Source organism: Haemaphysalis longicornis, unplaced genomic scaffold, assembly GCF_048455015.1.
Source record: "Haemaphysalis longicornis isolate Haplotype H1 unplaced genomic scaffold, Haemaphysalis longicornis Haplotype H1 scaffold_7, whole genome shotgun sequence".
NCBI classification, from domain to species: domain Eukaryota; kingdom Metazoa; phylum Arthropoda; class Arachnida; order Ixodida; family Ixodidae; genus Haemaphysalis; species Haemaphysalis longicornis.
The window spans coordinates 103835016-103907104 of NW_027526422.1; the positions used below are offsets into that span (position 1 = coordinate 103835016).

The 72089-nt window shown below is 46.9% G+C and overlaps 2 protein-coding genes across 2 annotated transcripts; one reads left to right on the forward strand and one right to left on the reverse strand.

The window, feature by feature from the left end:
* Positions 1-9351: 9351 nt before the first annotated feature.
* LOC144146757 (RNA N(6)-adenosine-methyltransferase mettl16) lies at positions 9352-38868 on the reverse strand. The gene is made up of 10 exons (XM_077678680.1): positions 38359-38868; positions 36403-36543; positions 35704-35882; positions 34070-34149; positions 31925-31991; positions 28671-28760; positions 25531-25665; positions 22415-22691; positions 13712-14352; positions 9352-12089 (listed from the first exon to the last, which is right to left on the reverse strand). The coding sequence occupies exons 1-10, from the start codon at positions 38681-38683 to the stop codon at positions 11895-11897; spliced, it is 2130 nt and encodes a 709-aa protein (XP_077534806.1). The 5' UTR covers positions 38684-38868; the 3' UTR covers positions 9352-11894.
* A 192-nt stretch (positions 38869-39060) lies between these two features.
* Positions 39061-59740, forward strand: LOC144144728 (corrinoid adenosyltransferase MMAB-like). The gene is made up of 8 exons (XM_077676252.1): positions 39061-39192; positions 39294-39343; positions 40362-40507; positions 42661-42733; positions 48750-48847; positions 49752-49816; positions 50695-50754; positions 59550-59740. The coding sequence occupies exons 1-8, from the start codon at positions 39125-39127 to the stop codon at positions 59623-59625; spliced, it is 636 nt and encodes a 211-aa protein (XP_077532378.1). The 5' UTR covers positions 39061-39124; the 3' UTR covers positions 59626-59740.
* Positions 59741-72089: the final 12349 nt, after the last annotated feature.

Sequence of the window (72089 nt, forward strand, 5' to 3'; positions counted from 1 at the left end):
ACGAGCGCTGGGCATTTTTTAAATGCAGAGCATTTCTTTAACTCACGATGTCACCCGTTCTAGTTGTCCGTAGTGGTCCGCACCCCTCCCCCTACACTATATAAAAAAATAATACTTACCGGCGCCTGGTTTCGATCCCACGTCCCTGCGGGCGGAACGCAAGGTACATGGTGCTCTACCGACTGCGCCACAAAGCCGACACAGAATGGAGGGGTACGAACGCGCCTTATATCCTTGACTCATTCAAACTACGTCAAGAACCTGCTGATACAACGCATTCACTACCTGTGGGCGGAACGCGAGGTACATGGTGCTCTTCCCACTGCGCCACAATAATCATACCCACCTGCTAATAAATGATGTCGCGTGACCACGTAATTACGTCTCCTCATTTAATTAAAATACAACAACCAACAGCAACAAGTGCAACAACATTAACGTAACGCAAACTACTTAACGTCGTGCGCCCCCGGAAATGCTCTGCATTTGATCGTGCCCCTCGCGAGGGGGATGTTTAGTTTCCTGCTGCAGCAAGAACCAGGCGGCCTCCTGCGCAGACATCTTTTGGTTTTTTTAAATGCGGACAGCACACACCACGATTTGTTCGTCTCCCGAAGTGGGTATTCTTAGCTTGACGAACGTGCTCTCAAGGCACGCAAGCACGAGCGCTCGGCGGACGCCCTTTCTTAGACATTAGAACCGTGGAGCAGTGGGAGACTGCGCTGCTCAGCTCCGATCCTGAAGTGCAAGTCGAACTCATCTGTATGGCAGAAGACGCCACCAGGGGTCCAAGGACTCCTGGCTGCCGCTTAAAAGAGGGAAGAGGACCGAGGAGGATCTCCAACCTCTTCCTTTTCAAACGGGCACAAAATAAAGTTGTTCTCTCTCCCACTTAACTGCGGACACCATACACAAACGATTTTCTCAACAGCCTCCAAATGCATGAATGTGCTTACCTTGACGAACGTGCGCTCAAGGCACGCATGCACGAGCGCTCGACATTTTCGTGTTATTTTTAACTGCGGCCACCATACACAAATGATTTGCTCAACAGCCTCCCAATGCATGGGTATGCTTAGCTTGAACCTGCGCTCGAGGCATGCGTGAACGAGCACTCGGCATTTTATTCGTATTTTAAACTGCGGACAGCACACACCACGATTTGTTCGTCGCCCTAAGTGGGTATTCTTAGCTTGACGAACGTGCTCTCAAGGCACGCGTGCACAAGCGCTCGGCATTTTTTTGGTATTTTTAACTGCGGACACCATACACACACAAAGAATTTTCTCAACAGCCTCCAAATGCACGAGTGTGCTTAGCTTGACAAACGCGCGCTCAAAGCACGCATGCACGAGCGCTCGGCATTTTCTTGGTATTTTTAACTGCGGACACCATACACAAACGATTTTCTCAACAGCCTCCAAATGCATGAGTGTGCTTACCTTGACCAACGTGCGCTCAAGGCACGCATGCACGAGCGCTCGACATTTTCGTGTTATTTTTAACTGCGGCCACCATACACAAATGATTTGCTCAACAGCCTCCCAATGCATGGGTATGCTTAGCTTGAACGTGCGCTCGAGGCATGCGTGAATGAGCGCTCGGCATTTTTTGGTATTTTTAACTGCGGCCAGCACACACCACGATTTGTTCGTCGCCCTAAGTGGGTATTCTTAGCTTGACGAACGTGCTCTGAAGGCACGCGTGCACGAGCGCTCGGCATTTTCTTGGTATTTTTAACTGCGGACACCATACACAAGCGATTTGCTCAACAGCCTCAAAATGCATGGGTATGCTTAACTTGGCGAACGTGCTCTCAAGGCACGCGTGCACGTGCGCTTGGCATTTTTAACTGCGGACAGCATACACCACGATTTGTTCGTCTCCCTATGTGGGTATGCTTAGCTTGACGAACGTGCGCTCGAAGCACCCGTGCACGAGCGCTCGGCACTTTTTTGTTACCTTTAACTGCGGAGACCATACACAAGCGATTTGCTCAACAGCCTCAAAATGCATGGGCATGCTTAACTTGACGAACGTGCGCTCAAGGCACGCGTGCACGAAAGCTCGACATTTTCTTATCTTTAACTGCGGAGACCATACACAAGCGATTTGCTCAACAGCCTCAAAATGCATGCGTATACTTAAGTTGCGAACGTGCGCTCAAGGCGCGCGTGCACGAGCACTCGACATTTTCTTGTTATTTTGAACTGCGACCACCATACACAAATGATTTGCTCAACAGCCTCCCAATGCATGGGTATGCTTATCTTGAACGTGCGCTCGAGGCACGCATGCACGAGCGCTCGGCATTTTCTTGGTATTTTTAACTGCGGACACCATACACAAACAATTTTCTCAACAGCCTCCAAATGCACGAGTGTGCTTAGCTTGACGAACGTGCGCTCAAGGCACGCATGCACGAGTGCTCGGCATTTTCTTGGTATTTTTAACTGCGGACACCATACACAAACTATTTTCTCAACAGCCTCTGAATGCATGAATGTGCTGAGCTTGACGAACGTGCGCTCAACGCACGCGTGCACGAGCTCTCGGCATTTTTAACTGCGGACACCATACACAAACGATTTTCTCAACAGCCTCCAAATGCATGAGTGTGCTTACCTTGACGAACGTGCGCTCAAGGCACTCATGCATGAGCGCTCGACATTTTCGTGTTATTTTTAACTGCGGCCACCATACACAAATGATTTGCTCAACAGCCTCCCAATGCATGGGTATGCTTAGCTTGAACGTGCGCTCGAGGCATGCGTGAACGAGCACTCGGCATTTTTTGGTATTTTTAACTGCGGCCAGCACACACCACGCTTTGTTCGTCGCCCTAAGTGGGTATTCTTAGCTTGACGAACGTGCTCTCATGGCACGCGTGCACGAGCGCTCGGCATTTTCTTGGTATTTTTAACTGCGGACACCATACACAAGCGATTTGCTCAACAGCCTTAAAATGCATGGGTATGCTTAACTTGACGAACGTGCGCTCAAGGCACGCGTGCACGTGCGCTTGGCATTTTTAACTGCGGACAACATACACCACAATTTGTTCGTCTCCATATGTGCGTATGCTTTGCTTGACGAACGTGCGTTCGAGGCACGCGTGCACGAGCGCTCGGCACTTTTTTGTTACCTTTAACTGCGGAGACCATACACAAGCGATTTGCTCAACAGCCCCAAAATGCATGGGCATGCTTAACTTGACGAACGTGCGCTCAAGGCATGCGTGCACGAGAGCTCGACATTTTCTTACCTTTAACTGCAGAAACCATACACAAGCGATTTGCTCAACAGCCTCAAAATGCATGCGTATACTTAAGTTGCGAACGTGCACTCAAGGCACGCGTGCGCGAGTGGTCGGCATTTTCTTGGCATTTTTAACTACGGACAGCATACACCACGATTTCTTCGTCTCCCTAAGTGGGTACGCTTAGCTTGACGAACGTGCGCTCGAGCTCTCGGCATTTTTAACTGCGGAGACCATACAAGCGATTTGCTCAACAGCTTCAAAATGATGGGTATGCTTGAGTTGACAAACGGTCGCTCAAGGCGCGCGTGCACGAGCACTTGACATTTTCTTGTTATTTTGAACTGCGACCACCATACACAAATTATTTGCTCAACAGCCTCCCAATGCATGGGTATGCTTAGCTTGAACGTGCGCTCGAGGCATGCGTGAACGAGCGCTCGGCATTTTCTTGGTATTTTTAACTGCGGACAGCACACACCACGATTTGTTCGTCGCCCTAAGTGGGTATTCTTAGCTTGACGAACGTGCTCTAAAGGCACGCGTGCACGAGCGCTCGGCATTTTTTTGGTATTTTTAACGGCGGACACCATACACAAACAATTTTCTCAACAGCCTCCAAATGCACGACTGTGATTAGCTTGACGAACGTGCGCTCAAGGCACGCATGCACGAGCACTCGGCATTTTCTTGGTATTTTTAACTGCGGACACCATACACAAACTATTTTCTCAACAGCCTCCAAATGCATAATGTGCTTAGCTTGACGAACGTGCGCTCAAGGTACGCATGCACGAGTGCTCGGCATTTTCTTGGTATTTTTAACTGCGGACACCATACACAAACTATTTTCGCAACAGCCTCCAAATGCATGAATGTGCTGAGCTTGACGAACGTGCGCTCAAGGTACGCGTGCACGAGCTCTCGGCATTTTTAACTTCGGACACCATACTCAAACGATTTTCTCAACAGCCTCCAAATGAATGAGTGTGCTTACCTTGACGAACGTGCGCTCAAGGCACGCATGCACGAGCGCTCGACATTTTCGTGTTATTTTTAACTGCGGCCACCATACACAAATGATTTGCTTAACAGCCTCCCAATGCATGGGTATGCTTAGCTTGAACGTGCGCTCGAGGCATGCGTGAACGAGCGCTCGGCATTTTTTGGTATTTTTAACTGCGGCCAGCCCACACTACGATTTGTTCGTTGCCCTAAGTGGGTATTCTTAGCTTGACGAACGTGCTCTCATGGCACGCGTGCACGAGCGCTCGGCGTTTTCTTGGTATTTTTAACTGCGGACACCATACACAAGCGATTTGCTCAAAAGCCTCAAAATGCATGGGTATGCTTAACTTGACGAACGTGCGCTCAAGGCACGCGTGCACGTGCGCTTGGCATTTTTAACTGCGGACAGCATACACCACGATTTGTTCGTCTCCCTATGTGGGTATGCTTAGCTTGACGAACGTGCGTTCGAGGCACGCGTGCACGAGCGCTCGGCACTTTTTGTTACCTTTAAGTGCGGAGACCATACACAAGCGATTTGCTTAACAGCCTCAAAATGCATGGGCATGCTTAACTTGACGAACGTGCGCTCAAGGCATGCGTGCACGAGAGCTCGACATTTTCTTATCTTTGACTGCGGAGACCATACACAAGCGATTTGCTCAACAGCCTCAAAATGCATGCGTATACTTAAGTTGCGAACGTGCACTCAAGGCACGCGTGCGCGAGCGGTCGGCATTTTTAACTACGGACAGCATACACCACGATTTGTTCGTCTCCCTAAGTGGGTACGCTTATCTTGACGAACGTGCGCTCGAGCTCTCGGCATTTTTATCTGCGGAGACCATACAAGCGATTTGCTCAACAGCTTCAAAATGATGGGTACGCTTAGCTTGACGAACGTGCGCTCAAGGCGCGTGTGCACGAGCACTTGACATTTTCTTGTTATTTTGAACTGCGAACACCATACACAAATTATTTGCTCAACAGCCTCCCAATGCATGGGTATGCTTAGCTTGTGGGGATCGCGACTTTCACGCGAACCCCTTTTCTGGCTAGCTTCCCCTCGCGGCCGGTGTTGCACAGTTGCGCGCCTCGCTTACGCGACGGGAACCATACGGGAGGGCGCCAGCGACCGGATGGTTTTGCTGTTGCCCTGGTGGAAGCGTTGACCCTTTTCCCCTCTGCCTTACCCGAGAACCAGTTCTTCCTCGATACTAGCGCATCCGGTAGCGCGCGGACGTTTCGGCGCGCTTGTCCTGACCTGGGGAACGCGCCACAATGGGACGCGTCCGGACGAGCTGGGAGAGTGCAACCGCGCTCGCACTCCGCAGCGCTCCGCTGCTCCGGTATGCCATCGGTGAGTCGAAACATCTCGATCTCTAGCGTTGTTTAATGCCTCGCTCCCAATGTTACCGTTATGGCCTACGATTAGTCTGTATTCCGTGTATTTGATTTGCACTTTGCAATAAATGCTGCCATTGATGTTTTGCCCTCGCCGCCTCCTGCCTTTGTCTGTCTCCGCAAACAACGGACCCGTCCGCAGCCGGCGCTCGCAAGGCATGTTTGCTGAGCGCGGATGGCTGCGGGGTGGGAAATCACTAGTGTGTGAAAAGTAGAATCCCACAAGCTTGAACGTGCGCTCGAGGCATGCGTGAACGAGCGCTCGGCATTTTCTTGGTATTTTTAACTGCGGACAGCACACACCACGATTTGTTCATCGCCCTAAGTGGGTATTCTTAGCTTGACGAACGTGCTCTGAAGGCACGCGTGCACGAGCGCTCGGCATTTTCTTGGTATTTTTAACTGCGGACACCATACACAAACAATTTTCTCAACAGCCTCCAAATGCACGAGTGTGCTTAGCTTGACGAACGTGCGCTCAAGGCACGCATGCACGAGTGCTCGGCATTTTCTTGGTATTTTTAACTGCGGACACCATACACAAACTATTTTTTCAACAGCCTCCAAATGCATGAATGTGCTGAGCTTGACGAACGTGCGCTCAAAGCACGCATGCACGAGCGCTCGACATTTTCGTGTTATTTTTAACTGCGGCCACCATACACAATTGATTTGCTCAACAGCCTCCCAATGCATGGGTATGCTTAGCTTGAACGTGCGCTCGAGGCATGCGTGAACGAGCGCTCGGCATTTTTTTGTATTTTTAACTGCGGCCAGCATACACAACGATTTGTTCGTCTCCCTATGTGGGTATGCTTAGCTTGCCGAACGTGCGCTCGAGGCACGCGTGCACGATCGCTCGGCACTTTTTAAATGCAGAGCATTTTAGTAACTCACGATGTCACCCGCGTTGGCGTCCGTAGTCCGCATCACTACGTAGTCCGCACCCTACACTATATGAAGAAATAATACCTTCCGGCGCCAGGTTTCGATCCCACGACTCTGCGGGCGGAACGCAAGGTACACGGCACTTTACCGACTGCTCCACGGAGCCGACACAGAATGGAAGGTTACGCACGCGCCTTATATCCTTGACTCATTCAACCGTCGGCCACAGGTGCGCCCTCTCCCCCGCGTCCTCCCCGCCTTCTCTCCGCTCGCAACACCCTCTCTCGCCGCTTTCGGTTCGCGTTCATGTGGTGGCGCGATTTCGGCGCTATAACACTCCCTCGCGAAGGGCATTGGATTGGATTCGATTGGATTTGGATTAGGTTGGATTAAAGTGGATTGTGTTGCGTCATAGCCGCGCCACGTTGCGTCGTAGCCTTTCCACGTTGCGTAATAGCCGCGGCAGGGGGTTCACGGCACGTTTCACGTTTCACCATCGACTTCACCGACAATGTCTATGCTGGAAGACAACAATTACAACAACAACAACCAATACGTAATCCATAAGACTTGCAGGCACGCCCCCCGCGGAAATGCTCTGCATTTGATCGTGCCCCTCGCGAGGGGGATGTTTTGATTTTTGTTACCTTTAACTGCGGAGACCATACACAAGCGATTTGCTCAACAGCCTCAAAATGCATGGGCATGCTTAACTTGACGAACGTGCGCTAAAGGCACGCGTGCACGAGAGCTCGACATTTTCTTATCTTTAGCTGCGGAGACCATACACAAGCGATTTGCTCAACAGCCTCAAAATGCATGCGTATACTTAAGTTGCGAACGTGCACTCAAGGCACGCGTGCGCGAGCGGTCGGCATTTTCTTGGCATTTTTAACTGCGGACAGCATACATCACAATTTGTTCGTCTCCCTAAGTGGGTACGCTTAGCTTGACGAACGTGCGCTCGAGCTCTCGGCATTTTTAACTGCGGAGACCATACAAGCGATTTGCTCAACAGCTTCAAAATGCATGGGTATGCTTGACTTGACGAACGTGCGCTCAAGGCGCGCGTGCACGAGCACTCGACATTTTCTTGCTCTTTTGAACTGCGACCACCATACACAAATGATTTGCTCAACAGCCTCCCAATGCATGGGTATGCTTAGCTTGAACGTGCGCTCGAGGCATGCGTGAACGAGCGCTCGGCATTTTCTTGGTATTTTGAACTGCGGCCACCATACACAAACGATTTTCTCAACAGCCTCCCAATGCATGAGTATGCTTAGCTTGACGAACACGCGCTCAAGGCACGCGTGCACGAACGCTCGGCATTTTTACTGCGGACACCATACAAAAACGAATTGCTAAACAGCCTACCAATGCATGAGAGTATGCTTAGCATGACGAACGTGCGCTCAAGGCGCACGTGCACGAGCGCTCGGCATTTTCTTGGAATATTTAACTGGGGACACCACACACAAATGATTTGCTCAACAGTCTCCAAATGCATGGGTATGCTTAGCTGGACGAACGTGCGCTCGAGGCACGCGTGCGCGAGCACTCGGAGAGAGTAAATGTTTATTGATAGGAGAGTAGGTCGGACTGAGGAAGTGATCTTGGGCCTGCTACTTCCCCCTCGGGGTGGGTACTGGGGAAAAAAGGGAAGGAATGAATATGGAAGGTATGGGAAATGACAATGAAAACGACAAATGAACTATGTAGAAGTAATAAAACCAATAAACGTCTCACATACGATGGGGCGCTGAATCAGATGATTACCGTCCACTTTTCAGCGCATGATTATTGACAAAAAAAAAACATTGAGACAAATTAACCGTCGCATTTGCATGGTTTCATCTCAGCTTTAAAGCGCTGGACTTATTCCCATCTGGTAGACTAGTGTAAATTCTCTCCTTCACAAAGAAATGAAGCCCTATTGCAACACAAAACTTCATTGTCCTTCGAAAGGGCTTCCATATGAGCTTGGACACTGACCTCCATGGACAGCCTACAGCCCTGTCAATGTCCAGTATATCAGTGACACTCTCGGAATGGAATCTGTTCTGGCTAAATCATTGAGTGAAGATATCTTTTAGCACTAAAAGACGGAGCTGTGCAGAAAAATTAGTGAACCTACTAAACTGCTATCTGGGGCTTGCATATTGAGAGTGGCCACACAGCTCTCTGCTATGCTGTCAAGACGCAATTTTCTGCCATGTAGCCTGCAATATTGAAGATCAATCAAGTCACTCATGGCTGACTGTGGTGTAATCACACTGTGCTGATCGTCTGTCACTTGTGCTGCCACCTGTGCTGTTATATGCGACTTGAATCTGCTGTCTCAGGAGTCAGCACAGCCAGGGAAATGGATTTGACAAGAACAGTTCACTGTAACTAGGATAGTAGATGAGTGTTGGGTGCTGCATGATAAAACCAAAGAAAGTATCTAGTGTGTCAAAACTTAATTTTGACGCCATAAAGAACTTGAATTGCAGCTTTCCCCTGTGAGGTGTGTTGACGGTTCAAGTGCGCTTGAAGTCGTCACAACTAGGCCAGTTCCACTTGAGTTGGTCACCCCCTTCGCCATTGGCAAGTTGTTTCCACTTATCAATGAACGTGAGCAATGCTTTAAAAGTTCAGCCTCGGGGTAAGCTGCAAGGTGTAACTTGAACGTAACATGAGTGAAGTGAAGAGTAATTCAAACACAGGGCAACTATCGTCGGACGGTTTATGTTCACATTGTGGGTTCCTCCCCACCAATCTTTTCACCACTCCGAAATGGGCTATTTTTGAGTCATACTTTCTGTGAACATTGCACGTCACACGGCACGGCGCATAGCGGTATGTGGTTCTACCAACTACCCGGTATGTTTGTTTCCATCATAAAACAGACTCACAGGACAAGAATACACGCCGCAGGCTACATTTCCAACTTTGTGGTTCGGAAAAAATAAGTAGGCACGCACAAGCGATAACTTCACCAGAGCTGGACACAAGCCATGGGACACAAGGTCAGAGGGCATGAAGACCCACTAGCTGCGTTTCAGACGGTAGCAACACTTAACGAAGCTACCGTAAACTACCAATAGCCGACACCTCCGGCTTCACTGCGCCCATTGGGGAGCTGCACAGTTTGGATTGCACTGGATTCTGTTGGCTGGCGCCAGAAGAACGACTACAGTGATCTAACATATTGTGTAGTAGGCAGTGCCGAAACTTCTCACTTGGAAAATTCGTCGCAGTGCAGTTATAGCACAATTTCACTCATAAAAAGCCTTGTGAAGCAAATTGGCACACTGAATTCCAGGGAAGCAAAGATTGGCACAAACGATGCAACAGAGCCACCACCGCGTCTGGAAAAAGCTACACAGTGAATGCACTAAAAGCGTTGGCACTTCTTGAGTTTTCTTCAACCACAGCACAACCAGATTAAGAAGCAACAAGATTGTCACTCTGTGCACACCATTTATTCCATACTCTTTCGTTGTCACCCCGTGCAAAGTGAGAGAAAAGAGAAACAACACTTCATGACACGCAACCTTAACAACAATGCCCGGGCAACCAGCCATCATATAGATAAACAGGGATACTTTAGAGAACGAGTATGAGATAGCAATTTCTGTTGCCACTGTCGGTGGTGTCAACAGCTAATCAGCCCACGTTACACATGTGAGGAAACTGAGAGAGGGGGAAGCTGCTTCACAGAAAAATGCCAGCATTTTCGTTGCGACTTATACCCTGTCAAACGGCAAATCCAATGATATTTAGAGCAAATGTCATTTGCTCTGTCATTATATCGGTCCTACACGAGAATATACTGAATGACATTTGAGGCGAATGGCATTTACCGGCTAACTGAGGTTCGGGAGCTCATTCAGTGGCCAAATGAGTAGCCTCGACCGCAGTGGTGCATCACTAGACAAGAAAGTTCAGTTATAAACCAAGGAATGCTGTTTCTAAAAATTGCCAGTAAACTTTTATTTGCCCCTTCATATTATTTTTCAAATAAAGAAAGACAAACAAGTACTTACAAAGGAAAAATTTCGTCCCAAATGTGCGCAATACCCCGATACAGATTACTTGCGGACTTGTCTCGGCTTGTCATGCCTACTTATCTCAGCTAAAACAGTGATTTTCTTCATTTTAATAAAGAAAAAGGATTATCTGTTTTGTTTTAAAAAACCATCATGTATAAAAGCATTCGAGATGCACTTGAAGCATAATTTAGCGAGCTTGCTAATCGCCACCGCTATCACTATTGAATGACATTTGTTTTGCCGTGTGGACCCGCATGACCAAACCGAATGCCACTAACAGCTAATGTCATTCACTTCGAGCAACAGATTTGCCATGCGACATAGGTATTATTTGTGAAACCTCTCCCTGAAGTAAAATGGCTACCTGTATGACAGATGTGTTATGTACCTGCGCTTGCGCTTACCACTTCTTCATAAGTTAGTGTCTTCAGAAGTGTGTGCCCACCAAAGGTCAGTGTCTCTTAACTTAAAATGAAGATTTTAGCCGGCACTCATTCCCTGTATGGTGCTCCTGGCGCGCTCTTCCATCTAAAATACTTAATTTTTACGGAGCCGCAATAGTATGCTGCAGTTGTTTTACTCAATGTTTTCTCAAACACTTGCGCCCAAACTGTATTATCGACCAGTAGTCAATATGAAGGCATTCTCTTGTAGAGAGAACATTGGGAAGAGGCTGAAAGTCAGTCTGAAAAATGTAGCCCAGTAAATGTATTGAGAACCACCCCTTCTTCCCATCTGATAGGAGCTGTAATACACATAGTTCAGGAATCCACTCCTCCGTGGACATCTTCTTTTTTCCCTCTCACGACTTCAAAACCACTTTCATTGCATAGGCCCATAACCAAAATACCGACTCTTTTGCATTTTAACCACTCATCCATTATTGGTGAAAAAGAAAGAAAGAAAAGCAGGCATCAAGGCCCCATATAATTCACAATCAAAGAACCAGCTGCTTCAGCTAATCCGCACATATCCCAACACAAAAACAGAGCAGCCACCCAGTGCAAGACATTACATCAAATGAGCCACATAACCACACACTCCCTCGTATCTTTTCTCAAGTAAAACAACTACCACACAAAAGAAAACGGAAAACACTGTTAAACAGCACAAAAAGAGCCTCATCGTCCGATGAAAATGCATTGACCATGCTTGGCCAGCACTCGTCACACGTAAAAGAACATGTAGGAAAACAACAAGCGAACTAACGTGCGCGAGAAACCCTTTGCTCACTTCTTTGGGCAAATTCGACCAGAAACGATGGGAAGGTAATGCCACGCAAGAAAACGGTCAATAAGCTATATGTCCCAGAGGGCATTCTTCAGGAACTGCAACAGTTGGTGTGCCTGGTCCGTCGGACCATTGCGGATGGTCAGGTGGATGACCACATCGCTGTGCATGCGTCGGACTCGAACGTCGGCACTCAGGAGCAAGGGTGAGGTTTCTGGCTCCGGATCCAAGTCCGCGAAGCCTTCGTCAGCTGCCATGTCATTCTGTGACAAGGGTCGAGCAAGGCGGTGGACTGGGATTACCCTAGCAGTTTCTTTTTTTTCGCAAATTATAACACGTACATATCGTCAAGCAAGGTTTAGGCTGTACATTCGCCCTGACGTGAAGAGTGCGCATATCAAAGTCCAGACAGCAAATGGAGTGCAAATAGCAAAACTGACTGCGAATCAAATCGAATATATTCAAATACAAATAACTTTGCTTTAAGTGCGTCTAAAACACACATGCAAAACACACGCAAAAAAAAAAAATGACGAAGAAAGATGCACTGTGGTATCAGGACTTGACATATCTGAGTGTTCATGTACCAGTGCTCGATAAGAAAGCGGACTACAAAAGATTTTACAATAACAGATTGAAACACGACGGCAAAGTAGTGGAATGCAAACTTGGCCTACATTACCATCAAGAAATGTGTGTTCCTCAACATGCTCTGAATACTGAACATTTCAGCGAGCCACTGAATACTGAACCACTCACTGGCCTTTGCCAGGAGTTCTAATGGCTGGTACAACCAGTAGCTCACTGCAAGCATTGTCGCAAAGTAATAAATGTTGATTCCTCCCTCACGCCGCTATACTGAGCGAAGTGACTTTTCTTGCACAAGTCGCGTTCCATTGATGCGGGGCTTACACGTGTTGGCTTTTTTGCACCACTTTGGCATCTTGCAAAAAAGCCAACACCTTTAAAAAAGGCGCACTATGCGGTGAAGCTTGAATTTTTGCACATGGTGAGGCACGGCCAACTTTTACTGGTCCGGTATTTGAAAATTTCGAAAACTTCAAATACTCTGATTGCTCAAACTGTGCTGATAATGAAATCAAATAGCTAATGCCATAAAAACTCTTGGTGGGCAAGTTTTTTTGGGACAAAAACTGAATGTTTAGCGCAGCGAAGACTCGGACGGTGATGAGATGGGATGGGCGAGACGGGACTATTCGCGAGTTATTCGACATCTCAAATATCTGCACACCTCCAGTCCCAACCCACCGTCAGCACTAGTCAGCAACACAACGGTACCGCCCCACATGAAAGACCATTTCACAAACGAGAACTATTCATCAAATACTTTAGTAATGTTTCTGGCCTCAACACTACAACATCACACCCCCTCCTTGCAAAGAGGGATTATGCATTGTCTCGAACATGAGGAGTGGAGTTAAAGAAAAGTATATATTTAGTTAACACTGATTTTTTCCTGTGCCTTTGCTTTAATTAGTACAATAAATAAAAATAATAATAGGAAGTCCGCATGTGCTAGTCTGAGTTCCCACAAACGGCAAATGCAGTCAACAATGAAGGATAAACAGGAAAGAAACTGGAGGTGCAAGTGCACTTGCTTTCTAATGTTTGTTTGCTTCGGCTACGGTAGAGTGGACAAGTGTCACGCTATGTGCTAGACTGGAGGGTGGGTGACAAAAACCAAGAAAGCCCCAAAACAACAGCTTTCTCCAAAGAGACTGAAATAAAAATGCTTCAACAACACTTCGACAAAAATGGTTCAAGACTAAACGTATAACTGCGAAAAGAAGAACGGCATCCCATCTGTGGAAAAAAGTAACAGCATAGAAGGGGAGGAACGGAGAGAAAATAGAAGGCTGCTTACATAATTTTCGCCTCGGCAGTTTTCCGATCCGTCTTCTCCTTTGACGTCACCTTCCCCGCGAAGCGCTTTGCACGGTGGTTCGTCCTCGGATTCGTCTCCTTCGTGTGCTCTCTTGCTGCCAGCTGCTTGGCCCTCTTCATCGCCCTCCTTACTTTCGGCCACAGCTTCGCCGGCTGTGTCTTCCTCTTTGCGAAGCACTTTCGTTGGCGGTTCAACCGCGCTACCTTCTTCTTCCTGCTTCCTCTTGCAGCCCGCTGATTGGACGCCTTTTTCAACTGCCTTGTCTTCGTCCGCAACACCAGGCTCTTGTAATACCACATCAGCCGATTGCTGGTCAGATGACAGAGACGACGGAACTGCACAGTCCGACTGCGCTACATCACTGTTCAGTGAACCGGAGGCCTTCGAGCTGCCCTCATCCTGCTCAGGGGTGAGCTGCGAAACCTCCTCTTTTATGCTCGGCTGAGCTGAAGATATTGCAGAAACTCGTGTCGACTCCGCCAGCTCCTCTCCAGCAGCCTCAGTCGTTTCTGCAGGCACTAAACCGTCTGTCTCTGACGTCTCTTTGGATGAAATTCCGCCAGTTTCACCCTCTGATGGAGTCTTATTGGAGTCGGCAGCCTCCAGCTGTGCTGTTGCATCTGTTAGGTGGAGAGGTAGAGAGGAGTTATCTGCAGGAAAGCACATAGGCGTGCACAGAGTTCTCGATTAAGGGGGGCAAAGTCTTACGCTGCCCCCCCCCCCCCCGCCTTCCAGCAACTCGCGACCTCTTCCCACTGAAGGCCTAGCGGTCCGAACGCAGTGCAAAGAGGGATGGTTATAAAATTTTTATTTCAATGAGATGGAATTTCAACACATACAAAATATTTCTGAGCGGAAATTTTTACTTTAATGTGTTACATTGGCAAAATATGGGCCAATTTGGCACCCCCCTTCAGATGATTAGGGAGGGGCGGCCACCCCCCCCTGCCCCCCCGGTGCGCACGCCTATGGGAAAGCACAATGGATACACAGTCTACAAAAGCAGCGCACTCCCGCATGGAGCAACCACTGGCTGTTTAATCCTGTGTGGAAGTGCTAAATACAAAATGGATAAAAAGCAATGCGTACCCAAAGCCAGTGTCAGCTTGTTCTAACTAGTGTAGCAGTGCCTAACGCACCGTACAAATAATGAACCCGGTGCACAATGCATCATATTTTGTGATCTACAAATCGTGCTGGCATATGGGTCGCATATGTTTATGAACTGCTATATATAGCCAAAAAATTGTGCATATAAGTAGCACCTTTATATGTATACACTGGATACAGTCAAACTCTGCTGCACCAAAATTTCTGCTACAACGAACGATTTCCGATTCACCATCAGTTGACCATAAGAGGTGATGCATAAAAATTCCTTCTTCAATGAACGGCCTTCTCTTGGCCATTTCACTTCAACGAAATTTTGCAAAGAAAAAATTACAATTTTTTATACATTTATAAAAAACACTCAAAGTAGTACATTCGCAACATTATCATAGCTTTTTTTCTGCCAAACAGTTCCCAATGCCATAGCACCACTTCACTACAGATGCAGCCACTGCTATGAAGGGTGCCACTGTTTGGTGGCAATGACAATGCAGCCAAGGTCAACTTGTAAAAGGGTTCACTTCAACACAGTCAAGCCAAGTTGAAACGGAACTGATGAAGCCAGTAGGCAATCGATAACTTAGGCTCAATCATTTACTGGTGTTGCTCAACTGCCCGAAGAGTATCAGTTGCCCTTTCAATGGCATCTCTCTCTCTCTCTCTCTCTCTCTCTCTCTCTCTCTCTCTCTCTCTCTCTCTCTCTCTCTCTCTCTCTCTCTCTCTCTCTCTCTCTCTCTCTCTAAAAAAAAATTAACAGTCTGTGCAAAATGACTACCGTAGGTTCTTGTTCTGGTATGCGCCTATCAAACTTTCAACATCAAACATTCCCTGGTCCATGGCAAAGCCAAGACCACAACAAAAAGAAAGCGCTGTGGAGGTTCCTCGATTTTGCACAGATTGATGACTCCCAGAGCATGTTATCCTACATCAACAGTGGGGGAAAAAAATGTGCGGGGGAGGCAATCATCTCTGAATGGTCACGGCCGTATTATCCGCAATACACAAAAGGTCGCACGCAGTCTGAATGGGGATTAGGGCACTAAAAGTGCTTTTGGTTCGGTGCCTAACAAAAAAAGAAAGAAAAAAGCTCTGAATATAGTAAGTGCATCAGTAGTGCCTAAGCCTTCATTTAGTGACACTACTCTGCCCCACAACGATAGGATTTTCAAACATCTGTGCACATTTTCTTTCAGCTACCTTCAGTTGTGAGTGCAGCTCCTGTATACATTCCCCCCACTTTCCATGTCTTCTTCAAAACAAAATCATGCAACCATTTTTTTCTGCGTGGCCCGCGAATTTTATTATATCGGAGTTTGACTGTATTTTGTGCAACGGGCCCAGTAAAATCCAACCATTGTGCAAGCACATCGTTCATTTAAAAGCACGCTTGCTTGAATAACACTGACCAACAGCCCCCGAACCCACATGAGCTTGCCACGTGAGTGTGCTCACTTCATTGTGAGTCTGCTAAAGTCAAACCCGACTATAATGAACCCGGATAGAGCGAATTGTGCTATACAGTAAAAGCTCATTAACTCGAAGTCCTAAAACCTGGTATTGGTTTCAAAATGGGCAGAGTTTCTAGTTAAAGGAGTGGGGGGGAATACAAGGTGCCCATGCGAGGCACGGAAAAAAAAAACGTTTCGACTTATCTGATATTCCAAGATATCAGAGTTCAAGTTAACGAGGGATTACTGTATATCGAACAAAAGCAAATCTCTTACGAAAATGCATGCAGAGCATATTCGTTATAGCGAAGTTCACATCAGATATATCGAACTCGGTGCACCTACAATTGCAACCGAAATGCATGGTCTCGGAGAGGCAATTGAGACCTTGATTGGCCACGATTGAGATGTTGAGCCTCGCATAGAGCGACGTGACACCCGACACCTGCTGTAACTGTTTCCAACGCACAGGATTCACGACAGAACCTGCCCAGTCAGTGAGTCTGGACCAAGCAGGCAGCATTGGCGAACTGCGCAAAGAGCTCGCCAACGTTCCAGATGCTGTGCCGAAAGGATTGTCCTTCGAGATTTTCCTGAGTGTCAACGACGACTTTGCCGTCCCTGCGAGCCCCTCAGCCGCTGACGTCACGGCAGCTGGTGCTGCTGAAAGCACCGAAGAGACTGAGGATGTCACAAGGGAAAGCTGTCTGACGCTTAATGAAGTGCTTTCGCCAGTAGATGTGCTTCACCAATATTGCTTTGATATTAAAGGACACGGACTTGAACTGGTGCAAACGATGTCACGTATAGAGAATGCGGTGCTAGTTGGCACGGCCAAAACGAAAGTGAAAACAAAAATCACCCCTTTTTTGCGAAGTAGGCATTAAGGCAGAAAGTAGCTTTATTGCCTGCAATAAATCGATTGTTTTGTGTAATGTAATGAAATGGCATACTGTATGTGTGTGTTTCTTGATGTGGGAATGGCAGGGGGGAGGGGGGCGCGTATTGCGAACTCGTAACAAAAAAATTTGTCATAGACGAGTTCGGCTATCGAAGTGGCGCATATTACAGTTCGCTGTAACCAGGTTTGACTGTACACAGTGTCCTCGCTTGGTGCTGTGCCCATATGCCAGAGCTTGTCACGGTTCTCCAATATTCTGCACTGGTCAAAATATTCTTGAAAAAATTTTAAATGGAACAATGCAGCCCAGTACAACCACCTCAAAAACAGTTACCAACAGGATACTCCAACGAACTTTCGCAGAGTACACTGGTCCACACGGCAGTAAGCACAATGGGCCATTCACACATGGTAGCAAAACAAGAACACCGTGTGTCTTTAGAAATGTTGAAAGAGGTCACTAAGGGCGGCCCCTTGGCCATTCCAGACTTAACCCTTTCGCTACCACTGACGTACCAGTATGTTTTCGCATTTCTCCTTGAGCACGGGCGAGAACCGCAACGAGGAGGCAAACCGGGCGGCGCGCGCGCTCACCAGCCGTGGCGCGAGCGCGAGCCCCCAACTTGCGGCGGAGGAAGACGACGAGGTGGTACCACTCACCACCTACAAGGACACCCTGGAGTGGTACCGGACTAACCGCCGGACGCTACCCCCACCCCACCCTAAGCTGACGCGACGCGAAGCAGTGGTGTTTAGGCAGCTGCAAACACGTGCGCTGATGACGCCAGTAATAGCTAAACACATATGCCCGGAGGTATACCCCAGTGATGTGTGTGTGATGTGCAAGAAGGACAGGGCCACGGCGGCCCACATCCTGTGGGACTGCAGAAGACACCCGAGCGAGGCCAGTGCAGCAGAGACGTTCCCGCCGTACCTTGTCAGTGCGGCGGCGTGCAAAGACTACGTCATACAACACATGGCCATCCAGCAAGTGTCGGACACCCTCGAGCTTCAACGCCCGAAAGTGTCACCCCCCACCCCGGGGGTAAGGCATGAGTAGGTGACGGAAGCCGAGTGGCCGGCTGACACGACGTGAGGCCGCGTCGCGTTTGCAGGACAAATAAAGATGTTTCCCCCCCCCCCCCCTTTCTTCTGCAGTGTCACTGACGTACTGGCACGTTCTCCATTCTGCGTTCAAAAATTCACGCTATTGCGAAAACCTGGCGCACCTGGACTGTTCGCGCCATCTGTCGAATCTGTACAGTAGCTCGTATTTTCACTTGCTAGCTCTTGACACCAGTGTATTGAAGAGTACGGAGTGACTGCACCCACCCTTCATTGCTAAGGGAGCACGGTCGCTCTGCGCACTGTACTCTGTCGGGATGAGTGACCATGAGGCACATGTGCGATTATGGGGGCAAAGGTTGTGCCATCCGCAACAGGTTTCTAGACATTTTTTTTTTTATCTGTTCCCACACCTGCTATGGCGTGCTAGGTTAGCCCAGCACGCCGTTGCCTCTCCAATAGACTGAAACATGGCTCAATCGTGGCTTTCGCTCGCTCATTTCTGTGCGTTGTGTAAGCTGCTGAAAGTACAGTGTAGACCATTTATAACGTAACCGCTTATAGTGCGGGACCGGATATAACGCGGGTTTTCGTGACCACCGGTTTGCCTCCAATAGAACTCAATGCATAAGCATACCGCTTAAGATGCGGTTGGCCGAAGCACAATACCGTTTATAGTGCGGTTTTTCGGCGCGTCTGCTCATCGACCGGCGCAGCTGGGGCATCGTTTTAGGGTAGCAAAAGAAAAAAAGAAATGATGAAATCGCCCATCTGACGCAGCGCGCACCCCTTGCTCTCCTCTAACTTCGACACAGAAGCAAAAAATAGGCACCCTTTAGTTCGTGCGTACGTGATAACCACAGCTGTCCTTGCTTGATGCACCTCGGAAGATAGCGACCGGCTCCCCGTCCGCGCGTGGCAAGTTGTTTCTATTAATCGTGAACCGCATGGCCCGTTTTCGCACACGAATTGTGCACATCGGCGTTGCGCGTGCGTTTTTTTCATGCTCGCGTCTACGATTCCGCGCTCGCGGTGGCTTCTTCGCGTGGCAGTGGGAGGAGCCTGACGACTTGCACCAATGGAAAGACGCGCACCTAATGGCGGGAGATTCGAAGCGCTCCGAGCCGGCTAGCCGCGCCAGAGGTGTTTAGGCTAAAGTCCCTCGATCAGATGAAGGGACTTTAGTTTAGGCTTACTGCCGCAGTATTTTTTGATGGGCGCTTTCAAAAGCAGCGTGGATGGCAGTTTATATTCCACTTTGCGGTCACATTATCAGCTCTTTTCTTGCCTGAGCATCTTCGCTTGCGCCTCGTGCGGCATTTCAGCGAGCGGCTAGAAGTGGTTGCTGGAGCTGCCTGCACCGCTTCACGGCCAGTGCCGACGCTATGTTGCCGCCTCTTACCGCGCCGCACACATTACGTCAGTTGTATTGGTTGTATCCGCGCCGGCGTCGCCGCGCCTGCGGCGGGCGCTGCACGTTTTCACGAGAAATCGCTCGGTTCACGCTTTAGAATGTTGTGCAGATAAGCCACCGTTCTTCCCGAACAAGCGAGCCGCGCGAAGATTTCCACCACCAGTACGTTGCGCTGATAAGCAGCCGCCTTCGGCATCGTGAACGCAAGGTGGGGTAAAAAAAAAATCCCGCTGGCCTTTCTTATCATGTCCTGCGGCATCTTCATAGACGCAAAAAACGCAGCCATGGTCTTGCAAAACACAAACACAACGGAAGTTAAAGCCGCACTCGCCGTTTGTAAGACCGCGCTTTTGCAATGTGTGAGACCCGGCAGCAGCGGCTGATGTTAAAAATAATACAAAATAAAGAACCTTCCTTCGTTTTTAGGCGCTGTGCGTTTGGGTGATAAAAAAATTCGGAATACTTGAGAGGTAGGTGGCGATTTGGTTGAATTCGCGCACGTTTTGGTTATAGTGCGGTACCGCCTATAGTGCGGATTTTTGCGGCTCCCGCGACATACGTTATAAGCGGTCTACACGGTACTCCCTCCATGCGCGCGGTTACTTTCGGATGGCTGACCGCGTGGGGTCTTCGACTCCAGGCAGGAGCAGTGGTTCTTCGATTCCGATCCGAATATAAGCCAAGCTTGGATTCGCATTCTGAGAGTTTCTCATCTGAGGAAGAGATGCGAGTTCCACAGCGTCAGATTCTGATGTTGAAATGGTGGGGTCGTCGCCCCGGAAGCATGCACGGCAAACTGAAAGTATCCGGAAGAAAGGCGATTTTTCACCCACGCTCTTTCCTTTCAACGCATTACGTTCCAGACGCTATCATAGTCAAATAATACAATGCTCCTTCCCTCATATTTAGGAAACCAAGCCGACACTGGGAGTGTGCACGGCCAGAAACACCCGTTAGTGAAAGGGTTAAATTGCTGCACTTGTGTATGACATTCTCTACTAGAGGACACCGCATGCCCAAAATCGTCTCCTGCATAACATTCCCCACATCTTGCTCTACCAGAGGTACGTCAGGTCAGGCAGCAACGACCTTTGTGGGGTGCAGTTGTGTAAAGCAAAATGTCACCACACTTTTTGTCATAAATCAAGTCATCTGAGGTGATACGAAAAATTATGTGTATCAGTTCCACTTTAGTATAAGCCGCATCACCAGTAACTCAGAGGAGGGAGGGGGGGGGGGGGGGGGGGGGACTGCACACAAAAAACTATTGTAGCAGTTTTAAATGAACTGAAATGGTGCACAGGCAAGTAAGGTGCACCACATACCAAACATAAGCTATACATGACGTTTGCGTTGACCATTCGTGGCACGAAAAGTCGAGCATGTTACAACACCACAGAAGAAGGTGTGACTTAAACTACGAGATGTAGACCAGAAGTGACAAAGTGATTGATATCTGCATCCACTAAACATTTTGAATTACTGTATTTGCTCGCATAATGCTTGCATCCCCCCACTGGCATTTAAAGTTATCGTGTTTTTTCATGGATAATAATCGCACCCCCGAAATTACTGCCACAAGAGCCACCCAATTGTGCAGCCAATGATAATGTTAACAGCCAAGCATCATCCTTTAAATGCTCCACAAACTATTTGTGCTCGCCAGTGCTGGAAATGTAGAAGTGGTGGGAGGTACTTGTAGGGGAGATGCATTGCGCCTATTGTGTGGTGCTGCCATTTTCCAAAGTCATCGTTTGCATTATTTTTTGTTTCTTTCTTTCTTTTTTTTGCTCATTGGTAACTTCAATGCTGGCTGCATCCCACTGCTTCACCATGGGCTGAAGCACATGCTTTTATTACAGAGGTCAGTCCTGTTTGAAACAAAAGTTTCGATTTTTTACAGTACCTCGCATAAATGTTCAGGTTGCAAGCTTTTCAATTTAGAGCACATGAAACGTTTGGTCAAAAATTTTTCACACATAATTACTGCATTCTCTACGCTGGCATAGATTTTTCGTGAAAAAAAAAAAAAAATAGCGAGCATTATGCGAGTGAATACAGTAACTAAAGCTTTTCTGAAAAATAAAAGGGCATTCCTTTGGTGTCATGAGAAATCGAAGAAGACTTAGAGCCACTCCATTGGAAAATGTTAAGCCAAAGTTTCTTGTACGCAAGGTTCTCTCAAGCAAAACACATATGCATTCGGTGCAATGCTGTGTCACTGGCCAATTTTGGAGCAGTTGGAGCTGATAAATGCGCCTAGCTTTAGCCATGTGGCAAAATCCCTTACGAAGTAAGGCGTGTACTACATTGTCATGAAGCCAAGGATGATGCAGGCTTCTTGTAGAAAACAAGGGTTATCGGAGCAAACTTGTGCTTTGAACAAACAAGAAGCAAACGTTGGCATCAAAGAAGTGGTCAACAAAGCGAAACACAGAGTTGAGCGTCGGCGAATAGAATTACACGGCATTTGCCCTGCGTAATTCTTTACAGAACGACCAAATGAAATTGAGAACACTGGCAATCAAAGATGAACATCCTAGTCTAGTGATGACAAGGTGAAACGCTGTCCCCGCCAGATAAGCTAGCCTGCGTGGCATACAAAAGAAAAGGAAACGCGGGCCTCGCCGTGAAAATAGATTAGACAGCCCAGTGCGAGGCAAGACGTTGCCAACAAAATACATAAGCAAACAAAACAGAAGGAGGCACGGTTCGCAGCAATATAGCCCAAGCACTGCACCAACCCTGGTCTGTGTCGGCCGTCGGCTGTGGGGAAGAGTCTGCCGAGGGTTCGGTCGATGCCGGCTCGTCCCCTCCTCCCTCGGTGGCCACCTGCTTGCCCTCCTCCAGCCTGCGCCTCTCCTCCATCTCCTGCTGGACCCTCTTGGCGTACTCCTCCTCGAGGCGCCGCTTGCGCTCCATGGCCCTCCGCCTGCGCCGCAGGTGGGTCCACGTGTTCTTCTCGGCCTTCACCCACAGGTGGCACATGTTGGTCCCCTCGTTGACGATCTCAAAGGGGACCTGCAACAGGGATGGCGCACCACCCTCGCTTCCACCACCACTCCGAGTGCCTCGCTTGCGCTGCTGAACGCGTACCCCGACCAACAATACATAAGGGAGGCGAAATGGCCAATTGAGGAAAGTGAGGGCAAGCAACCAGACGATGTCACAATAAAAATCCCGGGCCACCTTCACTGACGTGAAACCTGGTGAGGGGCGAAGCATGCAGTGCACAAGTGTATTCTTGGCACCTTGGCGTTTTTGCTGAGGGAGATAAAACCGTTGGGGAGGTATAGGTTTACAGCTTTGCTGTGAAAGTCTCTCGCCTTTGAAGCACGAAGCTCTCTAGCGCGAGGCATAAAAGAGTGTCCCTGTACTGTGTCTACATCAGACGACGATTACGAAGACGGCAGGAGACGCCAACAGCCCCAGCCCCTAAGGGGCTTCGTCCCTAAAAATAATGTGGACTGCAAAGCTTCATAGCTGCGACAGCAAAGGGAACGGTAGCGGGCCCTGTTGGACGAAGTGATAGTGGCCACAATTCATTTGGAAGCTGCGCAGTGAAATACTGATCGGAATGGCCATGCAGTTTGTCCTTCCACAACGATGCGCTTTGGGAGGGTAGTGATGGCGGCCATGACAACGACTTTGAGTCGGACTTCTTGATCAGCAAGTTGGACTTTTCGACCAGCGATTCGGACTAGACCACCACTGGATTGGACTGGTCACAAGTACAAGCTGTGTAAATAAACAAGTATCATCTGCATTTGCTATCATACTCAAAAGGAGCAGTGCCTTCGGGCATGGGAGCAGCGCCTTCGGCACCGCTCCTAATCGTCAAACTTTCACCATGCAGGTCGTTCACGCGCTCCTCGTGCCATGGTTATTGGTTGCGGTCAGTGGCTGTGCAAGCTTCTTCTAGAGCACTGCACGGGCCCGGGCCGGCCCAAAAGCCCGGGCCCGACCTGGCCCGCGGGCCGGGCCGGGCCACCCGAAGTCGATTATCGGCGGGCCCGGGCCGGGCCCGGGCTTAGTGCCTCGGGCTCAGTGCCACAGGCCCGGGCCGGGCTCGGGCTCGACGCCACGGGCCCGGGCCGGGCTCGGGCTTGAATTCATAGGCCCGGCCGTTAATAGTTTCGACGTGAAGTGTAGAGAAGAGCATAAAATTGGATATTCTGAGTATACTTTTACGTTCTTCTTGGTGTTAGTTGTACACATTGTTTTAAAAACGTGTTTTGCTAGGGCTGATAGTCACTATACTGTAACTTTAATGACATTTCATGTACTGCATCAAGATTTTATATTTTGGTGTATAACATATCAAAGATACGGTTACAAGGAATGCCCTAGAGCGGAAGGAATTAATTAAGCCACCCTGGAGCTGTGCACCTATGTCTATGTACGTGTGTTTTAGATGTCGAACCAATCTAAATGCGGCTGCCGTGGCTGGAAATCAAACTCGCGTGCTAGAGAAGCGCCACCGCTTAACAACCACTCCAGGGAAAATATTTCAACGCACGCACATACTCGTGGATTCAAATGGACAGCAAGAAATTTCATTAATACCAACTTGTGACCGAAACAACCACATGAAGTTGCCAAGAGTCTGGTCATCAAAGGTGATGGTGTCTCTCGTGTAAGAATACGAGCTATTATTACGCCCATGTGGCGTGAACTGCAGACGGTGTGAGCTAAACTACGTGTACTTTTCAACCCTTTTTTTGCGTTACAATTCAGGGCGTGCTTGTACAGACTAGATGCTCCGTCTGATTTCCCGCTACGAAGACACTCGACCAAATATAATAAACTAATTTTCTTCAACGTCTAAAACAAGGCCTGGTCACACACATGCGGGCCCTCCGTAGGGTAAAAAAAAAAAGACCGTGCCCAGGCTGGGCGTGGGCTTGAGACGACGGGCCCGGGCCGGGCCTGGGCTTGAAATGATGGGCCCGAGCCGGGCCCGGGCTAGGCTCCCTTATGAATGCCCGGGCCCGGGCCGGGCCCGGTCTCGGTGTTACGGGCCCGGGTCGGACTCGGGCTTCACAAAGCGGGCTCGGGCCGGGCTCGGGCCTTAAAATCAGACCCGTGCAGTGCTCTAGCTTCTTCGCCACCCCGCTGGTAAGGGCCAGTTCATTTGATCGACCAGAAGAAATATCAACTGCGCAGACCTGCTGCGTAAGACTGGTTGACAGAGCTCAGCTCAGCTCGGCCCCCCCGGTCGCAACAACTGGTGTCAGCGCTGGGATGACACGGTTGCAACACTACGCATTGAGTTCCGTTGGAAATGGACTGGCGGTCATGAAAACCTGCACTATTTCCAATGCCACAATGTAGACAGTTACATTAAAAATAATCTGTAGTTTATTGTCACTTACGAAATATCACCTGTCATGCAACCGCCATTTAATGACTCATATTGTGCATGTTGCCCACTTAAAGTCATATTACGACCCTTACCCACGTTCACCATTACAAACACTGAGATGGCCCTTTCTGCCACGGGGGGGTTATGTTACGCTTGTCTTCGTCACAGTTCAGAAGTAGATACTGCGACACAACCTTGCGGACATGTGCAAGAAGAAGATGCCGGGCATGCACGTACACTTGGGGAAGAATTAGAAGAAGACGTAGACAGAGTTTGTTTCTGTCGTCGCAATCACCCCCTCCTAGTAAATAAGCCTCGTAACTATACCTCTACTTTAACGTTCTCTACGTAACATTATTTTTTACAGGTACAAGCTGCACTCCCAACACTGGTACATGCACGCTAACATCAAACAATTCCATATTTGGCGCTGTCTCCCCTGTTCCTCTGCAGTGCCGAGGCATTTGAGGACAGGCCCATGTCCAGCAGGGTTACCTCGATGGAATTGAGGGCGCTCAGCATCTCCTTCCAGACGTACTGCACTCGGGGCACCACTGGTATCTGTGACGGCGGCAGCGCCAGCTCGATTTTCGTCGCCGGCTTCTGCTGCTTCACCTTGCTGTAGGGAAACTGCAGGCACGGGGGACAGGCTCTCGTTAGCAGCTCACTCGGGTCGGACTTCTCGGCACGCGCGATGCACGGCCAACTAATTCAACTGCTGCCAATGCTGTGACAAAATTAAACTTGGGGCCATTGGCAACAGTTACCACTCTACAACCAGTTTGCCTAGAGATACCAGTCTTCTGTTGCTTAAGCTGCTCTGCCCGTCTCGTGGGTTTTGGCTGGGTTGTTCTATCTCCTGTCTATCTAAGGTTGTTCTGTCTTCTTTTCCCCTTCCTATCTGTCACTGAAAAAGTGACCGCCGACTGTCCAGCATTGTTTGTGTGATGCTGCTGAGTTTGTGCAGCGCCCACACACAGCAGATTACAGTGGGTAGGAGGATTGACCTGTCATTTTCTGCTTTGAGGCACAACAATTTTACAAAAAAATATTACAGTGACAGTAAAGTGTCAAGACATACATATGTACGACAAATCCTCGCTTAAAGGGGCCATGCAGACAAAATACGTACAGTTAAACCTCGATGTAACGAAGTCGGTAAAATTCGTAATTTACTTCGTTACATTGAAATTTCGCTACATTGAAATTCGCGGTTATAATGAAGTGTTCATCCCGTGAAGCGTTTCCTGAAAAAGAAAACGTGGCGCGCATACATGGCCGGCGCACTGTTTCTGTTTCTATCGATGCTTAATCGTCTACGCGGGCATCAGCGTGATCCGCATGGAGCGTTTTCTTCCCGAAAAAACGCGCCCCGGAAGCCACAGGCGCGCTGACGCAGCCGCGGAGACCACCCGCGCGATGCGGGTAGCTCCAGCGACCGATTCTAACCGCTCGCTGAAACGCAACTCGAGGGGCAAACGAGAGGGGTATGCGAGAAAAAAAGCGGATAACGTGGGCGAAATTTTCACTGTAAAACATCATACGCGCCGCCTACGAGAGCGCCCATCAAATATCCTTCGCGGCGGCCTTATCGTCTAGCCAGCCGGCATCCCCAAGCGCTTCGAAGCTCCCGCCATAGGGTGCGTGCCTCCCCATTGGCGAAACTGGTCAGGCTCCTCCCACTGCTGCGCGCAGCGTGGCGCAGCGCGAGTCACTTCCCGCCGCCGGCACGCAATCGCGGACGCCGGTGTGAAAAAAAAACGCGCGTGCAAGGCTCATAAAGATTCACAAATGCTTGCTGGGACGACGAAACCCAACAAGCATGAGCGAACTCGAACGAAGTGCAAAGCGGCGGCTTGCGGCGGCGGCGGCGGCAACGCCGGTGACTTAGGCTTACCACCGCGGAGGATATTTGATGGGCGCTTTCGTAAGCGGCGCGTGTCACGTTTTACAATGAAAATTTCGCCCACGTTATCCGCTTTTTTTCTCGCACGCCCCTCTCATATGCCCCTCGACTTGCGTTTCAGCGAGAGGTTAGAAGCGGTCGCTGGAGCTACCCGTATCGCGCAGGTGGTCTCCGCGGCTGCGTCAGCGCGCCTGTGGCTTGCGGGGCGCGTTTTGCGTTTTTGCAGGGAGAAAACGCTGCGTGCGGTTCACGCTGATGCCGATTAAGCCGTAGACGATTAAGCTCCGACAGAAACAGTGCGCCAGCCGTGTATGCACGCCACGCAGTTTGTAGGCAAGGGACTTAATCAAAGACTCCGTGGCTGGCTGCATCCGCAGCATTGGGCGACCCGTGTCGCCATTCGCGTTTTATTGGGACCCCATTTCGGCGCTTGCGTCTCCCAAAATCTACTTCTACAACTTAAATATCGTGCCTCGTTCTCCATGAAACTTCGTTACATTGAAATTCCGGCAAGCGGGACTTCGTTACACAGAGGGTGAAAATACATGGTGTGCATACACTTGAAGCTACAAAAAATTCCGTGGTTCGTTACATCGAGGGTTTCGTTACATTGAAGTTCGTTACATCGAGGTTTAACTGTATGCGTTATTCGGAAAATTTCATGTTTTATAGTGTCCCCAGCGCTTTCCTGGCAGTAAACAATGCCTTATTCACTGAGGAATTAATCAATTTAGCCTGAAATTTTTACTCTCCCACTAAATCAAATATGTTTTGGCGACGCCTGCCATGAAGTCACAAGAGCGGGTATTTAAATAAGCTTTTAATGTGTCATTGGGCTGTGTAGCCTTGCTTGCTGTCAGTCGTCCCAAATGACGCTACCATAGTCAGCCGTGTACCGTTGCCCACCGTTGCTTTGTTTTTGACCGTATTTGCACCTGGCTTGTTTTTTTTTTTTTTTACTGTAGAAAGTAATCATTTCGTGAAACATGGGGTATGCTCGACAAACAGGGTCACGTAAGACAAAGTCAATTACGCCAATCGGTCAGTGTCGTGTAAGACAACTCCAGGGCGGAGGCCTGCTGTGCAGCTAAAACAAGCATAGTATGCACAGTACCAACAGCAGTGCGCATCGGCACTTCAATTGTTTATGTGTATTTTTGTAACTTTTGTTGTTTACCCCACCATTCTTTCTTACTGTGGTAAAATGAATGTGCATTACATTTAAGCACAAATAGCTTGTTCAGCAAGTTTATAAGCCGTGCCTAATTTGCGTTTGCTTTTGCCGGCCACAGCCAATCGCAAAACAGCAGGGCACATATGACATCATAAGCTCTGTTGCGGGAAATGAGCCAGTGGGTTGCATGACTATTCCCTTTCTTCCTAATTATATAGCTTATTTGAGCGAAGTGTCCGTTAAAAGTGGTGTCACTATGATTCTAACGAGGCAATCTTTCGAACGAAGCAAACTTGTGTTTTGTCTGCATGGCCCCTTTAAAGCAAGAGATACGGTGATATGGTAAAACCATTCCGAGAGACACTCAAGGAACCCGGGAAACATGTCTCTGGTAAGCAAGGTCTCCTCCATGCGATGTTGTTAACATGGCAAACATAGGACAACCAACCAAACTGGTTCATTCAAGTGTTTCTTAAATCAAGTGGCTCTTGTAATAAGGTTTTACTGTATTCTACGACAGAAAAAGGGGGGGAGAAACCAGCAGCACTGACGTACCTTTTGAAGATTCAAGTCACGGAACGTCCAGGCAATGGCGTAGCGTGTTGTCTTTCCCTGGTGAAACTCCGCAACCCGGCATGACTTGGCCTGTGGGGAACGTTTGGTAGAAAATGAGCACCATAGTTTTTTGTTTTACACTTTTTCTGTTCAAATTTTTGGGGTGAAAATCGTGCATTACCTTGAGTGTGGCAAAACAGTAAGTAATTAGGTTTTCATCAATCTTTCTAACAAACACGATCCTATTTTCCTCTATGACAAAACACTAATTAGCAGCACGCTGATCCCATTGGAATAAATTGAACAAACAGTGGCTTCTGCAAAACTCGCAAACTGTTCGTAAGCAAAGTTCCCAAACTTGCACGCGTGTCCAGGTAGTATTTTAAGCTGGTGACATTAAGGAACCTACTAGCTCGCATTTAGTCTGCACTTGTGTCTTGGCAATTCTTCTCAAGCCCACACAGCTCACTTCCAAGCAAATTTGGGCTTACATCAATGAAACTTAGAAAGAATTTTTCAGTTCTGACAAAATCCTATGAAAGCACATCCCACCTACATATACTGTATTTACTCGAATATAAGGTGCCTTCATGTGACCTTGGCTCAATGCAGATAACCCACCTGCACCCACCAGAAAGTAACTGCCTTCCACGTGCATCCCTTTATTCTTTTTTATGAAGTTGTTGTAGTGTGGAATGCTGTATAGTATATGCCTCTGTTCTGTGCAAAAAGACAAAGCTCATGTGCACTTCTTTTTTATTGAAGACATAACAAAAAAGACGCCAACCACAAGAGAAAATGAAACAATGACACTTCAGTTCCCAGAATGGGAGCCTTGTTCACACTAAATGAAACTAACAAAATGTCACTGTTTCATTTTCTATTGTGGTCATCGTCTTTTTTGTTATGGGGCAGATGGGTCTTTGGGACCGAAAAACGGTCAAGAAATCATTTTCTGAAAAATGGCATTTTTGGCATCCACAGCCATTTTTGCAGATGGGTTTTTGGGGCCGGAAAACGGCCAAGAAATCATTTTCTGAAAAAGCATTTTCGGCATCCACAGCCATTTTTCTATCAGTCTGCAAAGTTCCTCATCAAAATGCACCATATTTTATTGTAAATAGCATTTTAAAGTGCCCTCCACAGCTCAGTTCACGCAGAATTCGATGGTAAAATGGAACTTTTCTTGCAACACGAAGCTTGCATTTCGCCCTCGGATATCTCGGCAGCCTGAACAGGTACAACTGTAAAATGTTTTGCTTCTGATACCTAAGTGTGAGGAGAATAGGATGCTGGAAACAAATTTTTCAAATAGAGGCTTGGGAAAATTATTGTTGTGTTCAACTGACACCACCTCTGAGTCATTTCTGGCTGAGCGCGGGAGGAGTGAAGGTCAGTGTGTTGTAAAAAATGACCAAAAATAGCTAACTCCAAAATGTTCCTCCAATGTCATATTCTTTAGTCATTTGTCTGCCTAGCCACGGTGTAATTACCATTCTATATGGAGTGGTTATTTTGTAATTGTGACCCAAAACATAGGTAATTAATCATTAATTATCTCAAAAATCATCAACTTGCAAAAAGTCTAACTGCAGATTTGAAATCAGCAGAAAAAACTTCGTAACGCTGTGCAGTTTCATTAAAATTGGTTAGTAAATAAAAAATACAGCTCTAAGACCAGTCTGCCCCCTAATGTCTTCAATGATCATTCCCGACCAGATGGGCATCCCTCGAAGCCTCGATTTCACTTATATTTTACTTTCGTGTTGGCACTGCAATCTTTAATCTCTTTCTACAACCAAAGTGCGACTATGAATGCCCTGCTTTGCTGATAACGATAAGCAATCGCTAGCGCGGTATCAACACTCGCTTTTTTTCTAATATGCACGTAATTCCTGGACATCATATTTTCCGAGAAAAAAGGTAGATGTTAGAACTGAGTAATTACAGTAAACTCGTCCCAAAGTCTTCCATATAGAGTGCATTTCCACTTCCTCAGAAGCACTGCATTCTGGGCTACACCCTCTTCTTATGGCCACGAGTATGCCGGTGCAAATTTTTCAAAATAAACATCCAGAGCGGCATGGGAGTGCTCCCAATCTCCTCACCTCACTTACAATCCCAAGCCCAGTTATGAGCGTTGAACACCCTGAATGACCAGTTCACACCCTCTTCACCAGCAAATTTGGTGACTAGAATTGGGACATCAATTGAGGACGTGGGCTTCCACCGACTAAAACGACCCCCACTGGTTGCGTGTCTCTACTGTAAGAATACGAAGTTGGTTTCTTTCATTGACACTTCAGCTCTTCTCCATGGCACATTGGCTTTCTCATTCGCTTTTGTCATTGACATATTGGGCTGTCTTATTGGCTTTTCTTGTCAGCACTTTGGCTTTCCTTTTCCCTTTTCCTCAATAAGCATTTATTCAATGAATCAATCAGTCAGTCAATCAATCAATCAGCCAATCAATCAAACACTTGGCTTTGTTTTAAATGTACTGGTACATCCTTCACAGTACAAACACTTGGTTCCCATTAAAAAAAAAAATTAAAGCCGTTCCACTCAATGTGAAAGCTGTCAGAAGTGCAGAGCAGTGATTCGCCATAATGGGCCGTAGCGCCATCGTCCGCTCCCTGCCACCACCCAATGCAATTCGAATTTCCCGCCTTCGCAGGGCTCGCGCGCCACCCTGCCTGAAACTGTGCCAGCGGGAGTTTTGTGCTTCTTGTGCTTTCTTTTCCTCCCGCACAGGCTGGCGTAGCACTGCCACTTTTTTTCGCTTACTATCGTAAAAACCGACACATCCAACGTTCCCAACTAAATGAACGTCGGTGCTGCCGGTTCATTACGTATATTTTGCCTCAAATGTACCTGCAGTTTTCTTTTCACTAAGCAACAGGGAGATGTGAGACAAGCACCAGCGGTTCACGAGTTTCGAACACTCAAGTTATGACTATATAAACCGCTTGGCTTGCGAAGCCTCTGGGTTACACCGTGATGACAAATTGCCGTGTGGCTTTACTTGGGTCCAGCAGGCGAGCTACAACGACAAGGCGAGACCCTAAAGTGCTCTGCACTTAAAATGAAGGACCATAACTGTAGCACCTTGACCGGTTGGCACAGCTTGTGGCTGCTTGGTCAGACACATATAAAGTCACACAGCAACACAGGCCAGCCCGTTATACCTCGATGGAACGGGAACGGTTTCAGTTCATGAGCCCGTTTAATAAAGCAACACAGGCCACACCAACCTTGCCTTGGAGAGTAGGCAGGATCTGCTTGACGCTGCTGTTCTTCCCCAGCATGCAAGTGTAGATGCTGCAGTGTTGGAAGAAAGGAAACAAGAACAGCTCACCACATCTCAGCAATGTCGCCTGAATTCAGTGCCCTACAAATCACACACGAATCTTGCGAACACCAAGCAACACGTTTGGCTTTCACATCCTCACACATGGGCAGGCTTTCGTGGGTAAGCTCTGCAACTTTTGTTCTTTTGGTCCAACAAAAAATCGTGCGCTGTTTGTGAATATACCTTTAAAAAGGGGCCGTGAAGACAAAAAACAACCTTGCTCAGTTGGAAAGAACCAGCCTTTGGTGACTAGCTCAGCTGTGTTCTGACCCCGAAAGACCTCTTCAAACGGAAAGACTCGTTCAAATCATGCGCTGCAGTGATGTAACATGGGCAGGATTGATGTCATATGGACAAGCACTAAAAACATCGTTTCTGGTGGGTTTACTGCATGTTAGCATTCAAGTGATACAATCATAGTGAACTGGAGACCCATCTACAACTAACCTGTTGTCAGTGGCTTAGGTAAGTGGCCACCAATTGCACAAACAAGACTCTCTGACATCATAGAAAAGTTGACGAAAAGTGGCTAAGGAGTCACCACTACTTCACATGTTTTCTTTATTACCTCAATTATTTGTTTGAAGTTTTCGATAAGATTGGTATCATTGTTACAGTATAACCTCGTTACAACAGATTTGCGTACAACAGATATTTGGATACAACATACCGATGTGCGATGCTCAGTCGGCTTTCCTATCTCTGCCTGTGATTAAACTTTCTTTACAGCGGATTCTGTTACAACACACACAGATGTAACAGACCAGTTTAATTTAAAAGGTTAGCAAGTTCATTTTTGCATCTCTACAATGGACTTTTCAAGTGCAGACAACCTTTCATTTCATATGTTTGCAGTTTTTGTGTTTCTACTCCACAGTAGCAATCAAACGAAAGCTATTGAAAACAATTAAAAATAATTTTGAATTAGTTGAAGCAAAACTTTTTGCATCCACTCGCAATAAGCAAAAGTGTGACGTCCTGGCAATCGTGTGATAGGATTTAAAATGTAGCAGTGTTATGTAATGTAGCAGTGTTATGTTATGTAGCAGTGTTATGTTATGTAACAGACCAGATGTTCATACATGAAATTTACTATCACTGGAACAAAAAAAAAATGTATGCCCTCATACAACATAGATGGCTGAATCTCCAAGCTTAGCAACGAGACCTTTGCTTGCACTTCGTTTATATTCACGAGTAGACAATAGAAATGCAAGTGTAGATTGAAGAAGAGAAAGAGTAGTAATAATAGTATGAGTGAATGAAAAGATGGGAAGGATGCCTTACAACAGGAGCACAGAAAATCTAAGAAGACACACGTGTGTGATTTTGTGACGTGCTTCATAGTGTCGCAAGAGGTTGAGACCGCTGAAAAACCCGAGTCATCCTGAATGAAATACCACCCTGTTTCAGTTGTAACTGAATCTTGAGAAATGACCAACATACGTTTAGGGTTTGACTTGTTTTTAACCGTTAAAAAGTCCAAACTCTTGTTATAACAGACTTTATCCATGATTCCATAAAAGTCTGTAGTAAGAGTATTTGGATTCCTCATACTGCTTTAATAGCAGACTAATATCATGATCACTATCATGGTGTTTTGTACTGTATAGGGATAAAGCACAGCCTTTTTAATGAACCAAAGTTGTGTTCCAGGTTTAAGGCCCTTTTAAGGGGACAGTTGAGGCTTTGGTTGATCTAATGGTACCGCATTTGACAAAATGAAATCAACGTTGGCCATCTGGCCACATGACTGCTACAGCCATGAAACTAACTTTGTCTAATTAAACCTGGCCCAACAAGATAAAAAAAATGCATTTGCAACCCGATCGGTAATGACACAGTCAATTTTGAACAAATAAAGTGCCTGTGAATTTCGGAAACTCGATGCGGAATGGAAGTTACGACAACACTCCACACTTCACAACATTCTTGAGAGAAATGAGCAACGGCAATGCAAACAACAGTTTTGAATAAACGATCAATCATTTCGAAAAAGTCGTGATACAAAGACGGGAATACACTCCTCAGGCAATGCACCACTCACCCGACCTTGTCCCGAAGTTTCAGGCTGTCAGGCAGCAGCACGTCTTCGAAGAAGCCGACTTCCCCAGTGTGTGGCCAGACCTGGAGAAGAGGACGGCCATTTGCAACTAGAAATTGGGGTTTTACACACAACTGGCATGCGATGGCAGGCTGCGGATTACAGCAGGCCACTTTGAGTTCTTCATCAAATGCATGCGTCAAATCACAAATTCACAGGTTGTTTCTTTTTCTTTCTTTTTTCTCTCCGGGGACTGCCACTCTAAGGGAGAATTGAAGTTGAGTCCTTGTACTCAGTATGGCACCCCTGAGCCAGCACACCAAGTCACACGCAAAGGAAAAATTGAGGGAACGCTTTTACAGCCTCCCATAGAGCCCAAAGACATTCGGCCCTGCTCTGCTCCTTTTTTCTTGAAAAATCAATTCAGCAAACAGCCAGTGATAATATTGCGGCATGGAAAGGAATGATGCTCGTGTTGCACCAACAGCTTTCATAGTACCTGTCATGCCCTGTCCCACAATGTATGAAATAAAAAGCCCAAGTATTTCGTGGCCACTTTTCATGCTAACCAAAGACATCTGACTGTGCACATATGACTCAGTCAATGTTTGGCACTAAATCCAGGGTGGTTTGCAAGGTTACTCTTGAAGTTCACCCTCTCCGCATGTGTGGCTTTAAAGAGGCCATGAAGACAAAGGCCAAGTTTGGTTCATTTGAAGCATTGCAACATAGATAACACTCAGACAACTTTTAACACAAACTTCGTTCAAATAGGCTACATAATTAGGAATCATGCGACACATTAGGTCATTTCCACCCTAGAACCTATGACGTATTATGGGCAGCTGTGCGATTGGCTGTGGCCGGAAAAATAAAATGCAAGTTAGGCAGGGCTTACACGCTTCCAGAACGAGCTATTTGTGCTTAAATTGAATGAATATTCTTTTCATAGCAGAAAGAATGGTGGGGTAAACGATGGAAGTTACCAAAAACACACAAAGTAATGCGTGCACAATGCTTGTTATAGCTGCACACTGTCCAACTCACATAAGTGGCATTGTCCTCTGTGACTGTGCTTGTCAGGCATACCCAATGTTTCACAGAACAATTGCTATCAATTGTAATGAAAATTAGCCAGGTACGAATCCGGTCAAAAACATTGGGAGTGCGAACAGTCCTGAACAGTATTGTGGTGGAATCTAGGAGGATCGACGGTAAACAAGGCATTTGGCTGTTCACTGCATCCCTAGTCAGCATACTTGCATTTGCTTCAGCACCTGTCATTGCAGACATCACAAAACACACGATCCAGAGGGAGAAACGAAACTTCGGATTAAGTAATTAAATTCTCAGTGAATAAAGCATCGTTTGCTGCAGGAGGAAGCGCTGGGGGCAGTATAAAACACTGAATATCTCGAATAAAACAAACTTGTGTTGTGTCTTCATGGGCCATTTTAATGCTCTTGTTTTTGGCACACGAGCACCAGTGAAGCTTGTCGGGCGAAGACTTTACACAGCTTGGAAGAGCGGCTTTCCCAACTGCCAATTTCTATGTGGGCAACATCTAAAACACTTTCCAAGCTCTGCAAGAAGGCTCCTCAATGAGCCAACAGGACGTATTTCCGCTTCTCAAGTACCTTCTCAGAGTCGGTGCCGCCCATGTCGGAAGTCGGGAGATCGCGCCCCTGTGCCTCGGCCTTACTCTTGGCGTCGGCCTCCTCGGTCGAAGTGAAGAAGGGCGGATTGCAGACGCAAAAGTCCACCTGTTCACCCTCCGCCTTCTCCACAGCGCCGACCAGAGAGTCCGCCTGCAACACTGCGCGAGTGTCGTACGTGCTTTTCGTAACACGCACTTTCCACAACATAAGCTCACAGCAGAAAACTCCAGCAATGTCTAACCCAACACATTTCGGCGGATGAGCTAGCAGTCTGCATCTACAGAACACGTGGAGGTCCTGGCAAGAAGAGGTGCACGACTGCGCTTTGAATGCAGAATAAGTTTGCTGCTGCACGTACAAATGATTGCCTGTACTCTGCTGCAACTGCACAGTTCTAAAGAGGAGGCGCTCATTTTTATCGCTCCCCCTCATCCCTTGTTTCTGTGCCAGCGATGACTATGCACTGCACACGCCGACATGAAAACATTTTCACATGTGTAAGACGAATCGCTAGCACAGACTTTGCTACCAATTCATGCTGCCATCCAAACAGGACAGTACAGCACTGCTGCACGCATTCTATTCAGGGAAATGTTTTTAAAGAGGGCTGTGGAACTTCCAAGTGAGTGTTCCTTTAAAAGCCAATGCAGTTTCCCCTCAGCCACCCAGCGTGCGTACCTTTGACGTGCTCTTGCAGGTTGTTGCGGCTGACATTTTCCACGGCTTGGGTGAAGGCTTCGGGGTCCGTCTCGGTGGCCAAGAAGTCCCAGCCACACTGCCTGTGGGCCAGCAATGCCAGAACGCAGGACGCTCCGGTCCCTGTCGGTGGGAAACAATCGTAGAGCTGTCCATTGTGTGCTTGTCCCCACCCCACTAATAGTTACTTGAAACTGCAAATTTTTCCAGGGTGGCGTGTTCTATTGCGCCAATTTACCTGGAATTCGTTCGCGTGGCCACAAATCTGATCATCCTAGTCGTTTGTGATTACGATGCACTTTCATCACGTGAAACGTGTTTTATAAGATGTAGTGTTCAACGCGCTAATACCTTGAAGCTTTACCTGGGCTATGAGGCGTGCCATACTGGAAGGCTTCGAATTAATTTTCGTTAAATGGAGATCGTTAACATAAGCCGAATTCTTGACAAACGAATGTTTTCACTAGCCGCTAGAAACAGCTTTCATTATTGCCCTTCATGCATGTTACTTTGGCGCAGATCACGGTGTTAAAACGTGTATCCCACTTTGCAGGTTTGAAGAAGTTTTCCTGCACTGCTTTATTTTTTTTTTTTAATTTGATAAACTGCCAGCAGCCGGCACTTCAGCTGGTAGAGATATTTGCCAGCACTCTCTACTGATTGGTTGTTCCGGCTTACGTCACCGTGAATGGTATGTCTACCGCCTACCTCTGCAGAGGGCAGAATTGAGCGACTTGGCGATTCATCTTAACAATACAGCGCAACAGAAACAAAGGCTTAGGCTGAGGGACACAGGACGAGCACTGCTTGTACTTCCAACTGAACTTTTGTTACAGAAACATGTCATATTTGTAAACACACATACACACACTTACGAAGAAAACAGTCGACCTGGTAAGTAATTGGTAGCAACTGTGCCAAAAACACAGGATGCAAAACAAAACCCAAAATGATTAATTACCGACCCCCTCGCACTAAGCATGTGTTGTGTACTTCAAAATGGCTAGCTATGTTACGTCGTTTCACACGTGTAGACAATCAAGTTCCTTGTTGGACAGGGCTATAGAAGGAACGCTGACACAATCTTCACCGACCTTGCGATTTCCACAGCCTCTACAATTTCCCTTGTCACAATCACGCTGAATGGCTTCGCACTCGTCAAACTTCGGAATTCACTTTCCAGAGGTGCCCTTGCAATCTCAGCAGTGTATGCCCAAGTGCCGTTTCACACTTTTGTGGACGTTGTTAATATGTTCTCTGAGCCTCGTGTTCAGACACCTGCCCGTCCGGCCCACATACTTTTTGCCACATGACAACGGAATCTCATAGACTACCGACGTTGTGCAGGTAGCACTGTCTGCCATGGTTACCGTGGCGCAGTGGTTGCGCCTCTGGTTCCTGATCATGAGGTGCCTGAATTGATCCCACCTGCTGCAATTTTTAAATTTTTTATGGCATTTGTTCCTTGCGATTGTCGTCGCCCTATTCATGGTGTTTATTTATTCAGAACCTCGATGCTAGGTAAGACAGATCCGCTCGGTTCTGTTGCACCATTCCATTTTTATTTTTTTATTCGAAACCCGAATTTGTGGGTTGGGTTGCGTTCGGTTAAGTTTGGCTAGGTTAAGTTAGAGTACGCGGCTTAAAATGCATACGAATAAAGCATGCACAGAAAGCAAGTCAGCTGCGCGGGATACGGCAAAAAAAAACTGCCGGCAGGATGGTCACATGGTCGTGACTAGTTTTGCCGGCAGTTTTTCACCATTGGCTGGCTGCATTCACGTCACAAGGGAAGGAACTGCCGGCAACTTTTCTCCCGGGTTAATCTACCGGCTGCCGGCAAAATAGGCGCAGCCTTCCTTTTTTATTTTATTGCGCTAGAGCTAGAAGTGCTGCTGTTTTCTAGTTTGAATGCAAAGTTGCCCGGCGGCCACTCACCGATGTCGACGCCCACGACGCTGTCCTTCTTGTTCAGCACCTTCTCCACCAAGTCTTGGACCCAGAGGATGTAGTTGAGGCGCTGCGGCACGGCCGGCACCAGCCGGCCGGGTGGCAGCTGAACGTCCAGGTTGAAGAAGTGCTTCATCAGCGTGCTGGACAGCGCGCGCTGCGCATTGACGTCCTTGAAATCGAGCTTCGCCTTGCCGAGTGTGTTGTAGGTGACGTACTCGGCGAAATCGGCGTGTTCCTTAGCTAGGATCGTAAAGTCCGGAGGCGTGCTAAACACGCTCCGCTGGTGCATGAGCAGCACGTCTCTTTTCATCGTGGTGTCGCACTACGGCCGTCCGATTTACCGAAGCACAGCCACGTAATATCGTCCCAGAAGATTCGGATAGCTAGAGTTGACTCTACAGGGCGTACAGTGCCTGCGATGGCGGTGAAAACATTGACACTCTACAACAACGTGAACGCGTCGAAACTTCCGCCATGTCTACTTTGAGCAGACGATGCGCGTGCAATGGTGCTGGCCAACGGCGGCAACAAGTCGTGGGTCCTATTCACTCGCAAAATTTGCGGCCCTGTTTTAACAAAGCAAAATGTTTAAGAATTTATCACTTTTAAGATTTTGTAATTTTGGATTCTGAATTTTTTAACGTTGACTGTGTTAAAGCCCAAAACGAGTCCAATCCAAGTCCATTATGCAGGAACTTTTTTTTGTCTGCTACAGCTGTTTCGTTCAGGTTCAAAACAAGCTGGCTAATAGATGACAAGTTTACGCTACATCGTCCGGTCACTCGCATTCGCAAGAGCTACAAGTGTGCGCATGATGAGGTGACATTTCTAGACTCTTTTATATCATTGTTCCGTAAGGCGCCTGGTAAACCTTGCACGCTTCGCATGTCTACAACACAGTTCACTCTTTCTCACCGCAGCTCTGACGGCCTACGCCATCCCAAGATATACACTCGTACTGGCGACAAAGGTGTGTTCTTCTTATGGACGTGATTTCTGCCTGCGCTGTGGGGCCCTGTAAACATGCGGCCTGTGCGAACGTGCGTCTGTGTGGACATGTGGCTTTGCCGCAGGTCAGCCCGACATAACCTGACAACTCACGGAACATGCAGGGCTTTTTAAGCATACCTTTTCTAGCGTGTTCCCAGACCAATCGAAACCCCGCACGACAAGGAAAGCAAGCCGGCTAATCGCGGGCATTCGTAGTGGTCTTACCGGAACACCGATTGGATGCGAGACCGTGGTGTGATTACTATCAAGCTATCTTTGCCATCGAGCCGAGCGGCACTCAAACGCCTTACTAGAGGGTCTTTAGACACGACCAACGCTGTTGGTTCTGCTTAATTCGAATTGATTGTGAAAAAAAAAAGCAATGGGATGGAATATTCCGCTTCAGAAACGGGTGCTAGACGTGCTTAGAGCCGTGCACATACAAATGCTGTGTGCTCGCGCTGTAGTCAAGAGAAATCGAAAAATGTCATTTAGCTTGATTTCCACTTTCTCTCATTTGTTACGTGTCTCGACGACAGGCCTAGAAGGGAGCTAGAAATATCATAACTTGGGGAGTTGGGGCAAAAAAGAGTCAGGTCGCAAGTTTTTGGAGTTCTCCAGCCTTGAAAAACAGACTAGTTGAAAGTAGGAAGGCAGGCAGGGGGCCCTAAACTCCATCCCCCGGTTTCCTGAAGCTCCAGCACAAGAAAGAATGTATGTGCACATTGTGGTGCTTAAAGCCATCTATCCCCTTTGGAATTACCTGAATACAGTGATAGATAGATAGATTTGGATAGATGTCTTGTGCAGTGCAATTGCGTTCTGAGATCACTACTAAATGCGAAAAAAGAACGAGTGCACAGTCGATGCATCTGTCCGCACTTGCATCTTCTCTTTGTCCCATCTTGTTTGCTCTGCGATGATTGAAGGGTCAGCTGGGCCAACCATCTGGCCTGTGCCAAGGTTCTTCACAATTGGCTGATTCGACCACGTTGCAGGCACATCTTCCACGTACACTGGCCAGCGGAGGCGAAAGGATGACGCTGTGTTCGAGGCCCTGGGCGCTACAGACGAACTCAACTCACACATAGGCTATGTCCGCTCAGTGCTAAAGCACCCGGAGGTCAGCGAACAGCTAAAGTGGGTCAGTACCTTGAAATCGTTCTTCAGGCGGAGTTGTACGTACATGCTGCTCGCTCCATCCTCATCGACCACGTGATGTTGAAACGTATAATTCATTAACCGCAATGATCAGAAATTCATTAACATGACACCCAGTGCCTGCATCAGTGAACACCGTTTAGACACCACTTGAGCCACCAGTTAGTATGAAACTAAGGAGTCATTTGAGATAGGGGGCGAGGCAGTGGAAGTGGTAAGCGAATATATCTACTTAGGCCACGTACGGACCAGGGATCCCAACCATGAGGCAGAGATAATTAGAAGGATCAGAATGGGGTGGAGTGCATACGGTAAACATTCTGAGGTAATGAATGGCAGCCTACCATTGTCCCTGAAGAAGAAAGTGTATGACAGCTGCATCTTACCGGTACTCACCTACGGGGCAGAAACTTGGAGGCTTACTAAGAGGGTTCAACTTAAATTGGGAACGACTCAGCGGGCAATGGAGTGCAAAATGATAGGTGTAAGATGAAGGGAAAAGAAGAGAGCGGAGTGGGCCAGGGAACAAATGCGTGTTAAGGACATCTTAGTAGAAATTAAGAAGAATAAATGGACGTGGGCAGGGCATGTAGTTCGAAGGCAAGATAACCATTGGTCATTAAGGGTAAAACTATGGACCTCTAGACAAGGCAAGCATGGCAGGGGGCGGCAGAAAGTTGGATGGGAAGATGAGACCAAGAAGTTTGCGGGGATAAATCGGTCGCAGTTAGCACAGGACCGGGATAATTCGAAATCTATGGGAGCGGCCTTCGCCCTGCAGTGGGCGTAGATAGGCTGGTGATGAAGGAGTCATCACGACGGAAAGTTGCGTAAGTTAATGTTGAGACATCATGGAAAAGGTGCAAAAAAAAGATATCACTGGTGCTATAAGTTGTCTTTGGGTTTGGTGGCTTGGAGTGCTCCTTACCTGCAGTATATATCTCCAGCAGCTGGCAAATGATGCAAAGAAGTAATTGCGCAGGTATTAATGCTGTGAGACCTTTGCTGACTCAAAATGGTTATGTGTGAGCTTCATTTTCAAAAAAGAAGGGATAACGACCCACATACCTGGAGAATTTGTGCATGTGTGTTAACTTTTTTTTTTGTTCTGTGCATACCGTTTAAAACTGTCATCTGTCCCAATGGCAAATATTTAATCCCTAATTGCTATATTTTCTATTGTTTCAAACTCACAAATTTTTTTCCAAAGTTTTTGTAAAGGGTCCTGTGTTGCAGTGAATCTCTGGTACGGTTTTTGTATGCGAGTTAGCTATAACTGCCAATGATTAATTTTCGTAATTAGTATTGCTTGCAGAAGTTATTTAGTTTTATCTTGAAAGCAATGTTTGTTGTCATGAAGTGTCACCGAGTACACAGAAGGGAATATTTTTTTTGTGTCATAGGGGTGTATTGAAAAGTAAGTACTAACTCAGTGCTGTCATGCCACCAGCATTTATTTTGGATACATGTCTCCAGGCTTTCTCTCAGATGTGCTAGAACAACAGCAAAAACATGGAAACAGATTTGTCACTCCAGTTCAGCCACATTCAGTATAGACTTCTTGTATGTGCTGTGAGCACCTGACCGATTCTACGATCAAAAGAGTGCATTTGATGGTCTTTTCATTTGCTTTGGTGTGGCGGCAAGTGGTATAAACTAGTGTCAACTTCTGCTTACATAATTTCAATTAGTGCGCATGTGAGCTCAAAAAAGGAAGCCTATTGCACCAAATGTAGACTAACTGCCCAGCTCGTATAAGTGTCATTATTTAGGATACCAAACTTTTAACATGCATGGTGCGAGGATGTATTTAGTACAAATATGACTGTGCCATTAAATCGCCTAATATTGATAATGTACAGTCTTTGTCAAAATTTTCTAGGCCATGCCAAAAATGCATAAAATCACAAAAAAAAATTATTGTACCAGCTTACCTATCAAGCAATCCTGAAACATTTTATCCCAGAAAGAGGAAAGAAAAGCACGTTTCTTTCTCACTTTCATTAAAACTTTGGTCACAGTGAAGCGTTATGCTTTGAGCACTGAATTCTTTGTGGCCCAGAAACCCTTAACATGGCGCCTAGAAAATTTTGGCAAAGACTGTACCTCTGGCACACAAATGCTTCGCTGCTGCAGGTGCAGTGCCTACTGCAAGACCTTCAGGCTTCCATCGCAACACCTAAGTCGTCGGCATCTGAGGGACAGAGAGGTAAGTCTTCTCTGGTCACACATAAGCTGCGTAATTGAAGTCACCGTGTGGCAGTTTGGTACTGCAGGTCACAGCGACTCGCTGATGAAGATATTTTGTTTGGTGTTCACAACAGTGTTTAAGTGAGCTAATGAAGATATTTTGTTTGGTGTTCACAACAGTGTTTAAGTGAGATTGCCTATCTGGTGTTGTTTGTTCAATGTTCAAGTGCTGCACAAAGACACATACTGTACACTACCGTTCATTTGCAGGCTCAGTATTTCATGGATTCAATCGAAGGTGTTACCAGAATGTTTTTTGGGTGCTAAATTATGCAAGAGGCATTCACTGGAAACACCCAACCACCGAGAAAGCTATTGTGGATCGCTACCTTGTCTTACTTATACCAGAGTCCTTCAATGCTTTACTGGTCACGAAACTTCGGCGCTCGCTTCATGTAGGGACCACGCGCACCACTACAGGCGCCACCGCCGCACGAAGGTCATCCAGCCGCCGCGCGTGCGGCGTATTGGCCAGCTCTTGGCGTGCAAACGCTCGCTGCTTTTGGTGTCTGCGCGCTGATTAAGTGTGTTTTTTTTTTCGTAGTAGTTAGCGATGAATAGTCCAGTTATTGTGGTTATCACCAGCCTTCAATGGGGTTTTATTTTTCGAAGAAAGTTACCGTAGGCTTCGGCCGCAAACGGCAACGGCGTCTGTGTGCTCTGGCACAAGCGCTGCGCCGTCGTGTTTACGGATTTTTAAATCTATATTGCTTCTTTTCTTAAAGCAAAGTTGTAAATACCACACATACGGTAGCTGTGTAGTCACGGACTGCTGCGGGCCTATCGATAATACAATAAAAAAACTGAAAGAAACCAAGTACGCGTCATTCCGACTACGCTTAATGAATCCGTTGATTGCTCTGGAATGCACAGAACGCTAAAGAGATAGCCCAATAGTGCTGTCTTTTCGATGAGTGGGTACATACTTGAGAATATCTAAAAACGCTGCAGAAACGCGAAGGATCAAAACACGAAGAGATATATGTTGCACCATGTGTCTTTCTGCTTCCACGCTTTGCAATCCTTGCAAAAACAGGAAGCGAAAAAAGAACAACGAAACTGATTTTATCACGCGCAACGAAAAATTTCAATGTTACGAAGGGAGACAAAAGAGCGTGGTCCAGCGCACAAAAATTTATTTTTTCGCGGTGCGATGTGCACCACACGGAGGAAACAGAATATTGCCACGTAGCCAAGAACGACGCAAAGCTTTTCTGAACGCAGTGACCTAGGGATCTACTGCACTACAAAAGACTAGAATGAAACACAAACGGCGAAGAAGCAGCCCGCAGTATGACTTGAACAGATGAACGTCGATAAAGTGAGTTGCGCGGCGTTTGCTATGCATGCATTACTCTTGGAAAGTTATTAATTTCAGACCCATGGAAACAGGATCGAGAACAGTTTTGAAGAAACAAAAAATCAAGTTAGCGACAAGGTGGCACCCTTTCCATATCAAACAATATTGCCCGATGGGATGTATGACAAAAAGAGCAAACGGGCGCTCCGGTTGAAACGCCGGATAAGAAACCGGAATCGGCCACGCGCGGTTACAAAACAAACAAAAGGAACACTAAGGGATAATTCGCGGAAATATGAAAAGTAAAAGCACAAGGATGTCCCAAAGCTTTTTTACACGCGAGCCTGAGCGCAAGGTAATACAAGTTTGCAAACAGGTAATGAAGCACCGCTACAAACTGACTGATATGGCAAAAATCCTGCTTTAAGATAGCCTTGTACAATTCTAGGTCCACGATGCTCTCAAAAGGGTACATTGCTTTTTCCATTCTCACACACAGTGCATTTCCACACACTGCGGCACACTTATAATCGAAGCTGAAATCTCCCGTTGCTTGCCTTGGAATGGCCCCCCTCCATTTATCACACAGCTGCCCGTCACTCGGTCAACAGAACAAGGAAACATTTTCTGTGGTATCGTTGTACAAGGAACGACATCCCGGGACGCAACACATGTTCGGCATCGTCGTTGCACTACTTAAGTCGCGTCACAAGAGCGCGATATGCACGATACATTTTTTTCCCGCACAAAACAAACACAACTCGCCGCGGCTCCGCCGTTCGAGCCAGCGCAACGCCGCCCGAGGAGTGACCTCAGTGAGAGGGTGGCGCCACGGCGCGGCGGCCGAGCGCAGCATATGAAGCTCTCCCATTGAGTTACGGAGCAGTTTCGTGACCAGTAAAGCATTGAAGGACTCTGCTTATACTTACATTTCATTAAGCACTTTATTATACGCCATGGTAGGCTGTGAAAGGCCGTGTATGCATTGATATGACTGCCTGGCCGCAGAACAGGGCAGAGAACGTGTGGTTTGCAGTATTGTGCTGCAAAATGTTTGTGAGACTTTTGTGGACTGTCAACATAGTGAACAAGCGCTTTTGCTATGATACTCGTGCAATTGTCACTCTTTTTCTATGCCCCATAACGAAACAAACTCTTAAAGGAGCCATGAAGAGAAAACACAAGTTTGGTTAATTCAAAAGATTGTCTCGTTTTAATCATACTGACACCACTTTTAACGTAAACTTCGCTCAAATAAGCTACATAATTAGGAAAAACGGGAATGGTCATGCGACCCACCAGCTCATTTCCCGCAACAGCACCTATGTCGTCACATGGGCTAAGCTCTGCGATTGGCGGAGGCTGGCAGAAGCAGACGCAAATTAGGTAGAACTTACAAACTAGACGAACGAGCGATTTGCGCTTAAATTTAGGGCACATTCTTTACAAAGCAATAAGAATGATGGGACAAACAGTGGAAGTTACGAAAGCACATGTAAACATAGAAGTACTGATGCGTTCTGCTGTTCGTACTGCGCACAGCATGCTTGGTTTCGCTGCACAGCAACACGGAGCTTGGGGTTGTCTCAGACGACACTGGCCGATTGACGCAAGCAACGGTGTCTTACGTGACCCCATTTGTCGAGCGAGCACTGTTTCAGGGAATGAATATTTTTCAGGGAACGAACAAGCCAAATTTAAATGCGGGCAAAAACAAACCAAACGCTTGCCACGGTATGGTGGCGCCATCTAGGTTACGGAACGTAAAGAAACGCGGGAACAAACCAACACCGCTCTACAGGGTGGACAACCTTCGAACGGTCCCGTGCCGCCGCAATTGGGCCAACGGGCTCAGCGCGTTATTCTTTTCGTTTCCCACGAGACCTAGCAACGCGAAACAGACAATATGATTCAAACTTCTTCAGTAAACCACGTTGCCGCGATAATTTTAGCGCGGTTTTGACACAATGACTTGTTTCGGCGGCGAGCGAGCAACCAAAAATGGCGGCTCCAGCGTATACGTGTCTCTACCCTGTTTGGCGGATGCGTGAATGAAGGTACTCTAGGCTGCAGAGCGGTCGATTTCAGTGATGTCACTTGGGACCACAAAAACGTACGATTTAGCAGGAAAATCAAAATTTTAACCTGAATTGTTTAATTTCTCAGTGAATAAAGCACCGTTTGTATCCGGACAAGCGCTGGGGGCACTATAAAACACGAAATCTTTCGAATAAAACCAACTTGCATTTTCTCTTCATGGCTCCTTTAAAACATACAGAAAAAGGAAACGAAAAATTCGCAAAATGTTTTTGATTCAGTACAAACATGACTAAGTAATGGGACATCTTGAAGGTAGCGCACTTAAACACGGACACTAGCGAAATAAACGACAAACCACTAGTGTCCCTGTTTAAGTGTGCTACCTTCAAGATGTCCCTCCCGTATGCATTACCAACTAGCCCAGTTGTCATTTCTTCTACATGACTAAGTAACTTTAGCATTTCATTATTTGTTATTGAAAGTGCACAACACATTTCTAGATAACGGTGAGCTATACCTCATCTGGCTATACCTAAGACGTGCTTGCAGAAAAATTTCAAACAAAATATTTGGGTCTGAAGTAGTAGACTAAGTAGCATAGTGGTTCTTTTTAAATGTCTTCAGATTATGGAGTAAAGGAAAGCTCAGGAGAGACCCCTGCGTCACCTCTAGGGGAGCCGGAAACACTATCTCAGACGGCCTCCTGCTTTGCTTGTACAGTAAATTTGTACTGCAAGGGGACGCCATCTTAGTTTGAATTCATGAAAGTTCGAACTAACGATAGCGAGCAATAACAATGGGACACTGCAACTGGGAAGCCATAGCGGCGTGTCAGCACTTTGATTCTTGAAAAAAAGGCAGTGATTGTGGCCTGCCTTATGTACGTAAAGGCGATATTTATCATTTCTTGATCTAACTAATCAATGTACAGTCTAACCTCGTTTTGACGTAGTAGTGTAGGGACAGCAAATTAGTTCATTATATCCGATATTCATTTAACAGTAGAAGTAAAAATCAGCTGTAACAAATTGACAGTCTGGCTCGCGCAAAAATGCTTGATACAAAAATGCATTTTTTAGGCTTCCAAACCACTATAAACAAGGCAACCCTTACCTTCCTGCTTATTGCATTTGCAGCTGAATGAGCTGGAACATGAGCGCGTGAAATTACGACAGGACAAAGTTCACTTGACGAAACAGGCCTGCGTCCTTATTTATTTGATGAGGGTGTGATCTTCGTGTGGTGGATACTCACAGCACTGAGCAGGATGGAGTTTTATACAGTGTCCACGAACAAAAGCGACTATATACTTCTGCAGTTTCAAATGCCGGAGGGTTTTTCGCAGTAGCTTCTCAGCCTCCTGGTCAAATATTTTTTTGTTATATCCAATATCGCATGTGGCTCACAGTTTCAGTTTTGTTATAAAAGAATAAGTGCCATTTAAGTGAAGCGGGACCAACCAAAAATCATATTTAGTTCACTATAGCCGATAACTTGCTATATCAGTGTTCTTTATAACGAGGTTCAACTGTAGTGTAAAGCCTCATTGTCACTTCTTAAAAACTGAAGAAAAAACAAGTCCTTCGTCCCGTAGTCTTTCTTGTCCAAGTTTTTTTTTTTTTTTTTGCGCTGTTTCCCATTATGAACCTATACCAACAAGCCCAACTCGCAGTTCTTCTAAAAAACGCGTGCCATTTGGTCTGGCTGTGACTTCTGACTGGATGGCCGCACTATGCCTCCAGCGTGTCATCATTGGCAGCATTATGTTCTGCGCCTCTCACCTTTGGCGATGCCCTCATATGTCAGCGCTCCACACACACCACTGCATTCAGGTCCTCATCGACAGGATTCGCAAAGAGTGTGTCTTCCATAATGCCCACCTTGTGAGGTTTAGATTGGTTTCACCCAATTTTGCCTTCTCCATTCTATAGAGCCCCGTGTGTAGGCACAGTCGCGTTTCTGTGGCCAAGTGCCAAGATCGTGGCCAAGGGCCAAGAAGTCGGCACGGTGGCTCGTAGTTCGAAGTATCCGTGGCGGAGCCTAGTCGGGTTTGTATTAATGGGCTTCTCTATACATAGCCTTCTATGGAGACTTGGCGAGATCAACTCATATGGCTAAAATTATCTATACATTTGAATTATGGAAGTTTGAATTGGCGAGCTTTTACTGTATTTTGTGCACTCGTGCCACCTCCTCCGCTCACTTGACTATCATCTGCTTCGTCTCCGCTTGGTAAGCCGGGCTTTCGGCGCCATTGCTAGGATGCGGTTGCCAGTGACCTCCGATGAGCGTGAAGAGACCATGTGGCTTCCTCCATACTTCTCCCAGTGTGTTGGTGACCACTCGGGCCTCTCCTAAGCTTTCTTCCCTCCATGCTTTAGAATAGACCAGGGCAGTGGAATGCCAGAAGTAAGAACGTCTCTGTTATAGAAAAGTGCACTGTACAAGAACACATTGTACATGAGAAGTCTGGCATTTCATAATTGTTGCACAAGCTTTGACGCTAAGCATTCATGATTGGAAATGGATTTAATTAAATAGGCTGAATACTTCTTTTCGATGAATTTGGCATTGCTTTCATGCTGCCTTTGTTTCTTTTCTTTTTTTTCTTTTTTTTTTTCATTCATTTCTACAGTAAAGACGGAGTTTCCTGCTGAGCACATCAAGGAACTGGAGGAGTGGATTGACGCACATTCCGCAAGCCTGCCTCCACTCAAGAATTTTATTCTCCCTGTAAGGTCGCATGTTTCACTCCCGTAGCATGAGAAGCGCTTTGCTTTTGAGCTAGAATACTTGCAGAAAGAAAGTGACAGAATAATAGGAATGTACTGTCGGATTTATTTAAAGAATCTCCATAGAAAATATTTAACCTGCCTTTATGTATCCTTTCCCTCAGTGAGGCTGACTGGACATAGGGCTTTACAGATCCCTTATTTGTGTGAATAGGAAATCTAGGCATCTTGTCACTTCTATCTCATCTTGTATACTATGAGGCTGGATGTAGTCTTGTGGGGAATCTCATTTTGTTACTTGTTGTAGCAGATAGTAGTTGCTTATTCCTTGGCATATATGTAGCAGACATCTTTGCCGGAAAGTGACTCTGTAAGAGGAGAAAATGAGGCAGAACTGTAGGGGGTGTGTCTATACAGCACGCACGTCAAAAAAAGAGAGAAAGCCAAGAATGAAATCGTGAAGAACGGGATGCAGTTTGTTTTGGCGTACAAATGATATTTGAGTCAGGATTTTCTAACATGTAAAGGAAGTGAGAGGTCTGCCTAACATGTTGTATTGAATGTGTTAGGCTAGTAATATCTTAACTTTCACAGCATGAAAAATTTTTGCTGTAAAAGTCATCCAGGATGAATGCGTGGTGTCTCGTTGTGTCCTCTCTCAGATTGCATCCGCATTCACAGCCTCCAAAGAAAGCACCCTTAAAGGCTGCTTGGAAAAATCCTGTTTCCACCCTTCCTCCCTTTTTTTTTTTTTCTTTCTTTCTTTCTGAAATGACCGTCAGCAGAGATGGGTTTCTTGGTTTGGTAAACGAAGGAACAAATGTGTTACGTGTGCGAGCACATCAATGTGTGAGGAAATGTGCTTGAGTGTCTTTGCTTTCTCTCTCATTTTTCTATTCTCCAAGTCTGGAAGCCCCGCTGGAGCTGCCCTCCACATTGCCCGGTCCGTCTGCCGGCGTGCTGAACGAAGGTACTGTGCTTGCATTCCGCGCTTTCTGAATGCAGTGCTCAATTTGCATGGAGTTTGTAGTTTTTCACTCAGTTGCAGCCATTTCTTTGCTTACAACAATCAGCGGAGGGCACTGGGGTGCAGTGATATTGCTAGCATTGAGTCCGGCAGTCCCCAAGTGGCATGAAGAAGGGGAAAACTGCCCGAAGGAATTGCTTCAGAAAAACAAAATTGGTCATTATCATTTCAAATGTGGTCAGTGGACTGTTGGTTCAGCTTTAATACACGCCACACACAAACATGCAGGTTGCTATCAAGAAAATGTTTCTACAAGGTTAACATGAGCGCCGTTTACTTGTAGAAAAAGTGGACGTACTGTGGTTATAACATTGTAGCTACCGTTTTTGAAATGCTGGTTATTTTTCCTGTGTTTATTCCTTTTTGTCTTGTTGTAAAAGTTTTGAAAATTAGCAACAGTATTTCGGACTAGGTGTACGCAATTTAAAACCTGCATTGAATGAGAGCGAATATGTGGAAGTTTCGAAGTTTCGCTCGACTCTCGTACATTTCCACTGCCATGACCCTCACCCCCCTTCCCACTTCTTCGAAAAATATTTTAATTATCACTTTGCAAAAATAAAATGGCATGTTAGGCTAAGTACAGTGCACAGAAGCAAAGAAAGATAACAAAAGTTGGCATTGGTTGCTAGGATGGCTTTCATTGTTGCCTGTATAGTACGACACAAAAATGTAGTTTGGGACGAAAATGCTGTGCGTCCAGTCCAAAGGAATAAAAGATGGCAGGACCGTTACTATCAGTTGTGAGCATACATTTCACTCACAGTTACATTGTTCTTTATCTTGAGCTGAAATTGAGGTAACACTGTATTTTCACCCAGGGTAACAACCCTGTTCCACGACGAGGAAGTGGACGACGTTGTGATGCGTTACCTTAACAGGTGAGTACGTTGTCACAGCATAAGAGGTTCTAAAGAGAAATATTTGCTAGTCTTCTTTGTTCTCTTCTACTTATGGCTGTGTGGGATTATATCGTGGAGTCCAATGCTTGCGTCAGGAGCATCCTTTTCGTTGTTGTTGTTTTTGAAAACCAGTTATTTATCATTGCAAAGTAACCTTTCTTTTACCAATTCCACCAATGGGCATTACGAGGTGCAGACTAGAATTTCGTTTAAAAAGGGTGTTCAGGCATTGAGCAAGAAGGAAGCGGGAAAAAGTGGTATGTATGGGTTAGGCTACTTCAACCAAAGTCATGAGCGTCGGCAGGGGGGGTTCAAAAGGGGCTCTTTTCTCCCCCACCCCCCTAAGCTGCACCAGCACTTGCTCCGCCCCCCTGCTCACTTTTCCTCAGCCCGAAGCTCCGTCTGGGCTTGCTTATATTTCGCTGAAATTTGTGATCAGAAGCTTTCTCCACAATGTTCTTTGCAACCTTACCGTCAAAAAAGAGGGGATGGGAGGGGTTCTGTAGGGGTTTGTTCAACGAGAATGCAAGTGGACACCACAGAAGGGTCTAAGCCAGCCACTCCTGGACACCTTTACCCCACAAATTCTATTCGTGCATATTTCCTGAAAAAGTGGTTTTCACTTTTAGAGTGGTTTTCACTTTTAGATGAATTCGAGACCTGGCTTGTCCATCCCCGTATTGGCTAGGCCTGGGTTCTTTGTCAACGACCCCATCAACAGGTGCTGAACCATGGGTTCTTTGTTAACGACCCCCTTCGCCTATCAACAGGTGCTGAACCGTTCAAGGGCCCTGTCAAATGTATCAGAAAGGCTGGCCTTTGTGCGTTTGTTCCTGCGAAACATTCTGGTTGCGGAAGCGGCTGCTTGGAGTCGGAACGTGTACATTTACTTTTAGGGGCGAAGCCCATTAGGGGCTGGGGCTGTTGGCATCTCCTGTCGTCGTCGTCATCGTAATCGTTGTTGTCGTTATTGTTAAAACTCTGGGAAAGTCATTGCGCTTCGCGCTAGAACATAATGCGTACTAAGAAAACACAGGGACACTCATTTTCCAACGCCTCGAGCTAGAAAGCTTCGTGCTTCAAAGTCAAAAGACTTCTATACCTCTACCCCCCAATGGTTTCATCTCTGTTGGCAAAAGCGCCAAGGCGCCAAGAATACACTTATACGCTGCATGCCTCGCCCCTCCCCAGGTTTCACGTTAGTGGAGGTGGCCCGGGATTTTTCCCACACAGCTTTGCTAAAGCTGGAAAGCCATGACTGCAAAGAACGAAGTTCCGGTGAATATGATAATCCATTCCGACACTGCGTACTTCCACCGTGTTTAACACAAAAGGCCAAAGGGGCCCCTCGGTGTCAACAAAATAAATGCATCCATCAGTTGAAGTGTGCTCAAATGCATGCTCTTCATTTTGAAACTTGGGCAAGGGCCTCTGGGTGTGTGCTCCAAAGACTTTGCCGAGTGCCTTGGTGATGAACTGTTTTGGTTCTGCCCGTCACCTTTCGGTTCTACTTTTTTTCTTTTGTGAGTGGACTGGCGAGTTCACAGCATCACCTGAAGTCGTACTCGTGGCTCCCGTTCGAAAGAAAAAGAATTGATGCTGCCCCCCCTCCCCCTTTTTTTGGCTCCTCTGCGAGGAGGGGGCAGTGACAGGTGAAATCAGCAGCACCAGTGTTCAACCATTCAGCTGGCGTGGTGTCAGAAACTCAATCTTTCCCTTCTAAGCCAGTCGTAACCACCGCATGTACCACCTCATAGGTAGACAGGACGGAGAAGAAGAAAAAAATTCAACTGGGGCACCTCACAGCCTCCGTGCACGAAAGTGAGCTCGCGTCTGTTAGCATTGCAGAGCTGTTTCGGGCAAGTGCAAAAGTAGTCCATTTTAACTTTTTGGAAAACTAAAATGTACTAAAGCTTCTTTTAGAAACAAAAAAAGCCAATGCTGATTTTTACGTAGCTTCTTGCGTGGTAAAGAAGAGAAAATTTTCCGAGCATAGATATTTCTACTACCATTGCCACGCCTGAGCAACCCCCGTTATCTCGGGACAATTTCCACAACACTTCACCCTCAGATCATCCCTTGGAGGTAAACTCCATCGGACACAATAGTCCAGGTCCAGCCTTTCGTGTTCAAAACGTTTGGGTACACCCACTTTGGGGCTAAAGACTAATCGAACCTAATTCATTACCAATTTCGTGTTTTTTTTAATGTGTAGCATTCTTTGCAGAGTACCCCCACAGCCAGGACTCTGTAACACCATGAATTTCCACAAAATTGAAGATATCACGGAAGTTCCACCTGTAATCATTATGATAGCATAAATAGAGATAATTGGTTGGACAGGACTTACAAAAAACAAAAAAATTGGCTGTAAAAAAACTCACACTCAAGACAAGCGGCATAAGAATTCTATGCATTAGTGGACAATTCTCTGAATTTCTGCAGAATTCTTTGTTTTTTTTTTTCACTATTCTTTATGAGATCAAACATGCTTGTTCTGCCTAGCCTCTCTTTAACATGGCCCATGAAGTTATCCCGTTATCCTGTGATATGCATGCTAATTGGATAAATTATTGAGTGAGTTAGTTCTGACCCTTTAGTTGGTATACATATTCAGGTTACCTTAATCGAAAGCCGCATTTTTAGTTTCAACCTTATGTGATGGATGGGCGCTCGTCGGGTTCACACGGGAAGAGAGGGAGAATACGATTTTTAGTGTTGACTGTGTTGGCTAAGCTAAAGCTAGATGTTCTGCATGTGAAGAATGAATCTTCGTAAAAAAATTGACATTATGAACAGACAGCTTCACAGTTTAGAGGTGGAGCAGCACATTCCATCTCTGATGGAAACGATTACCAAGTGCAGGGTAAAAGCGAAAGAAGTCCTTACTGATTTGCAGTCAGAAAATGACGAGACAGCAGGGCAGCTTGGCACAAAACTCAGTGTGCTGCGAACAATCGCATGCCTAACACAGGCCAGCGAAACACTCCAGAACTCCAGAAGAAACTTGTACCATCTTCATCCCTTGCTTTTACTGTCTGGTATCAGCATAAGAAGAAAGATTTGGAGGCGCCCCAGCATTTTCTTTCCTTTTATTGCATCACCTACAAGCGTCGAGGCAACGAGCAAGATATGAAACGAGGCTTTTCAATCCACTTCACAAATGCTGCCGTTTTGACTACTTCGACTCTGAAGCTGAACATTGGCGTCGATCATGAAAGAACAAGGACTTCAGTAAAGCCCGTAGGACTTCCTGGCATTCGCTGAGGGGTACATTCCTGTTGGTGTGTACCCCTCAGCAATTTCCAAGAAGTTCATCATATTCCCTGCAGTTATATGTTGTCCTGATCGAGCGTTCGTTTGGCATGATTCGGGGTGTAAAGAGGTGGCTTCGTTCGAGGGTGTTTGACAACTGTCTGTACTCGTCGCGCTTCAGCTGTATTGTGAAAAGGTTGAAAAGGAGAGGCAAAGAATGTTCACAGAGATAACCACTTTGTGATGCGTGTGCCTGTAGATGCATGTTGCTTATATTAAGTGCAGAGCACTCTAGGGGCTCACCTTGTTGTCATGGCTTGCTCGCTGGACCCAAGTAGAGCCACATGGCGTTCCGTCATCGCGACGCAACCCAGGGGCTTCGAAGGCCAAGTGGTTTATATCGTCATAAGCGTTCGAAACTCGTGAACTGCTGGCGCTTGTCATGCATCTCCCCAGTGTTTAGCGCAAAGAAAACTGAAGGATATCTTTGAGGCAAAATATATGTAATTAACCGGCAGTGCCCACGTTCATTTAGTTAGGAATGCTAGTTGGATTTGTTTTTACGACAGTAAGCGAAAAAAAGTGGCAGTGCAATGCCGGCACGTGCGGTAGGAAAAGCAAGCACAAAAAGAACAGATCACCCGCTGGTGCAGTTTCAGGCAGGGGACGCGTGAGCACTGTGAAGGCGGGAAATTTGGCTTGCATTGGGTGGTAGCAGTAAGTGGATAACGGTGCTACAGCCCATTATGGCAAATCACTGCTCTGCACTTCCGACAGCTTTCACAGTGAGTGGAACAGCTTCAATTTTTATGGATGAGTGATTATAAAAATTAGTCTTTGCAAAGCAAACAATGTTTTGCAATTTATTTAATTTTACATGGTTACCGGATTGGTACAAGACAATGGACCTTTGCCCAGTACCAATCCTCCTAGCAGCCGCCACGGCGAACTAAGCAGTGAGGGCAGGAAAGATCTCTCTGTCGAAAGAACTTTTGTACGAAATATCCTCATCATCCATTTCCCCGCCAGCCTTGTCACTGGTTCCTTTCACTTGAAAGCCACGGTAGCATGTGCGCATTACCAAGACTAATCTGCAGTGGCCAAAGAGCCAGTTTTCTCTACTTTTTTTTCGTCTTTGGGACCCGCACACTTGGAGACATGAGCTTGCTGCATTGGCAGCCAAGCTTTGCCCCTTTTTTTAACTTTGCACGCTTGTGTGTACCAAGGGCGTAGCCTGGGGGGGTGTTTCAGTGTCAGGACACCCCCCAAAATTTTAAATGTGGTGCAACCCCCCTCCTTTTGGCCTTTTTTTCCACCCATGAGTTTTGTATGCTTCACCTATAAATTTAAATGTAAAAAAAAAGACTAGGATAGCACAACGAAAATTGGGCAGAGTCTACGTTTTCTAATTTTTTTTCCTGGCAGGGTATAACGTCCCCTGAAAAATATTTCTTTCTATGCCACTAGTGTGTATGTATGAACCACGACCAGCTTTATAGATAGCGATCTGCCCATCGCAGCCGGTGACAATGAGAGCGAGCTGCCATAAAGTTGCCGTGTAGGGAAGGCGCACTCCATCAGGTGGGGCTAGGTTTAATCCTCAAACTCGCCACCTTCGCTTCGCTCACTACGGGGCCTGCGACTGCTCACATAAAATCACGGAGCAAGAATATATAGGAGAGGAAACGCCCATTGCAGCCGGTGCGATCGAGCAACCAGATATTGTCACAATGATAACTACGGCGACCTATGGAGCTCCGCAGCTGCGGCGGCGAACAATTTGACAGTGGCACCTGGTTGAATGTATTAAAAGCAATACTGTTGTTTGCAGCATTCACCATAAGGCGTGAATCGCTATGCGCTCGAGCTGCTGCGCGACGCGGGGACGGAACGCGCATTTATCTCGGACGTAGCGCGCGCGCACGCGTGCGCGTGTCATACATTGGCCGGTGCACTCAACTCGCTTCGAGCGCATCGAACGCAAGATAAGGCTGTGCGTTTCCAGGTTTTACATTTTTTTGCATTTACAGGTTTGTATTTTGGGCTTGGTGCTCACGCAAGATTGCTTACGCGTTAAAAGAAAATGCCTTTTTAATTCGCTCGTACTGGCCGGTTTAAATTTGACAGAAAATTAATCGCGAAGGCGGGCTCTTCAGCTAACGGAAGCGCAGAAGAGCGCACACACTCTCGCTTCCACCATGGAATGTTTCGGTGGCCCGGCGAGATGCCGACGCAATGCCGCGGCCGGGTTAGACTGGGCGAGCACGAACAGAACGCCCGCTGGCCGTGGCGATGACCGCGCACTTCGTTCGCTTGCTGCCAGATGCCGGAAACTTGACGTTCGCCAAGTGCTTGTGACGTTATCAGGCTGCCCCAGGAAGCGCAGTTTCCTCTCCTATTTTATTCTTGCTCCGTGCATAAAATGTAGCGGTTATACCAATCAGTGCCGATCGTGCCGATTACTGCCTATAATACCGACCAGCAACTAGAATTCACGGTTGAATCTAGAACCATTCCTTAGCTATGCAAATGTCAGTCAACACACACACGTAAACCACAGTGCTACCACATGCGCCTGCACAACTAACATGCTTTACAACATGCAAAAACTTTGTCGACTTTCGCTTTACATCAAGGAGCTTTTTTTGATGTGAAGCTTGTCTGTGCACACGCCAAAGTTCACAGGGCATGCTTGAATTTGTATAAACACACCAACAGGGCCATTCTGTGCGTGGAAGCTTCACCGCCATTCTTGCGGGGAAAACCTAATGTTTTTTCAGTGAAGGGAGCGCTAATTGACGGCGATCTTCTCAGCAGCTGCCACGTTTTCATCATAACAGGAGCGCCATGTTTGTAAGAGCTCTGTCGGGGTGGTTTATGAGCCCAACAAATGGCAAAGCTGGGTATAGCAGCCGTCCGAGTTCAATGCTTGCTTGGAGAACCAGTTATCTTTGCGATATCTTCTTGAGCAACTGCTCCCGTACCGGAGCGATCGGAATCTGGTGAAAACAGCTTGCATTTACCGTGCGCGTGCCGGTCTTGCTCAACTGTACGCAACAAATAACGTGACGTACGACATCTTCACTGAATGCACGGTGCAAAAATATTGCAGGATCTTTCAGCATATTCTTTCGGGAACGCATTTCTTTTGGCTGTGTTTGTCGCCGAGCCTCCCGCCTAAGTCGACTATAACCTACAACCTTGGCAGCAGACTCACTGCAGCTATTTTTTCAAGAATCACTGTTCACACTGCCACTACACTGCCTCAGAATCTGACAGCCAACTAACACTGGGTGGGAAATTTCTGATGCAGGCTAGCTTTTTCTTTTGTTATATTTGTGCTATGTGTCATTAGCCAACGAGAATTTAACGCGTGCCAAGCATTTCTTCTGTTTTTTTTTTGTTTTTTTTTTGTTTTTTTTTTTTTTTTTTTTTTTTTTTTTTTTTTTTTTTTGACACAGTATATGAAACAGCGCACACAAAGTGCTCCTTTCTGTTCATTTTTTGTGTGCCAAGCTATAGAACAAAATGCGCTGAATAATTTTTTTTATCTTCGCGGATGTACGCGCACTATCAAGTGACATGAAACAAGTTAGCAAAGGTTTGGCAGCTGTGGACACTTTTTTGCAGACGATATCCTGGTGAATTCGCGTTCGGTGGAAGCCGGCCGGGTTCTCGCTTTTGCCAGCCTATCCAAGTAACAATTTCACGTTGAAAAAAACTCTTATTTCACACACCGCCGATCCCACAGAAGGTGCGCACTATACCCCAGAGTGAATCAGCAATGACGGAGCCCAATAGACCGACCGAAAGATGAAATAACAACGATGGCAGGCAGTGAAAATGTGTGTACAGCGGAGAAGAGGGGATTAAAAGCAGCACCAGCTGGTGCAGGGGCGTCGGAAAGAATTAAAAAAAAAACAAGCAATAACAAATTCAGCACGCGGAATCGGTGCGCGTGGGCAGGTATAAAGCCCCTTGTGGTATGAACTCACCGCGAACTGTCGAAAAGGCTGTTATACATGTATAAAAATGCCCAGCGCTAGAAAGCAGAAGCTCCTCTTCAGGGAGCTAGGTGAGAATGCGCCAGGTGTTTATTTTGCTCGGGGCAGCCTAACAGAATGGTGGAGTCACATGCACAAATCGCTGCTTGAAAAAGGTGCATTGTTTCAAAAACCGGTGCCATTGATCGTTCTGTTGAATAAATGCTGCCATGTAACAGTGGTTTCTTGTTGGGATGTACGAGCGTTTATAAACCTCTTGAAACTTAATTGTTACTTTTAAAAACAGAAATGAGCTTTCTTCATCATGTCCCCTGTATGCTGTGAAATATTGCTTTTAATATTTCTGTGCTCCCTCCACGCCCCTTCCCACATCGGTGCAGTGGGTTTGCTGCTCCCAAGATGAAATCCTGCCAACACCCATGACCAGAGTTATGATAATTCCTAAGCAGTGATCCATTTAAAGGACACTCTTATAAAATAGCGGGACACCAAAAAGTAGAAACAAGTTGGCTCGTATCGGAAGATTACAGTGGTGCAAATATAAATGAGTACACTCGCGGCAGCAGCAGTTGCTTATTAAGAGGATGGAGGACGGCGACACCAACCAGTCGCTGCCTCGTCAGCGGACTTTCAAGGCGACCTTTTCATGCTTCGCCGACAACGACACAAACACGCCGGTTGACCCAAGAGTGGGTGTAGTGGGACAGGCTCACAGCATCCTGGCAATATTTCATTGCTCTTTGGAATCGTGTTCTCATCACTCTTTGGCTTTGATCTCCTGCAGCATTAAATGTGCTTGCTGGGACCAAAAACGAAATTTGTTTCCTTTGATGGTTGGCCAGTAACATTGGTGGTTGGCCAAAAACTCTCTGGCCTCGTCAAAGACATGTCTGTTAAGAGGCATAGCCGTATTAAAGTTACAGTTGCTTGAGAATGAAAGCCCAAAAACTGTTTGTTTTGTATGCTAGCAGAGTTCTCAAGAAAAAACCTGGTCGTAACTGAAACAGGAAATATATTTTATCCCAAATGGGATCCAGATACCCCGCAACTGGGACTGCATGCCTTGTAACTGGCACCAGATGCCCCCCAACTTGGTCCAGTTGCTGATCAACTGGTACCAGTTGACCAGCAACTGGGCCCAGCTCAAACCAGTACCAAACCAGGCCCTTGACAGCTGGGACCGGATGCCCTGTAACTGGCACCAGATACCCCCTAACTAGGACCAGTCTACCAGCAACAGGGCCCAGTTAAAACCAGTACCAAACCATGCTCTTGCCAGCTGAGACCAGATAACTCGTAACTGGGACCAGATGAAACCAGTTGCCCAGTAACTGGAACCAGCTCAAACCAGATGATCTATAACTGGGACCAGATGAAACCAGTAAGAAACCAGTGGGCCATGTTCACCCGAGTGCGTGTGCATGCCAGTGGGGGCATGGAATATTATCACGTTAACTGCGAAATTGAACCCTCACTCGCTTTTTCCCTTTCTTTCCCTCACATGGTTGCCTGCAGGCTGAGCGACTACCTCTTTGTCGCAGCGAGGGTTTGTTCACACCATGAGGACGCCGAGGAAACGATTTACAAGTGACGCCCTGGCTTCAGAAGCTGCGAGCCACTGCATTTATGAGACACTTTGATACTGAATACAGGATGATACTTTGCAAATAAAGGTGCTTTGTGGTATTCAGCCCTGTTGCTAAAAAGCTGTGCTTCCCTTGTGTCTGCATGTATGTTTGTATGCTTCTATACTCTTCTTGGCCATTGTAAATTTGTAGTTTTTTAACTCCATTTGTAGCAATGCTGATTTCAGTTTTGAGGTCATGGCTTGGTGGGCATGACTAAGCCGAAATAGAATAACATGCTGTGTAATATCAATCACGCCATGGTAGTTTCTAATAGAAAGCAGTGAAACAAATGATTGAGATGACAGTCGCTGCTGAATCAATGCTGAAAATTGGCTGATGTTTGAGCGTTCAGCTCTGTGTGTATTTCGGTTATTCCAGCCTACAACAGTACATGCCTGCCTATAGCCACTAGATCAGTATAGGTCATTTAGGGACTCTAGTGATGACCAAATGTGGGCAGTGCTGTGCAGACCTAGGGGTACCACTGAGGAGACTGAGCACATTGTGAAGCGCTGTCGAGTGTCTCTCCACCACCAGTAGCCGTGGCGCCACCCTACTGCAGCCACTTGGGTTTCAGCCGTCCCAACCCAACAGCGATGACTCCAGCTCCATGTGCAGAAGTGTGGACACTGCGGTGACCAGGACGAAGCGCTGCGCACTGGTGGGCAATGCGGCACATCTGCCCGAAAACATTGGGCCCTTCCCTGCGATAGGACATGCTTGTCTGCTTTTTCTTCACTTAGCATTGTATCTGCACCTTTTTTTCTTCTGTTCCAAGCTTTCCTCATTGTCCCTTGTTTTTTAATGTTTTTGCCCTTGTTACGTCTGGGCGACCCTATTCTAAGGCGCCTGCCCGCTCCAAAAAGAACGACCGCCATGTATCTATGTTCTTGGCGCAGGCCGTGGCAGGTATCTTGGTCACAGATCACACAAATGTGAATCTCCATGAAAACGAAGTTCCACGTGCGAGAAAAAATTTGTGTTAGGGATCGTCATACACTTGTAACGATACTTAGCGGCGATCAAACATCTGCCGCGACCCTAAGCCTAAAGTTCGCAACATACGAGACCAGTCAGGATTGTATGAGCACCAGCTCTCACCGGCATCCCCGACAACGAGATCGCCAACCTCGTGGCTCGAGATTTGACCCGCCGAGCCAGCACTGACGAAGCCAAGCGCATGCATCCTGTTGTCACATACCAGGAAATTGCGCAGCTGTAAAACGCACTCGTTGCCGCACAAATCGTTACCGAGGGACCAGGAAAGATTATTCCGCGCCCTGCAGATTAGCAGGTTCCCACGTCCCACCAGACTTCATCTCTTTGACCGGGCACACTTTTCTCCACCTTGCCACTTTTTGAAATAGCCTGGGACACACATGATGGGCATCTGCGAAAATCTACCCTAGACCCCCCCAACCTCCACCTCTCTATATAGCTTTGGGAGAGAGCCTTGGCCAGCTCCAGCTCCTCCAAGATCAGCAGCGCTTGATCGAAAGGGCTGTCGACACGACCCGAACGCAAGGCATACTGGAATGAGGACGCCTCTCTGAAGCTTTTTTGCTTGGTTTAGTTGGAAGTTTATTGTCTCTCTCATCCGAGGGCGTTGATCCGAGCAAACCAAGCCGACAGCGAACTGTTGGGGAAGACCCTCTTCTAAAACTCGTCGTGCGCGAGCGTGTAGGGTTTGGGCTCCCCTAACTTCTTCAGGGCCCACAGCGCTGCGTTCCCCCAAATATGCACACTACCCCAATTCATTACATCACAACGTGTTTCACCTTGTACACAGCCTCGCCTTCAGTGAGCACTCGTGAATTCCCGAACTGTTGTTTGCTGAACTTGATGCTAGAGAAAGGCAGGCTCACTGTAAACCGAGAAAAGAAGAAAAGCCCCAGTTGCAAATACAGTCAAAACTCTATTCAACGAAGTTGGAGAGTCGCAAATTATTTCGTTCAATTGAGAACTTCGGTAAATCTAGTTGGGCATTTCTTGGTCACTTAATTCGGCACATTCGGCGTCCAGCAATTGCTTATGCGGCGTCGTATTTGCGAAGCGTACGTAAATTTTCCGGAAATAAAGTTGCGGCCCGCGTGTATAAACAGACCGCGAAAAAATTTGGCAAAGCTTGCACTAAGTCGCACAAGTCTTAAACCAGCAGAGCTGGAGGACACACCACCATGCATTGCATTAGGTTTGAAATTTACATGTTTTTCAATGTGGTAGTACTAGTCGTATCCATCTATATTATATCGTCTTCCTAATTTCTTCCAAAGTGGGACGCCTCAGCATTCGCTATAACCGGTGGCAACCGGCTTCACCAACTGGGCGTATGTAGCGCAAGTTATCTTTCGCTCCCCCCTTGAGGCGCTGACACACGTGAACTGTTCTTTTGTTATTTTTTTTTAAAGCGCCACGCGCAAGCCTGGACGACGCCGGCCGCTGCGCGTGAAAAGCGCGTGCTTACGTCTGCGGTAAACGGCAAGAGTAACTATAACCCGGGGCTTTTTGATGACACCGCGCACATTGCGGCCAGCAACACCATCCCCGCTGTTAAAATTGTTACCTGAACAAAAACGGCCTCCTGGGGACTACAAATTAATTTCCCACAAAAGAAGTCGGCGATGTTTGCTAGCGTGCGCTGTGTAAAGCATCGGCCGCACGGATTTCTCTTAAGTTTGTACTATGACCAGTACAGTGTCTTGCGTATCCTCGTGCGTTCTGGCAAACATCCGTAGCAGATCAAGAGCGGCCATGACTTGACCCGGTGTCGGCCTTTTCTAACATTCATGTTAAGTTGGAAACAGCGCCAGTGCCATATGACGCGCGAGCGAATTTTTTTTACCCGCTGGCGCCATCTTGTGAATTCAATTCAAAATTACAAGTCCCGTTTTGCGCCGCGCAGTTGCTAAAGCGGGGTGCTACAAGGTGTTACCTTTGGAACGCCATGAATCAATTTCGAGGCGCTCTCTACAAAATAGACCAAAAATTAACAGTTCTTTAGCTGTATTCTTGGAGAAAGGGTTCGTTAATTTGGACAGAGATCGTGATAATGGTTTCGTTATTTCGAGTTGGTCAAAGCGTTGGGCTCTATTGGCGTTTGAGGTTGAATCGAGATATCTTCGTAAAATCGGGACTTTCGTTAAATCGCGTTTCGTTAAATCGATTTTTGACTATTACCTCCCACGGTGAAGTCCTAACAAAACGTAAGCATAGGCATGTCTACACCCTCCGTGAAGGCATCGAAAACTCGTGCTCATACATTACGGACATGTTGTCGCGAAAAGTAAACATATCAGATAAGGCCATAACTAAAAAAAACGCATTGGACGGAAATAGGCACTGAGCCAAACTGCAGGTCCTACCAGCTCTTAAAAAGGGGCCATAGAGACAAAATGCAACTTCACTCAATTGGAAAGAACTGGGCTTCAGTACCTCCTTCAGCTCTAATACAGCCACGAAAGACGTTTTAACAAAAAGAAACGCAAAAAGTTCAAAAATGTTCAAATTTCGCGCTACAGTGACGTGTTATTGGCAGGAGTGACGTCAGATAAGACAGCTTTAAAAACGCAATTATCAATGTGTCAGCTGCACGCCTAAGCATTCAACTGAGGCGAGAAAAAGTTTTCTTTTGCAGTGCGCAGCCAGAAGTGGCGAAGACCGGAGATGCCGAGCGGAACGCGTTCCGCTCCCCGCTAGCAGACGACTCTCGCTTTCCTAGCGCAACTCGCAACCGCAGCGCCGCGGTGGCGAGAGTCGCGGCCGGCCGCCTTCTCTCCACGGCCGCGGCGGGGAGATACGGAACTGAAACTAAAGCGTGGCAAACTGTTCGCATGGCGACGCAGTGAAACATCCCCCTCGCGAGGGGCACGATCAAATGCAGAGCATTTCCGGGGGCGCACGACGTTAAGCAGTTTGCGTTACGTTAATGTTGTTGCACTTGTGGCAACTGCTGACGAGAGAGCGCTCGTCAGCAGTAAAATTGGCAGCCTCAGCGCACGTTGAGTCCGAGAGAGGGGAGAGAGTGTCCTTGAAACGTGCCTGGGCGCGCTATCGAATGTTGATCGCGCCGATAGCGAAACGTCTGAGCCGGGCATGTTGAGGCGAGCGATGCGGACAACTACGGACGCCAAGAACGGGTGACATCGTGAGTTAAAGAAATGCTGTGCATTTAAAAGGGACTGGAGGCCCCACGTCTACAATCGCTCTGTCATGTTTCTTGGCAATGGCTTAGGTTGGCGGCCGCCGATCGCACAAACAAGATTGCGTGACGTCATAGAAAAGTGCCAGAAAGTGGCTGGGGAGTCGGCACGGCTTCAATTGTTTTCTGTGATATCTCCATTATTTGTTTAATTTCGCGACAAAACTAATAGCATTGTTATCGGGACAAAGCAGCTTCTTTAATGAAGCAAATTTGTAATTTGTCTTCATGGCCTCAAATTTAAGCATGTGCGTCGAAGCAATCCGCTAATTCTACCCGCGTAGTCATTGCCGGCAAAACGCGCCGTATGCGCGGGTAAGATTACTACTGAACGGCACGCTTCTGGCGTTGTTGCAAGGTCTATTGTATTCGTTGCACACGCAGTCTGGTACAGGTCATGTCCAAAGTATTTCATAATGAATTGACAGCGTACTTTTCTTGGCATCAATTGCATCGTCCCCTACGGCGTTGGCTGGCTCGTACAATCGTGACCTAATCACCTTACCTGATTAAAGTTTAGAGTGCCTAGGGGCCGTTCCGAGTGCCGGCAACTACCACACTATGCATCCCCCACGGTTCAGCAGTTTCGGAATAGATTACCCCCATTTTCCAAACAGGAAGCTTGTAGACGCGGGCAGCGGCTTCTACATCCACTGACTTGTCGAAACACAGTCTTGGAGTCTCCGGACTCCCAACTATCCACAAAGATACACCTATCCGTGCATACAGCCTTGCGCTCATCATATGGTGTGGCAAAGACAAGAGCACTTCGTGGTGTGAGAAAGACCTTACGTTTTTGCAAGACAACTTGCCGCGTAACACACTGTATAAATTTTCAGCCATCAAAGTGCGGCACGCCGGTGTTTCCTGCACCGTTCTTGCTGTTAGTACCCCGCCTCAAGCCTTGCTGTTGGACTTGGCTGCAGTAGTTGTGGCAGATGCATGGAAGGTTGCGGTGACGGTGGCGGCGCTTGTATATGACGTCATACTACAGCAGCGCCACCACACTATATGACGTCGTGCAGGGGTGCGCGCGCTACAGCGCAGCGAAAACCGCAGATGGCGAAGCTCACGAGAGGTTAGCGAAGCAAAAAAAGCAGAGTATACCCCCAGCAGCGGATGTAGGGGTTTTGCAACAGCTTCATCCTCATTCGCAGAGCCGGAATGGAGAGCCAATTTTATCATTTTTAAAGTTTCTTTCCAGAAATTTTGTCCGTCCTTCGATTTCCGCGTAATTCTATTTCATAGCCATCTTTGAGCATGACACATTAGCATATCTTGGCCAATCTCTCTGAGTCATCTCTCTCTTGGCATCAATAAACGAGAAAGAGGAGGACGCGAATTGAGCCTTTATATGGCCGCCGGGATGTTTGCTCTGCTCTCCTGCGCTTCATAGAAAATTTCAAAAGATTCACAACCTAATTCGTATCTTATTCTGGAACCTCACCAGAGCCCTCCAAACGTTTCCATTGCCGTTTTTTTTAATAATTATTCTCCTCCTCCTCCTCCTCCTCCTTCTTCTTCTTCTTCTTCTTCTTCTTCTTCTTCTTCGTCTTATTCTTCGTCTTTCTTTCTCTATTTATTTTGTTTCAATTTTGACTAATTTCCAATCTCGATTCCTCAAAAACAAGAAGAAAAAAGCTTCCAAAATTTTCTAACTTTCCTTGAATCATCCACCTAGGCAGCAATCTCATTCGAATTAGAAACTGATGTTTGGCCGATCCCCTGATTGGGTATGCGCCATTTTGTGAAGGAACAACAACAACAACAACAACCGCCTTTAAGAAGGGTTAGACAGTCCCTTCCTGTCATATGCTTCGTTCATTTCAGCTACGGAGTTACCGCACCGGGGACGTCCTACAGCAATTCGTACCCCGACCATCAGGACGTGCTGTGGAGTGAGCACTAAGCCCAGTGATTTCCCTACACCCCCCCTAGGGGGTGTGTAGACCCCCCCTAGTTTTTCTGGACACCCCCCCTTGAATCCCCAAATTTCACTCTTGTCAGTCCTTGTATGGACCTTTTTCAGTATCGATCTACGCATGCACGGGCTGCCCGTCTGCTATTCTTGGCAGTAGCCTCGGGCAAAATAAACAAAAGTGCGCCCCCCGAGCTTGCTGTTAGCGTTGCACGTATTTATTTCCTTTTTTTCGACAGCTCGTGGCAAGTTCGTATGTGCACACAAGAAAGGCTTTCAAAGGAAAGGGGTAAAGTGGTTTGAGGCTGACCACGCTGCGAGCCCATTGCCACCAGCCAGGGAGTAGCGAAAAGCGCTACGGAAGCTAATCCTGGCGTTTTATAATTCGGGAGCGTACAATCGGTGCCTGATTTATAAGTGCTGCATAATTCGTGTACTACCTAAACATTGTTTCAAGAACTCAAATTTCGTCACTGGCCCTGGTAACAAGTTCGAAAATGTCCTTATACGTTGAAAAATGGCGAGAAATTAAAAAAAAAAAAAACTGAATACGGACCTTTCAAGGTAAAAAATGAATTTCTCTAAATTTGTTTTTTTTCTTAGATTGAATAGAAAGCACCGCCTCTCAGGTGTATATATATATATATATATATATATATATATATATATAGAAAATGAAAAACGTACGTCACGGGGATGAGCGTTTGGTTAACAGACGTCTATTATTTAACTAGTGGGATAAAAAAACAGCTTTTCTAGTTTATGACCCCCCCCCCCCCCCCCGCCCCCAGAGCCATTGAGACACCCCCCCTTGATTCGATGCCTGGGGAAACCCCTGACTAAGCCGATCAGCGTGAAAGAAGAAAACGTGCGCTGAGCGTGCAGTACGTGCTGCGCGCAGTCGGTGACCAAGCAGCCAGCGCGAGATGGAACGCGAGGCTAGCTTTCAGCAGCTGGAATCCGAACCCAACCTTGCGCTGATGTGCGATCGGTGCACGGCCAGGCAGCAGCCGTCTGAGAGGAGCAGCAACTCCAGCGAAGCTATGGTGAGATTTCTGAAGGAGCGAGTGGATTCAAACCACGGAATATCACTCCATGTGCACAAGTTCGAAAATGTCCTTATACGTTGAAAAATGGCGAGAAATTAAAAAAAAAAACTGAATACGGACCTTTCAAGGTAAAAAATGAATTTCTCTAAATTTGTTTTTTTTCTTAGATTTAATAGAAAGCACCGCCTCTCAGGTGTATATATATATATATATATATATATATATATATATATATATATATATATATATATATATATATGTATATATATATATATATATATATATATATATATATATATATATATATATATATATATATATATATATATATATATATATATATATATATATAGAAAATGAAAAACGTACGTCACGGGGATGAGCGTTTGGTTAACAGACGTCTATTATTTAACTAGTGGGATAAAAAAACAGCTTTTCTAGTTTATGACCCCCCCCCCCCCCCGCCCCCAGAGCCATTGAGACACCCCCCCTTGATTCGATGCCTGGGGAAACCCCTGACTAAGCCGATCAGCGTGAAAGAAGAAAACGTGCGCTGAGCGTGCAGTACGTGCTGCGCGCAGTCGGTGACCAAGCAGCCAGCGCGAGATGGAACGCGAGGCTAGCTTTCAGCAGCTGGAATCCGAACCCAACCTTGCGCTGATGTGCGATCGGTGCACGGCCAGGCAGCAGCCGTCTGAGAGGAGCAGCAACTCCAGCGAAGCTATGGTGAGATTTCTGAAGGAGCGAGTGGATTCAAACCACGGAATATCACTCCAGGAGCTCCCGGGTCACCTGTCCCAGCCCCCGCCGGGCCTGAGGTCAAAGCACGGATGCCCCATCAAGTCTACCAAAGATGTCCGTTCGGAAGTTCCCCAGGGTATTCGCCATCCGCGAAGACACCAACATGTTCCTCAGCACCGAAAGTCGAGAGGCCACTTCTTCGCTTAACAGCAATACTGAGAGCTTCAAGCCTTTAAAGCCGGGCCGCGGTACAGACGGGGAGGACGTCACCTCCATGAAGAGCTTGCCTTCGTCCGGGTTTCACGTGGGTGAATCCGTCATCTTCGACGCCAAGGTGGAGAGACCCAATGGTTCTGAAGCTAAGTACCGCGCCAACCGCGTCACTCAGGTCACCACTAACAAGCTCTCCTAGTCGCCCGATCTGTCGCTTCACAGCGTAAAGGACGAAGGAGCGGGCGATTGCGACGCCGTAATGAACCTTGTCAACAACACAGTGTGATTGCAACGGGCTTTATAAAATTAGGCCGCAATCAAAGGGACCACGAGTAGTTCCATGCCAACCATGGAAAGAAATCGCTCGGCATCTCGATACAAGATCTGCAAGCCGTGTTCACTGCTCAAGCCAAGGTTCGCTTCGACGCAAGGCCCAGCAAGAAGCCGTCAGGCAAGGTCAAGTGGGACGCCGCAACGGTGTACCTCTGTCGGTAATAGCGACCACAATGGCAACGGCAACGGCAATCGCCACAATGGCGATTTCAATGGCAACGACGTCTTTATGTCCGACGATGAATTCGACCTCCAGGACCTACTTCGGGGGAAGTTCGAGAAGTACCAGAGCCGCGAAGCTGGCTTGAGTCTCCTGCAGGCTACGCCGACTTGGGTTCAAACTCGCTAGAGGCGCACTCCGGCAACTCTTCGTCTAAGGGAAGTAGGGATGTGAGGCCCTTGTTGTCAGAGTGGGAACGCAGGCAGAAGTTGTCGGGTGAGCGAAGCTTCTTGTGCCCGCTGACCGAGTCTCTCGGTGCAATCAAGTTTGGATCCGGCCGTGGTTTAGAGCCTTGCGCGGCCATACCGCGAGGAAGAGACAATGAACAACCTTCTCTGTGGCGTGCCCGACGGCCAGGAAGTTATCGTTGACGCCGTACAAGCGGAAGATAACGCGTGGATTGCCACACTGGTATGCCGTGGGTCGGGCGCAGGCCGGCGAAGTCACTTGTAGGTGATAACGAAGACTTTCTTACCAGGGCAACCAAGAAGAACGGAGACGCCCAGAAACCATTAACTGCCGACATGGAGACACACGGGAATGTTGGCGGAGAGGAAACACTCCAAAACGTGGGCCCGGGATCCCCACTTACCCAACCTTCCAACACTATTTACAAAAATGGCAAGGGTGCCATTGTACAGGTCATGGATGCATCGGAACTAGCGAGGTGCAGGAACGTGCAGTGTCGAGGAAGGTAAAGTTCACGTGCGAGGGGTTTTATAAATAGCTCAATTACAATTATTGATACGGGAAGGCAATTTTTCTGAGGCACTTTCCAGATACATTATATAAAAATTAGGGGGGGGGGAGGTGATGAACTGTGGTCTCTTTAAATATTGTGGTGAACTTTGTAAAAGAAGCGGGTAGTTTGACCTCTCTAGTGTGAAAATGTACGGTCTATAAATGCAGCAATCCTCTGTTAGAACACGTAATAAAGTAACCGGGTTTGTGGGAGATTAACATCTACCGCAAATTTTGAGTTTGCCTGTTGTGTTTGAAAGCAGGCTGCGGACAGTTTTCAGGTGGCAGCTCTGCAGCACAGCTTAGTCCCTTGTATTTGGAAAGACAATGCATAGAACCTGCACCAATGAGTAAAATTGAAAAAAAGAAGAAAACGTGGCGCAAACTATACGGGAACGAAGAAGACAAGGTAAGACAGATACAGGCGCCAACTTTCAACTGTTTCTTCAAAGGAAACAACAGGACTTTATGCATGACTTATCTAAACAGAAGCAACAACCATGAATAGCAACCAAGGTATAATCATGCTAGCAAGTGTAGAAGGACGTGATCCCCGCTGGGTGCCCTCGGACACATGGGCTTCCCCAAAGCACGGTGCCCACCAGAAAAACTGAAGCGAGCAGCTCGATATCTGTGGCCGGTCTTCTTGCCTCTTTACAGTGGTAATGAGCACCCCAACCTGCATGCCATCCTTCGGTACACACAAGGAATCGCCTGCCCGTGAAAGTGCCCCAAACGAATCGTTCCTTTCAGCAGCTGTAGCAGACGGGGTGCTCCTTCAGCTGGGCAATATGGTGGCGGCGGAGGTCACTGCGGAGAAGGAGAGGCTGCGAGTCGTCTTTAACGATATTGACGTCCAGACAGTCGAACAAAACCCTCTATCGTTACCGCACTCTAGGCAAGATAGCCTCGTGAGCTGTAGCACACAAACACTGTCGACAGGAGGAATCAAATCAGAAGAGTTGTTCACAAGTTTATGAGCTTGTGAAGTATCGCTATCGAGCCAAGTCAAGCATTGTCAAGTATTGTTGTCTGATAACTGTTTGGCTTGTTCGTTCTTTGTTTGCTTTGTTATCATTTTGAGTGTTTTTTGATGGATTCGCGATGTAAAAGTGTATTTGCATTTCCTTATTTTGTAATAATGTTTAAGTTGCATTGTATAAATTTTACCGTCAAATTTCATCTACGAAAGGAGGGTCCCACTAAAGTCCTTGCCTCTGGGACCCAGATCTGTATACCATTAATTTTGTAACTAATTGTATTTGGAAAGAATAAAGCTTAGGTTACTAATTTGGCGCAAAGTTACACTTTCCATGTCATTTCTTTTTTTACCATTGTTTTCCGGAACAGCTGAAAGAAAAACATTGCAAGAAGTGCCTGTTCCTAAAAAGCGTCTCCTCGTGCAGTAATTTAACCTCTGTGGTTATGTGCCATTGAAACGGGAGGAAACATTGTAACGATGACGTTTTAACAGCAGAGCATTTTAAGCGTTTGTGTGTGTGTGTGTGCGTGTATGTGCGTGTGCGTGTGCGTGTGTGTCTGTGTGTGTGCGTGCGCGTGCGTGCGTGCGTGTGTGTGTGTGCGTGTGTGTGTGTGTGTGTGTCTGTGTGTGTGTGTGTGTGTGTGTGTGGGTGTGCACGTGGACGTGGCGTGTGCTAGCGTGCGAGCGTGCATGTGATGGCCAGTCTACCTGGTTGGTGTGTCATGCTAGAGTCAGCTTTATTGCGTGCTTAACTCAATGTTTGTCCCACTGACGCGCCGATCGACGTAAAAGTAGGTGTACATCACGCTCAGTGCACCGGCCGTCTAACTAGATATCCCAAGCAACTGGTATTTGCTAAACTACCGTTAGTAATACGGCAGCTTACATCCTCACTGGAAAATTCGTCTTGTGCTTGTGGGTGTGTTGTTCTGCCTACACTCGGCGGTAATGTGCCGGCTCTCTTCGGGTGCCGGTTTTTGACATTTTCTGTGTCGATGTCCTCAACGTATGCATTAGGTGCATATTTATTGAGCTGCAGTCATGTAGCACAAACAGCGGTGTTATGCGTGCTTCTGTTGCATTTCACCGAAATTTCAAAGGGGAGCTTTTTTGGCTTCACGGATGGTGGTGTCATCACCTAAGGCGCACTGCACGAAAGCCAACTTTACACAATGGGAGATCGCATGATTAAAATGATGACCAGTGTGTCGAACCGAAAAAAAAAATACGGCTACAGTTACAGTTCGGGTTTAGGTGAATTCATTTTGTTGCGGTTTACTTCCGGCTCGACTAAATCGCGTACCCAGTCGTTTTGTGAACAGGTTCAATGAGCTGAGTTATAAGCAAAGTGAAAATTAAAAAAATATATATCCAGCACTTGAAAGCGATTGAAAAAAAACACTAACAAAAATCTAAAATACTGCTTATTACAGTGGTAAAATTACAAAGACAACATTAAACAAAAGGGCCATATAAGGTCGCTGTGCAACGCCACCCCCTAACGAAGAGAAGCCGCTAAGCATTATAATCATAGTAGGGACTGGGAGCCTACATGTGCGCGCCTCCGTTCCTCCGGAGAAACGGAAGCGCGCATATGTATGTCCTTATCTTCTATGCCATAGAGTTAATACTACCACATGGCCAGCCATTTCTGGCATTTATATAAGCAGTGCTTGTTTTTACAGCGGAGTTGTTATACGCAAGGTTCAGAGGAAAACTGCGTGCGACGACGGAAAGTGCGTTGAAAAATTTGACAGCAATGCCAGCTACGTGGGGAACGCTCTGTAGCTCCTATTGTAATGTACGTATCTTAAATATATCACGCTCAAATTTTATAATGCCAAGTTTTGTTTACTCACCATAGATATATATGGCTGCAAACGGCTGGAGTATCGTTAGAGAAAATGGCTTTAACTTTTGCTTTGTCGAAACTATCCCAATTATATGACGATTGGGCACATTGCGCCGAGTTTAAACTATTTGTCATAATTACGTAGTGCACAGTAAAGTTACAGATACTGCGGAATTACCT

Bases quoted from the DNA above. Each gene is read 5' to 3' on its own strand.
- LOC144146757 (XM_077678680.1), bottom strand. From the start codon at position 38,683: ATGAAAAGAGACGTGCTGCTCATGCACCAGCGGAGCGTGTTTAGCACG. The intron at 34,150-35,703 runs GTACTTGAGAAG...CCTCTTCTCCAG, and splicing joins GCGGCACCGACTCTGAGAAG to GTCTGGCCACACACTGGGGA. The intron at 14,353-22,414 runs GTTGGTGCAGTG...TCCACCTAACAG, and splicing joins GACGGCCGACACAGACCAGG to ATGCAACAGCACAGCTGGAG.
- LOC144144728 (XM_077676252.1), top strand. From the start codon at position 39,125: ATGACAAGTTTACGCTACATCGTCCGGTCACTCGCATTCGCAAGAGCT. The intron at 42,734-48,749 runs GTAAGTCTTCTC...TCATTTCTACAG, and splicing joins GGCATCTGAGGGACAGAGAG to TAAAGACGGAGTTTCCTGCT. The intron at 49,817-50,694 runs GTACTGTGCTTG...ATTTTCACCCAG, and splicing joins TGCCGGCGTGCTGAACGAAG to GGTAACAACCCTGTTCCACG.